We start from the raw sequence: 72089 nt of genomic DNA, 5'->3' as shown, positions 1-72089 counted from the left end.
CACCAGGGCCCAGGCAGGTGTCCTATTGGAAATTCCTTGTAAAGCTCTTCCAAGATGTCACTTTTTTCTCAAACTTCGAAGGCTTTTGGGAGGCTTCCTGTCAGTTGTGGGATGTAGGGAAAGCCCAGAGATAGATTTTCCATGTTGAGAGAGATGGATGCTCCCAGCTCTTTCTTTTTTGGGTTGGGAAAACAGAGTGTGGAAACCAAGAAAATCCCTTGTTTTATGTTTGTCTGATGGGTGGGTAACTTCTGTTGTGGGGGAGATGAGGGAGCCTGATGGGTGGGTAACTTCTGTTGTGGGGGAGATGAGGGAGCCTGATGGGTAGGTAACTTCTGTTGTGGGGGAGATGAGGGAGCCTGATGGGTGGGTAACTTCTATTGTGGGGGAGATGAGGGAGCCTGATGGGTGGGTAACTTCTGTTGTGGGGAGATGAGGGAGCCTGATGGGTGGGTAACTTCTGTTGTGGGGAGATGAGGGAGCCTGATGTGTGGGTCACTTCTGTTGTGGGGAGATGAGGGAGCCTGATGGGTGGGTCACTTCTGTTGTGGGGGAGATGAGGGAGCCTGATGGGTGGGTAACTTCTGTTGTGGGGGAGATGAGGGAGCCTGATGGGTGGGTAACTTCTGTTGTGGGGAGATGAGGGAGCCTGATGGGTGGGAAACTTCTGTTGTGGGGAGATGAGGCCGTGGCTGTGGAGTTGTACTCTGATTTATAGAGGGCAGAACTCTGTGATCCTTGGTGTTCTCAGGTTCTGCTCACAGACCTTTCCAAATTCTCTCTGTCACAGAGAAATACAATTTCCCAGGTTTTTCACAAACTCTCAGCTGCTGTCTCTCAAACGGTCTGCCTGTGGATTTTTATAAAAAGTTCTGGGGAATTATTGGACAGGACTTCTGTTGCGTCAGTGCGTCGGGGTGGGGGAGCTGCTGCTAAGCTGTAGACGGGCGGCTTTGACTCTCCTGCACAAAAAAAGGTGTTTTGAGCGACTTGACTTAAAGAACTGGAGGCCTGTTGCATTGCTCTGTTTGGACTATAAGGTCTTTACCAAGGTCCTCGTTAACAGACTCAAGTCCCACCTGGACTCTATTGTACACAAGGACCAAACGTACTGTGTACCAGGACGTTTGGTGTCTCATCTCCCAAGTGTCATACAGAGGGAGGGTTCTGATCATCAAGATATTGGCGGCATCCTCCTTATGGCATAAATCGGCCATTCTCAACCCCCCAGTGTTCTTGTGGACCTGCAGCGCAATTTTTTTCAGGTCGGGGCATCACTGTCTGAGGGCGGCGGTGCTGTACCTGCCTGTCCAGGAGGGGGGACAAGGCCTGGTGGACCTGGAGAGCAGGGTGGCAGCATTCTGACTGGAATATGTTCCGGGATTCTTCAGATAGCATTGAGGAGTACACCACATCAGCCACTGGCTTCATCAATAAGTGCATCGATGACGTCATCCCCACAGTGACCGTACGTACATACCCCAACCAGAAGCCATGGATTACAGGCAACATCCGCACTGAGCTAAAGGGTAGAGCTGCCGCTTTCAAGGAGCGGGACTCTAACCCGGAAGCTTATAAGAAATCCCGCTATGCCCTCCGACGAACCGTCAAACACGCAAAGAGTCAATACAGGACTAAGATTGAATCGTACTACACCGGCTCTGACGCTCTTCGGATGTGGCAGGGCTTGAGAAATATTACAGACTACAAAGGGATGCACAGCCGCGAACTGCCCAGTGACACAAGCCTACCAGATGAGCTAATTCACTTCTATGCTCGCTTCGAGGCAAGCAACATTGAAGCATGCATGAGAGCATCAGCTGTTCCGGATGACTGTGATCACACTCTCCATAGCCGATGTGAGTAACACTTTTAAGCAGGTCAACATTCACAAGGCCGCAGGGTCAGACGGATTACCAGGACGTGTACTCCGAGCATGTGCTGACCAACTGGCAAGTGTCTTCACTGACATTTTCAACATGTCCCTGACTGAGTCTGTAATACCAACATGTTTCAAGCAGACCACCATAGTCCCTGTGCCCAAGAACACTAAGGTAACCTGCCTAAATGACTTCCGACCCCTAGCACTCACGTCTGTAGCCATGAAGTGCTTTGAAAGGCTGGTCATGGCTCACATCAACACCATTATCCCAGAAACCCTAGACCCACTCCAATTTGCATACCGCCCCAACAGATCCACAGATGATGCAATCTCTATTGCACTCCACACTGCCCTTTCCCACCTGGACAGGAGGAACACATACATGAGAATGCTATTCATTGACTACAGCTCAGCGTTCAACACCATAGTGCCCTCAAAGCTCATCGCTAAGCTAAGGATCCTGGGACTAAACACCTCCCTCTGCAACTGGATCCTGGACTTCCTGACGGGCCGCCCCCAGGTGGTAAGGGTAGGTAACAACACGTCTGCCACGCTGATCCTCAACAAGGGGGCCCCTCAGGGGTGCGTGCTCAGTCCCCTCCTGTACTCCCTGTTCACCCATGACTGCATGGCCAGGCACGACTCCAACACCATCATTAAGTTTGCCGACGACACAACAGTGGTAGGCCTGATCACCGACAACGATGAGACAGCCTATAGGGAGGAGGTCAGAGACCTGGTCGTGTGGTGCCAGGATAACAACCTCTCCCTCAACATGATCAAGACAAAGGAGATGATTGTGGACTACAGGAAAAAAAAAGAGGACTGAGCACGCTCCCATTCTCATCGACAGGGCTGTAGTGGAACAGGTTGAGAGCTTCAAGTTCCTTGGTGTCCACATCACCAACAAACTATCATGGTCCAAACACACAAAGACAGTCGTGAAGAGGGCACGACAAAACCTATTCCCCGTCAGGAGACTGAAAAGATTTGGCATGGGTCCTCAGATCCTCAAAATGTTCTACAGCTGCACCATCGAGACCATCCTGACTGGTTGCATCACTGCCTGGTATGGCAACTACTCGGTCTTCGACCGCAAGGCACACCTGTTGTATTCGGCGCATGTGGCAAATAAAATTTGATTTGATGGGGCGGCAGGTAGCTTAGTGGTTAAGAGCGTTGTGGCAGTAACCGAAAGGTCGCTGGTTCTAATCCCCGAGCCGACTTGGTGTAAAATCTGTCGATGTGCCCTTGAGCAAGGCACTTAACCCTAATTGCTCATGTAAGTCGCTCTGGATAAGAGCGTCTGCTAAATTACTTAAATAAATAAAAATAAATAAAAATTATGTGCTCTGTTGAGGAGGGCTGGTGGTTTGGGGCTGGATCAGCAGCTCCTCATCATGCGGCAGGAGAGACTCAATACAGCAGGGGTCTCTGATTTCTATGCTGCAGTACTTAGGGCTGGAGCAGCCTGAGGAGGGGCCACCACCGTTTCCACCACTGCAAGTGACAGCAGAGACTGGGGACTGGCAGGAGAGTCTGGAGGACTTACTGACTTTTAACACTCTGAGCCTGGGGGAGTTTGAGGAGGTGGGGGGTAAGGTGCTGTACACCCTCAGTGTCAAGGTTAGACACATCAGGAGCTTAGCGGGAGTGAAGGGGCATCAGTGGCAGGGGGTTGTGGGGGCTGAGAGCATGGCAAGGTGGAGGGTGCTCTATAAGCTCCCAGTGCTGGAAAGGGCAGGGGTCCTCCAGTGGAGGGTATTACATGGAGCCCTGGACACCAATAGCTGGTTGGCTCGGGTTGACCTGGGAGTTGGGGAGGGGTGTCCGTTTTCTGCAATGACAGACTGTTCATCATGTTTTTTCTGTGTTGCCAGGGTAATGCCATTACTGTTGACGCCTTAGGGTTGAGTTTGAGTTGTACAAAATGATCAACAGTGTGGAGATGTTTCAGGAGGTATGGGTGCTCAGGGGGGCTGTCTGTACGGCTGGAGAGGAGGGGTTGGATGGACGGTTGGAATGTGGTGCTGGATGGTGTATTGTACTGTGGTGTTGGGTACTGGATAATGTGATTGTGTAGAGGTTGTAGTGTCACGCAATGTGCTTTTAGGGGTGGGGGTGTTAGTGTAATGAGGATGGCTCATTAAAGTAAGACATGTCTCTCTCTCTTTCTCTCTCTCTCTCTCAATAGAGCTCTGCACAGGCAGCAGTGGTGGACAGTGATAAGATCTTTACTGAGCTGATCCGCTCCATTGAGAGAAGGCGCTCTGAGGTGAAGGAGCTGATCAGAGCCCAAGAGAAGGCTCAAGTGAGTCAAGCTGAAGGACTCCTGGAGCAACTGGAGCAGGAGATAGCTGAGCTGAGGAAGAGAAGCACTGAGCTGGAGCAGCTCTCACACACAGAGGATCACATCCATTTCCTCCAGGTAACTCAACTGCCTTGATAAATGTGATATGAAATTAAAACTCTCAATCATTTGGTTCTGCTCCCTCTCACTCTCTCTCTCTCTCTCCAGAGTTATCAGTCTCTCTCCAGTACCAGTGTATCTTCAGACTTACCCAGCATCGTTGTCCGTCCTCTTCAGTACTTTGGAGATGTGGGTAAGGCTGTGTCTGAACTGAGAGAGAAACTAGAAGACGTCCTTAAAGGAGAATGGACCAAGATCTCCACTACAGGTGTGTTGAAAATAATAAGAACATCAACTTTAAACCATTGAAAGTTCCCTACTAGTCATATACATGTGGAATATGGTATGATGATAACATTCCCTCTCTCTGTGAATGTGTTTGTGTGTCTGTAGTGAATATAGTGGATGTTGTACTGCCTCCAGAGCCCAAGACCAGAGAACAGTTGTTACAATGTGAGTCTCTTTATTCTGAAGTAACTAACAGTCTCTTTTTACTGACACTCCTAACAATCCCTCTAGAAATATATAGCAATAGTAGATCTAATCAAAGACTGGGTATCTATCTGACTCCTCATATTTCTCTGATTTGATCTCTGCTGTGCTCTAATCAAAGACAGGGTAGATACAGTATCTGACTTAACTTATTGTTCTAACTCCCCTCATTGGTCTCTGCTCTGCTCTTCTCCCAGATTCCTGTCAGCTCACACTGGACCCAAACACAGCACACACACTCCTCTCTCTGTCTTAAGGGAACAGAAAGGTGACCTATACAGGCCAAGTCCAACCATATCCTGTTCATCCAGACAGATTCACAAAATACTTGATGGTTCTGTGTAGAGAGGGTCTGTCTGGACGCTGTTACTGGGAGGTGGAGTGGAGTGGGGGGGATGTTGTTACAGCAGTCTCATATAAAGACATCAGCATAACAGGGACAGGTGGTGGATTTGGATACAATGACAAGTCCTGGAGTTTAGAGTGCTCTAGTGGTTGTTATTGGTTCAGACACAATAGTGTTAGGACTAAAGTATCAGGCCCTCAGTCCTCCAGAATAGGAGTGTACCTGGATCACAAGGCAGGTACTCTGTCCTTCTACAGTGTCTCTGACACAATGACCCTCCTCCACAGAGTCCAGACCACATTCACTCAGCCCCTCTATCCTGGGTTTTGGCTCAATGGTACTGCTGAGCTGGTTAAACTGTAGTAGGGTCCACATAGGTACTAGTCTTGCTGGTGTAGTCTATAGCTGAGCTGGTTAAACTGTAGGAGGGTCCACATAGATACTAGTCATGCTGGTGTAGTGTATAGCTGAGCTGGTTAAACTGTAGTAGGGTCCACATAGATACTAGTCATGCTGGTGTAGTCTATAGCTGAGCTGGTTAAACTGTAGTAGGGTCCACATAGATACTAGTCATGCTGGTGTAGTCTATAGCTGAGCTGGTTAAACTGTAGTAGGGTCCACATAGATACTAGTCATGCTGGTGTAGTCTATAACTGAGCTGGTTAAACTGTAGTAGGGTCCACATAGATACTAGTCATGCTGGTGTAGTCTATAGCTGAGCTGGTTAAACTGTAGTAGGGTCCACACAGATATTTGTTATGCTGGTGGTGATGGTCCGCAGATAAAAATGATGTTTTTCTGTACAATTATTTTTGTCTGACTGATTTAATCTTCAGAGTGTAATTAAAACGTAATAACATATTTTTATCAAATGCAATGTTTTAATTGGCTACATTTACATTAATCATGATGTTTGCTGTTAATGTATGTTGGTTTTCATTCAGAACCATTGATATGTTTTCTCAATTGGTTCTCTGTCTCAATGTCATTTTCCTCAGTTTCATTGAACAGCTTGTAGTCTCGGCCCTAATTGATGTGTTCTCTGTCACCTGGAGCTGCATGGAAAATGTCCAGGAACAAAAGGACAATTCCCAAGGACTAGTCAGCCCACTACAAGCTGGAATAACTTACTTACTACTTACACTATATGGGCAGGTTTCCCGGACACAGATTAATTCTAGTCCTAGACTAAAAAGCATGTTCAATGGAGATGTCCGGAAATCCGACCCTAAATTTGGCTTCTTTCATTCTCCCATACTGCTCAGTCAAGCAACATTAAACCTGTCCAGCAGGTGGTGCTATTAACCCAACAATAAAACCATCAGATATCTTGACTTGTCACTCAGTATATCAGTAATGTTCAGAATTGTACTTTAATATCATTGGAGATTGATGGTCTTTTTAATCCACTACCCAGAGTCAGGAACAGATGAAGTTAGGTCTGCTACTGTTCAGTTATTAAATATGATTTATGGTGATGGGAAATAAAAAATACATCTAGTAGTAGTTTTCCTTTGCTATTTATTCCAAGGTGTGTCTTTAACTTGTAAATTGATTGTGTTGAAGCTGGCATGTGGTGTGGATGATAGAATATAGTGAATAGAGGAGAGAAGAGAGGAGGAGAGGAGAACATAATATAGAAGACAGATAAGATAGAGAGAGAATTCATACCCAGGGGAGTTACTGACTCTGTCCCAAATGACACCCTGTTCCCTACGTAGTGCACTAGGCTACTTCTGACCAGATCTAAAGTAGTGCACTACATAGGGAATAGGGTGGAGATTTGATCACTGTCATTAGAATGAAGATTTCCATACAGGAGTTCCTGTCTCTGTTCCAAATTAGAATGATTGCTAGATGGAATATACTGACTTGGGGTACAAGGTAATAACAGATTGGGGAGTGCCCACTGATGGTTACCAGATGTTGTTGAAGAAACGTGTAACATGAAATATATAAACGGAGAGATTTCCTTTGTCCAGAGTTCGGATGACAAGAGGCAAAGCACGTGCCGTTTGTTATATGAACCCGGTACAGTAATCAATTAAATACTTTGCATCAACTCTCCATCTAAGTGTTAAATATCTTCTTGCATCATGAATTACTTGATACCAGAGGAACTCGTCATAACAGATTGGCGTCTAAATGAACAGGATGCAGTTTACAGCGGAAATAACAGGGAAGCAGACTTTCATTATATTGATTGTCAAATGCTGCTTATCTGTGGTAAAGCTGAGCTGTAACGAACGTTTAAAATTCACTATTTTTTTTTTAGGGGAATAGATTAGTGGTTTTCAAGTATGTAAACATATGTAAGGAGAAATATCAAATTAGACAATGACATGGTGCTATGATTCAAAATAGGGTGTGTTCAGAGTAATGAGTAAAACATCAACAGAGGATAAACGAGTGGGCGCAGGACTTCCCTTAATGTGTAATGGCATTATAAACAGAGTGGGCGCAGGACTTCCCTTAATGTGTAATGGCATTATAAACAGAGTGGGCGCAGGACTTCCCTTAATGTGTAATGGCATTATAAACAGAGTGGGCGCAGGACTTCCCTTAATGTGTAATGGCATTATAAACAGAGTGGGCGCAGGACTTCCCTTAATGTGTAATGGCATTATAAACAGAGTGGGCGCAGGACTTCCCCTTAATGTGTAATGGCATTATAAACAGAGTGGGCGCAGGACTTCCCTTAATGTGTAATGGCATTATAAACAGAGTGGGCGCAGGACTTCCCTTAATGTGTAATGGCATTATAAACAGAGTGGGCGCAGGACTTCCCTTAATGTGTAATGGCATTATAAACAGAGTGGGCGCAGGACTTCCCTTAATGTGTAATGGCATTATAAACAGAGTGGGCGCAGGACTTCCCTTAATGTGTAATGGCATTATAAACAGAGTGGGCGCAGGACTTCCCTTAATGTGTAATGGCATTATAAACAGAGTGGGCGCAGGACTTCCCTTAATGTGTAATGGCATTATAAACAGAGTGGGCGCAGGACTTCCCTTAATGTGTAATGGCATTATAAAAAGATTGGGTGCAGGTATCCCTTAGTGTATAGAGACATTATAAAGAGACAGGTTACGGGCCTTTGGTGTGGTAAATCATCATAAAAAGAAGTACAGAATTTGTCCTTTGTGAATTACTCAAAACGAGCATGTTGAATCATGGCACCAATGACAAAACAGGCAAACAAAATTTTAATAAAGATCAAGTTGGGGATTTGATTCAAGTATTTGATTACTAATATTGCATGAACTAATAATAAAAACTATAGTGTCAACTCAGTAGACTGGAATCTGGCAAGACAATCACAAGAATAAATCAGAGCTTCATTTAACTTCGAAGAGAGAGAAAGGAAATGACGAAATTATTACAGACAAATCAGTATTTTAAACAAGTCTGTACTAAAAGTATCGAAAATCAGAGAATGGGCGAATGGATGTTAAGTAAATTAGGATTTGTCTCTGGGGAACCACATCTCAGTGATGTAGCAGCATGGACAGATAATGAGTATCCTCAAGAAGGGATTTTTAAAAGGGATCAATTACAGATAGCGTGAAAATATATAATTGACAATTTCGCCGTAAGCAACACAAAATGGGATTTAGATGATATGAAAGAGGCGTATAAAGCAGTCGATTTAATGAGCGCACGATGACCTGGAAATATAATTAATAAGGAGAAAAAGGCTGCTAACGAAGTTAAGTAGTGGAATGGAACAACATAGGCTATTTTATGAACAAACAGCAGAAAGTACTTTTAATCTGAAGGGTGCATAATAAATTATATAAATGTGTGTGATAATTTGATATAAGTTTGGATAAGAAGTTTGGATATATCACAGAGTTAGGTCATAGAATATCAAGGAGTGGTATGGAGAGCGTGAGGTTATTTTAGAGAGTTGTGGAAAAGTCTGTATTTTCTGGGAGGATCCCATGACAGGCAGGGCAGGGTCCTGGAAACTACAGTCTGTTTTTTGGTTCCGCTGGGAGTATGTTTGGAGAAGTTGATTTGTGTCGATTGAGAATCGTTTAAAAAAAGAAGGGATTGATGTGAGTACATAAGGATTTCTAACGTTCTATGTGGATTATGTGAATATATGAAAATGTGATGAATTTTATGTGTGTTTAAGCGATTACTAGAGATTTGATCAAGTAATAATTTGAATATTATTAGTGTACAATATGTTAACCCCAAAACGTAGACGTACGTTGGGTGTGAGAAACAATAAATACAAGTTTTAGAATTTGGTGCCGTTGATGGATCATGTGATAGAGATAAGGTTTAAGGAATAAACTGCCCATAAGGACTGGAATTTATAGACGTAACTTATAACATAGTACAAAGCCAATTCAGGGTTTCCATTAAATACACTGCTCAAAAAATAAAGGGAACACTTAAACAACACAATGTAACTCCAAGTCAATCACACTTCTGTGAAATCAAACTGTCCACTTAGGAAGCAACACTGATTGACAATACATTTCACATGCTGTTGTGCAAATGGAATAGACAACAGGTGGAAATTATAGGCAATTAGCAAGACACCCCCAATAAAGGACTGGTTTTGCAGGTGGTGACCACAGACCACTTCTCAGTCCCTATGCTTCCTGGCTGATGTTTTGGTCACTTTTAATGCTGGCGGTGCTTTCACTCTAGTGGTAGCATGAGACGGAGTCTACAACCCACACAAGTGGCTCAGGTAGTGCAGCTCATCCAGGATGGCACATCAATGCGAGCTGTGGGAAGAAGGTTTGCTCTGTCTGTCAGCGTAGTGTCCAGAGCATGGAGGCGCTACCAGGAGACAGGCCAGTAAACCAGGAGATGTGGAGGAGGCCGTAGGAGGGCAACAACCCAGCAGCAGGACCGCTACCTCCGCCTTTGTGCAAGGAGGAGCAGGAGGAGCACTGCCAGAGCCCTGCAAAATGACCTTCAGCAGGCCACAAATGTGCATGTGTCTGCTCAAACGGTCAGAAACAGACTCCATGAGGGTGGTATGAGGGCCCGACGTCCACAGGTGGGGGTTGTGCTTACAGCCCAACACTGTGCAGGACGTTTGGCATTTGCCAGAGAACACCAAGATTGGCAAATTCGCCACTGGCGCCCTGTGCTCTTCACAGATGAAAGCAGGTTCACACTGAGCATGTGACAGACGTGACAGAGTCTGGAGACGCCGTGGAGAACGTTCTGCTGCCTGCAACATCCTCCAGCATGACCGGTTTGGCGGTGGGTCAGTCATGGTGTGGGGTGGCATTTCTTTGGGGGGCCGCACAACCCTCCATGTGCTCGCCAGAGGTAGCCTGAGATCCTCAGACCCCTTGTGAGACCATATGCTGGTGCGGTTGGCCCTGGGTTCCTCCTAATGCAAGACAATGCTAGACCTCATGTGGCTGGAGTGTGTCAGCAGTTCCTGCAAGAGGAAGGCATTGATGCTATGGACTGGCCCGCCCGTTCCCCAGACCTGAATCCAATTGAGCACATCTGGGACATCATGTCTCGCTCCATCCACCAACGCCACGTTGCACCACAGACTGTCCAGGAGTTGGCGGATGCTTTAGTCCAGGTCTGGGAGGAGATCCCTCAGGAGACCATCCGCCACCTCATCAGGAGCATGCCCAGGCGTTGTAGGGAGGTCATACAGGCACGTGGAGGCCACACACACTACTGAGCCTCATTTTGACTTGTTTTAAGGACATTACATCAAAGTTGGATCAGCCTTTAGTGTGGTTTTCCACTTTAATTTTGAGGGTGACTCCAAATCCAGACCTCCATGGGTTGATACATTTGACTTCCATTGATAATTTTTGTGTGATTTTGTTGTCAGCACATTCAACTATGTAAAGAAAAAAGTTTTTAATAAGATTATTTCATTCATTCAGATCTAGGATGTGTTATTTTGGTGTTCCCTTTATTTTTTTGAGCAGTGTATATTATCATTGAGGAGCTATGGTGAGGAAGTGAAGGAATTTCATTATGGATCAGATGTTAAGACGACAAACCATTGTAATTGGGCTATTTGCGGGATTTCTTTGTCATTTCAATAGCATTGGGTTAATGGCATAGAGTAAAATCTGGGTTTCTGAGTGTAATTCAACTGTTGGCTACGATTTCGAGGTAGTCATTTTTTTGAGTTGCCTAATGGTTTGCTAGCTTAAACGACTGAGAATGGTGTCGTAATGTCAATCAATAGATTGAATATTAATAATATACAGTGAGGGAAAAAAGTATTTAATCCCCTGCTGATTTTGTACGTTTGCCCACTGACAAAGAAATGATCAGTCTATAATTTTATTGGTAGGTTTATTTGAACAGTGAGAGACAGAATAACAACAAAAAAATCCAGAAAAACGCATGTCAGAAATGTTATAAATTGATTTGCATTTTAATGAGGAAATAAGTATTTGACCCCCTCTCAATCAGAAAGATTTCTGGCTCCCAGGTGTCTTTTATACAGGTAACGAGCTGAGATTAGGAGCACACTCTTAAACGGAGTGCTCCTAATCTCAGTTTGTTACCTGTATAAAATACATCTGTCCACAGAAGCAATCAATCAATCAGATTCCAAACTCTCCACCATGGCCAAGACCAAAGAGCTCTCCAAGGATGTCAGGGACAAGATTGTAGACCTACACAAGGCTGGAATGGGCTACAAGACCATCGCCAAGCAGCTTGGTGAGAAGGTGACAACAGTTGGAGCGATTATTCGCAAATGGAAGAAACACAAAAGAACTGTCAATCTCCCTCGGCCTGGGGCTCCATGCAAGATCTCACCTTGTGGAGTTGCAATGATCATGAGAATGGTGAGGAATCAGCCCAGAACTACCCGGAAGGATCTTGTCAATGATCTCAAGGCAGCTGGGACCATAGTCACCAAGAAAACAATTGGTAACACACTACGCCGGGAAGGACTGAAATCCTGCAGCGCCCACAAAGGTCCTCCTGCTCAAGAAAGCACATATACAGGGCCGTCTGAAGTTTGCCAATGAACATCTGAATGATTCAGAGGAGAACTGTGTGAAAGTGTTGTGGTCAGATGAGACCAAAATTGAGCTCTTTGGCATCAACTCAACTCGCCGTGTTTGGAGGAGGAGGAATTCTGCCTATGACCCCAAGAACACCATCCCCACCGTCAAACATGGAGGTGGAAACATTATGCTTTGGGGGTGTTTTTCTGCTAAAGGGACAGGACAACTTCACCGCATCAAAGGGACGATGGACGGGGCCATGTACAGTCAAATCTTGGGTGGGAACCTCCTTCCCTCAGCCAGGACATTGAAAATGGGTCGTGGATGGGTATTCCAGCATGACAATGACCCAAAACACACGGCCAAGGCAACAAAGGAGTGGCTCAAGAAGAAGCACATTAAGGTCCTGGAGTGGTCTCCAGACCTTAATCCCATAGAAAATCTGTGGAGGGAGCTGAAGGTTCGAGTTGCCAAACGTCAGGCTCGAAACCTTAATGACTTGGAGAAGATCTGCAAAGAGGAGTGGGACAAAATCCCTCCTGAGATGTGTGCAAACCTGGTGGCCAACTACAAGAAACGTCTGACCTCTGTGATTGCCAACAAGGGTTTTGCCACCAAGTACTAAGTAATGTTTTGCAGAGGGGTCAAATACTTATTTCCCTCATTAAAATGCAAATCTATTTATAACTTTTTGACATCCGTTTTTTGTTGTTATTCTGTCTCTCACTGTTCAAATAAACCTACCATTAAAATTATAGACTGATCATGTCTTTGTCAGTGGGCAAACGTACAAAATCAGCAGGGGATCAAATACTTTTTTCCCTCGCTGTAGATATAAATTGAATGTATGATCGTCCAAAAAGAGTAGGGTGTTTATTTTACTCCCTGTAGCCTAATTAGATGGGACAGTTACCTAAATCTACTGACTTCTAATAATAGCGGACTGGTGATTGGATAGAGCTGTAGCCATGGTAACATTCTAGGAAAGGGGCACAATATAAAGCAGTGGCTGTAGTGTTGAGAGAGTTGAGGTGGGTTATTCTGAAACGAGCTACAGTAATGGGGAGGCAAGTAGGCACAGATAAAAAATAGAACGTAGGAATATTTTATGAAATAGGGTGGGGTCTAGTGACCCGAAGCTGAATAAATCATTGGGGAAATACCTAAGCACAGGAGAGGAAAGGGGTTTTATAGGTTTGAGATAAGATACGGGAACAAAGAAAAATAAAGAATATAATACCAAAGCACAGGAAAGGGAGTGTGTTTTCTTAATGGGAAGTGAAGCAAGGGGACAAAGAGAATAAACAGACTATTAAAAACACAAGGGATAAAAACTCATTGTTGAAAAGAAGCAGAGTATGAAGATATATCAGGGAGAGAGATACCATTAACTGAGGGCTAGAAACACTTTTTGCTGAGAAAGCTAACATAAATAATTTACCTTGCATCCTAACAGAGACACTGAACCAAAAGATAAAGCTAAAACAGCAATCTAGGATTGTGAAAGTTGTCAAGTTAGTTTTTAACCTTACGATAGAGGTAAACGCAGAACGCTGTTTGAGAATGGGTTTTATTTTTTTGTCTACTAGTAAGAATGGAAGAGTTTCCATGGTTTTGTCTGCGGGTGTTAGCGACTGGGGCTCGCTGAACTCCAGGGGGCTATAAGGGACATAATGGGTTCAGTTTGGTGTATTGGGATCACTGGTTGCTGCGGAAAAGGAGGAAGTCAAAGGGGGGGTGAGTGTAACCAGTGTGAAATGGATAGCTACTTAGCGGGGAGAACTACTAGCGTTTCCATTGGTGACATAACTCGCTCTGAGACCTTGAAGTAGTTGTTTACCTTGCTCTGCAAGGGCCGCGGCTTTTGTGGAGCGATGGGTAACGGTGCTTCAAGGGTTACTGTTGTCGATGTGTGCAGAGGGTCCCTGGTTCAAGCCCATGTAGGGACGGAAGCAAAACTGTTACATTGATGCTATTGACCCGGAGCACTGGTTGCTGTGGTTAGATTATAGGAAAGGGATTGTCCTACCAATCCATGGCGGCCTAGGATAACATAGTAACTAAAGTGGACTCCCTGTGAATAGATGTTTGGTTTGTTTTTACTATAATTTATCAATAATTTGTCACCTGCTAAAGTAACATTGGATGGAAAGACAGAGGTAGAGAATAATAGAAATTGTAGAGGGTTTTCTGGGTTAAAAGGAAAGTAGGTTAATTGGGAAATGAGAAATGTTGAATTGGATTGTTTGAGTAGACTAGTATTAAAATAATGCCTTCTAGTAATGTGAATGCAAATATGTTATTAGGTAGTAGTGGTTTGTGGATAGAATTGACTAATGCCATGATTTAGTCTGCGGGTGAAAGAGAGTCGTGCTCGTTGGGCTATATCAGGATGTATAGGACTCAGAGGGTAATGTGAAGCAGAGATCTGAATAGGTGAATAGGAAACGTTCTTTGACAATTTTTAATTATTATTATTCAATTCTTGTCACGATCGCTGAAGGAGGACCAAGGCGCAGCGTGGAAAGTGTACATACTTATATTTATTAGAGTAATCACACTAACAAAATAACAAATCAATATGTGACGTCCTTAGTGCAAAAACACAAACCTACACAGGAACAAGATCCCACAAACACTGTCGAAAAACAGACTGTTTAAATATGGTTCCCAATCAGAGACAACCAGCAACAGCTGACACTCGTTGCCTCTGATTGACAACCACTCTGGCCAACATAGAAACACAATAACTAGAACTACACCCTAGAAACACAAAACTAGAACAACACAAAGAACACTCAAACCCTGGCTCAACATACAAGCGTCCCCAGAGCCAGGGCGTGACAATTCTATAGTTTGCATAACACCAGTGAGTTATGTAGACAGTTAATGAATTCTAAAAACGATCATCTGTTTCTGTTACGTTGAAATTAGGGGATGGCAGGTAGTTTCGACTATTACGCTGATCGGGCAGCGCAACATTTTTGAAGGTTCTAGATTTGTTGGTCAACAGGTTTATATTTTTACTAAATCAATGCAACAGATAGCGATGATTAAATTAACGGAAAGGGGTTATAGGTTTATTCCAATTAATGAAACGTGTTATTATCTGATGGGTCTTGAGTGGGAGTTTTTTTCTCCAGGATTGATGGAAGGCCCCTCCAGAATATATTAAGGGAAAAGTAGGTGACAACGTCTCAAACAACTTTTTTAATAGATGCCTGTGATAAAATATCACGGCTTCCTTACGTGGAGTAATTGATTATATTGTCGAATGAATAAAATAGGACATTTAGAGGGGTGACAGGAACAATATAAGGGGAAACAGATATTTCCTATGTTGTTGATCAAGTAATGATAATAGGATAATTTCATATGGGAGCAAATGGAGCCGATTTTGGGGTGGAATAATCCTTGCGAGAATTACAGAAAGTGGAATCTAAATGGTACTCAGTTGAAAATACTCATTGCAAACTCAGAGAACATTGGGTGGTTTTCATCTTGTGAGAGATTTTAGGTCATCTTATTCTGGAGTAGAAACGAGGAATTGGATTGAAAGAAACGATTAGTGATATGAGGTAGTACAGTGGAATTATCTGCATCATGTTTTGTGTGTAATTACTATTTTGGGGATTGCTGATTATAACTGCATGTTAACAACCAGTCAACTTTCTGTTCCAGGAGAAGGGGGTTTCATTATCTTTTTCAGATGTTCCCGAGTATGTGGTCTCACTGAGTGGACCATTTAATTTCGTTGAGGGGGTTTTCACGGGGTAGAAATTATATGTCTTAAAGGGACACACACATGGAATTTTTTGAAGTTTTATTTTCTGAGTGAGTTTTAATTAATCATATGTGATTTATTTTGATAAGAACTGTAATGAAGTCTTACTGTACACTGGGGATACGATATGTATGAAATGTTTTGACTGTTGTTAAGGATTAGTCTACTATAGAATGAAGCACTTCTTTGAAGTATTTGATTGACCTCTCACCTCTGTCCTGACTTTCTAGTGTGATTTGATCACCCACACTGGAAACCCGAGAGACATAGGATGGTGAATTTAAGGTAATTTATTATAACGAGTTGAGGGTAATTTGTAATACTGATAATTATGACGAAGGTTATGGTTCATAATCGTATATATGATTCGGACTATGACAAGGACAGAGAGGGAGTGCTAGCCCTGGATGAGGGATACCTGTCGCTAGTCAATTTTACCATTCTTTATGGGATACAATTAAGTTAAGATATTATGAAAGGTTGTCATTTTAATTTCATTTATTATTTTGGTTTAACAGGCAATGTTGTTGTTTTGTTTTTTGAACACATGAATCACGATGTGAGGAGGAATTACTGGTCTCCTGGGGCCTTTTTGGTAAATATATGTGAGCAGTAGTTATTAATGTGTTATGGGTTAGATAAAATGTTTATGTGCAAGTGTATTTGTGGTAGGAGGCAGGGTGTAGAGGAGGCCTGTGTCTGAAATTAGTTGACTACAACGGACTGTAAGGATGTGCACTTCCTAATCTCAAGGTTTCTCCTGACTGAGGAGAAGACATGGTACAGTAGCATACTGTGTCTCACCTAACAATGTTCTTAAGACTTTCTTCCCATGGGTGAAGGCAACTTTGCCCAACCTAACATGAGAATCTGGGCATTTTCTGCCACCCTGGAGGCTTTGTGGCGGTAAAGGATTACAGAATTAAGAGATGGATGAACCCTAGGTGGAGAGGTCAGTACTAGGTGTTGCTGGCTACCTCGATGGAGGGGAAAGTAGCAGAGAGAGATACCTAGATCCATGTCTCTCACTGTAGGAGAGGTCCAACCCCAGAAGAGGAAGATAGCCCTGCCATTGGGTAGCGTTATTTTCTTTTGTGTCTGTATGTGTCTGTGTGTCTTTGCAGTAGTGACTCTCAGCTTCCCTATTGGTATGCTGCCAGAAGGACACTATCCACAGACCGATGTCGGTGGATTGAGAGGGACTCTGACTGATCCGAGACCCTAGTGACGGAAGAAGGTTCAGAGCTAAAGGGACCGTACATCGTCATCCAGGCTACACCAACGGCTGTACGGATAGAGGGGAGATCGACCTGGTATCATCTAAACCACTGCACCAGAGTACCACGAGGAAACCGACGACCTGGAGAGGAGGAAGATGAGGATGCTGGGGATGATCAGAATCGGGAGATGGGAGACGATGGCAATGGGAAGGCTAATGATGAGCTTCATGCTCTGGCTGATTCCACAGGGTGATAAGGAGAGTATATTAGAAATTGGTATTAAGAATAATTGGTAAAACATAATAATTTGTCATATAGTCAAAGCTTATATGGATTTCTTGGATTAGAAATGAACTCAGCTGAACTGTTATGATCTGTCCTCTCTCTCAAGGTAACTACAGATGGAGTCTGGAATGCATAGCAGAGATAATTAGGTCAAGAACAGTGTGAACCTCAAAACCCCTCTAAACCGGCTGAAGATGAGCATCAGAGGCGTTGAAGACGTTCCTGTACAGCACCACTTCTACCTGCAGCCGATGTACAGCATCCAATAGAAGCTATCAACTGGCTTTTATCTCATGCTTTACTCACGGGAGACAGGAGTCCATGTGGAGTGTGACAGGAGTCCATGTGGAGTGTGACAGGAGTCCATGTGGAGTGTGACAGGAGTCCATGTGGAGTGTGACAGGAGTCCATGTGGAGTGTGACAGGAGTCCATGTGGAGTGTGACAGGAGTCCATGTGGAGTGTGACAGGAGTCCATGTGGAGTGTGACAGGAGTCCATGTGGAGTGTGACAGGAGTCCATGTGGAGTGTTACAGGAGTCCATGTGGAGTGTGACAGGAGTCCATGTGGAGTGTGACAGGAGTCCATGTGGAGTGTGACAGGAGTCCATGTGGAGTGTGACTGGAGTCCATGTGGAGTGTGACAGGAGTCCATGTGGAGTGTGACAGGAGTCCATGTGGAGTGTGACAGGAGTCCATGTGGAGTGTGACAGGAGTCCATGTGGAGTGTGACTGGAGTCCATGTGGAGTGTGACAGGAGTCCATGTGGAGTGTGACAGGAGTCCATGTGGAGTGTGACAGGAGTCCATGTGGAGTGTGACAGGAGTCCATCTGGAGTGTGACAGGAGTCCATGTGGAGTGTGACAGGAGTCCATGTGGAGTGTGACAGGAGTCCATGTGTAATGTGACAGGAGTCCATGTGGAGTGTGATAGGAGTCCATCTGGAGTGTGACAGGAGTCCATGTGGAGTGTGACTGGAGTCCATGTGGAGTGGGCATGGATAGAGATCCGTTCAAATACAACATTTCTCATGTTGTTGGTTTACTGGTTGGCAAATGGACGAGACAGAATGGGGGGTAGAGATGGTAGACATTGAAATTGGGACATTGTTATGGGCAATTCAAGTTGAAATATAAAGCTATCTGAAGAACATAATGAAAAAACGCCAGAAGATTGAGTGCCGGGGAAGGACGGGGTTGTCACGCCCTGACCTACAGAACTCTAGTTAGTTTGGTCAGGGTGTGAATATCATGTGTGTGTTTTTCTATGTGGACTCTCTATGTTTGTATTTCTATGTTTGGCCGGGTGTGATTCCCAATCAGAGGCAGCTGTCGCTCGTTGTCTCTGATTGGGGTTCATACTTAGGCAGCCAGTTTTCCTGCCTGGGTTGTGGGATCTTGTTTGTGCTCTGTGAGTTTGTCTTGTTCGTGTATAGCCTTCCGACGTCACGTTTCGTTGCCTTTTGTTGTTTTTGTATGTTTATTCAGTTTAATAAACATGTATGCATTTCACGCTGCGCCTTGGTCTGACCCGTTCTTCAACGACCGTGACAGGGGTTGGTCAGCTGTGTCCATAATTAATTTGGACTTCTCTAAATTTGATAATTTGGGTATGAGGTTGATGTAGAAGGTATATACACTGCTAAACGTATAGTAATTTGGACTAAGAATGCATTGTGATCTGTAGTTATTATCATGATGAGGAAGGTAATACTAGAATTCTGGATAGTTATACTGTATGTTAATATAAATGTACATTCTGCCAGTGTCAATGGGTGCTAAGTTGAGCGTTTTAACTTTGAGTGATAGGAACAATGTGAATCACCAAGAATTGTCATTCTAAATTTGTGTTGGATAATTAATTTGATTTTGGTTATGATTTATAAGATGACTGAGTGATTTAAGTAAGTTGACACTGCAATTAATGTATTAGATATTGATATTGATTATTTTGATTGTTATACTAATTGTGATATGGGTAAAGAAGTTATGTGAGCTAAAGATGTTGAAACTATTCTCAGCATGCCCTGGCAGTGCTGGTACAATCGCAAGATACATGTCTTAAATAGATATTATGGTTAAAACAATGCTACATTAGTTATAATGTGTTAGGATACACTTATGATTTATTGCGAGTAGACAATTTTGAATATTACTGTTTGAAACATGTAAGGTTGATGCAAGGATTGTGCCTGATATCAGGAACATGTTGATTCACTGGGTTTGGTCTCTATATACATTATTATTGTAACGATCCCGGCAGTCTGAGTCGGGTCCTGTCTGTGGACTAGTTTTTCTGCTCATGATCTCCAGTTTCCCGAGGGTTCTGGAACGCTCCGGGGAGCTCTCTTGATTTCCGCACCTGCATCCCATCAGCAATCTGCACACCTGGTCCTGATCATCACCCTTCTTAGGCTCTGGCCTAACATCCATTCCCTGCCGGATCGTTAGCCATGAACAGTAGGTTTACCAGAGTATCAGTCTTAGAGCTTCTAGCGTTAGTTTTGTTGTTTTTGCACCTTGTTGGTTTGTTGTTTACTTACCTCCGTTTTGTTCCATCTGCAGTCACTCGTCCGGAACCTTCATCCAACCTCTGCCTGGTGGTCGGCGGCTGCCGAGCCATGATGGGATCAACCACTGCAACCCCAACAACTAATCAACGCCGCCCGCTCTGTTCCCTGGATTATTCAGCATCACTCTTGAATTTGTAAATAAACACTCACCTTCGTTTCAACTTACCTTGTCCTGGTCTGCTTCTGGGTTCTGGCTTTGTAACTCTTGACAGAACGATCCGGCCAGTAATGAACCCAGCGGACCTGGACTCTGTTCGCCATGCCATTACCCATCAGGAGAAGATGTTGGGCCATCATAGCACGGTACTACAGGAGATCGCGTTGTCAGTTCGGAACCTTTCTACCGGTCTGACGGAGGTCCAGAACCAACGCAAGTTTCCGGTGGAGGATCCACTACCGGTTTCACCCATCTCGCCTGCCGCTTCTGGAGCTGTGTCCTTCCGTGAGCCCAAGGTTCCGACGCCGGATAAATATGAGGGGGAGCTGGGAAGATGCCGTTCCTTCCTTATGCAGTGTGGATTAGTGTTCGATCTACAGCCCTACTCTTATGCCACAGACAAGGCTAGGATAGCCTTTGTGATTGAGTTGCTGCGTGGTCGAGCGCTGGAGTGGGCTTCAGCCGTTTGGGAACGACAGGATCCCTGCATGGCTTCATACCAGGGGTTCACGGCCGAGATGAGGAAGCTCTTCGACCATTCCGTCCGAGGGAGGGACGCAGCTAGGCGCCTGTTTTCGCCGCCAAGGAACTCGCAGCGTGGCCGACTTCGTGATCGAGTTCAAGACGTTGGCTGTGGAGAGTGGGTGGAATGAGGAGTCTCTGCAAGCGGCCTTTTACCAGGGTCTGTCGGAGCAGCTCAAGGATGAGTTGATCTCCTATCCGGAGCCTAGTGACCTGGACAGCTTGGTAGCCTTGTCTATTCGGGTGGATAATCGAGTCCGAGAGCGAAGGAGGGAGAAGCAATGGGTTCCGTCCAACCGATCAGCTTCTCAGGTTCCAGTCGGGTCGGGGATTGGATCAGAATACGTCGATCATCGGCCACCACACAGGATTAGTGGAGAGGTTCTGTCTCCCGATTCTGAACCCATGCAAGTGGGGCGGCACGGGTTAACCAAGGAGGAGCGCCAACACAGACGTAGGACTAACTGTTGCCTCTACTGTGGTGGTTCGGGACATTACCTCGCCACTGGTTCCCGGCGGTCGTCAAACTGCGCGGCTCGCTAAAGTTGGGAGGACTTTTAGCGAGCCAGTTTCGACCTCTCAATACCTCTGTCAGACCCCGTTTCCCGGCTACCCTTATGAACAGGAATCAGAGCTTAGCGATTAACGCTTTATCGATTCAGGTGCCGATGGAAGCTTTCTAGATGCCGAGTTGGTGGAACAGCTGGGGCTTTCCAAGGAGCAATTGCCGGAAGCCATTGAAGCTACCACTCTGGACGGCAGTAGTCTGGCACGTATCACGATGAGGACTGAACCGGTTAAGATGCTGTTGTCGGGGAATCATTCTGAGATGATTTCATTCTTCATTCTGCCGTCTTCCCATGTTCCTCTGGTCCTTGGATACCCCTGGCTGAAGGAACACAATCCCACGTTCGATTGGGTGACGGGCAAGGTAACGAGTTGGAGCCTTGATTGTCATGCTAACTGTCTCAAGACTGCCTGTCCCCATTCGGTTCCCAGTCAGGTGATTGAGGCTAAACCCCCCAGATTTGTCCCTGGTTCCCGAGACATATCACGATTTGGGGAAGTTTTCAGTAAGCAGAAGGCTCTGTCACTCCCTCCCCACCGACCATATGATTGTGCCATCAACCTGTTCCCTGGAGCTGTCTACCCCCAAGGGAAGGTTATACAGTATCTCCCGACCTGAACGTGAGGCTTTGGAGACCTACATCAAGGAGTCCCTAGCTGCTGGTCTCGTTCGGTCCCTCGTCATCACCCCTGGGGGCAGGATTCTTCTTTGTGGGTAAGAAGGATGGCTCTCTTCGACCGTGTATTGATTATCGGGGGTTGAATGACATCACGGTCAAGAACAAGTATCCCCTGCCCTTGATGAGTTCTGCCTTCGACTCCTTACAGGGTGCTACGGTGTTCACTAAGCTAGACCTACGCAATGCGTATCACATGGTCCGGATCAGAGAGGGGGACGAGTGGTTGACGGGTTTCAATACACCGATGGGTCACCTGAGTATCAGGTGATGCCGTTTGGACTGACCAATGCTCCAGCGGTATTCCAGAGTATGGTGAACGACGTCCTGAGAGATATGATCGGTCTCTTTGTGTTTGTTTACCTGGATGACATTCTGATCTTCTCGAAGGAACCTTCCGACCACGTCCAGCATGTCCGGCAGGTTCTGCAGCGATTGTTGGAGAATCGCCTGTTCGTGAAGGCCGAGAAGTGCGAGTTTCACGCCCACACGACATCCTTTCTCGGGTACATCATCTCCAGGGGAGAGATTAGGATGGACCAGGAGAAGGTTAGAGCGGTTCTGGAATGGGCCCAGCCCGGTACGAGATTGCAGCTCCAGAGATTTTTGGGGTTTGCGAATTTCTACCGCAGATTCATCCGGGATTACAGCCGTGTGGCCGCTCCGTTAACTGCCTTGACTTCCAGTATCAGGACCTTCAAGTGGAATCCGGAGGCGGATCGAGCGTTTCTGGATTTGAAGAGGCGATTCACCAACGCACCGATTCTCTCTCAACCGGACACGGCCCGTCAGTTCAGTGCGTTGAAGTGGACGCGTCTGATGTGGGAGTTGGCGCCATCCTGTCGCAGCGATGCTCCACGGACAGTAAACTCCATCCCTGCGCCTACTACTCTCGTCGCCTTTCGCCTGCGGAGAGGAATTACGATGTGGGTAACCGGGAGCTTCTCGCGGTGAAACTTGCCTTGGAGGAGTGGCGCCACTGGTTGGAGGGGGCGGAGCAACCGTTTATTGTCTGGACTGACCACAAGAATCTTGCTTACGTGCAATCGGCTAGACGTCTCAACTCCCGTCAGGCCAGGTGGTCGTTGTTTTTCGGACGATTCAATTTTTCCCTGACGTTCCGACCTGGATCTAAGAACGGCAAAGGCGGACGCCTTGTCCCGGATGTTCTCCAAGACGGAGGAGAGTGGGTCCAAGACCGAGACAATTCTCCCCCGGAACTGCGTCGTGGGAGCAGTTATGTGGAAGATTGAGGAGGAGGTGATGGCGGCCCTTCGGACTCAGCCCGGTCCCGGTAACGGTCCACCCGGTCGGTTGTTTGTGCCTGAGTCGGTTCGTCCTGCTGTCCTCAAATGGTCCCACGCCAGCAAGATGGCTTGTCACCCTGGCGTGGCTCGGACGATGGCGTTTCTTCGCAGACGTTTTTGGTGGCCTGCCATGGCCGAGGATACTCGGGGTTATGTTGCTGCCTGTCCAGTGTGTGCGCAGAATAAGGGTACCAATCGGCCCAGCTCTGGACTACTTCACCGCCTTCCTATTCCCCGCGACCATGGTCGCATCTGGCCCTGGACTTTGTCACTGGGTTGCCCGCTTCTGAGGGGAACACGGTCGTTCTGACTATCGTGGACAGATTCAGCAAGTTCGCCCACTTTGTGCCAATTGCCAAGCTTCCCTCTGCCTCGGAGACGTCCGAGATCCTGGTTAGGAGGTTTTCAGGGTCCACGGTTTGCCCAGTGATATCGTTTCCAACCGTGGCCTTCAGTTTACCTCTGCTGTCTGGAAGTCCTTCTGTTTGGCCATTGGAGCTACAGTCAGTCTCACATCTGGTTTTCACCCCCAATCCAATGGTCAGGCGGAGAGAGCCAACCAGAAGATGGAATCCACGCTACGCTGCCTGGTCTCTTCCAACCCCACCTCCTGGGTCTCTCAGTTGCCTTGGGTTGAGTATGCCCACAATACTCTCCCTACATCTGCCACTGGGATGTCTCCCTTCCAGTGCCTGTATGGCTACCAACCTCCCTTGTTCCCTTCTCAGGAGAAGGAGCTCTCAGTGCCCTCTGTTCAGGCCCATATTCGTCGTTGCCACCGGACCTGGCATCGGGCCAGAAAGGCACTCCTTAGAGTTTCGGACCGGTATCAGCTCCAGGCGAATCGTCGCCGGATCCCCGCCTCCCACCTATACCATCGGAGATAGGGTCTGGTTGGCCACACGGGATCTTCCGTTACGGACTGAGTCTAGGAAGTTGTTACCGAAGTTCATTGGTCCGTTTGTGGTGGAGAAGGTGATCAATCCAGTGGCAGTTCGACTCAAACTACCAAGGACGCTCAGAGTCCATCCCACCTTTCATGTCTCCTGCCTCAAGCCTGTTTTCCTCAGTCCTCTGTTGCCTCCTCCGCCTCCTCCTCCTCCTCCTCGGATGATCGGAGGTGGTCCTGCCTACACGGTGCGACGCATCATGGATTCCAGACGGCGGGGCCGGGGTTTCCAGTATCTCGTGGACTGGGAGGGGTATGGTCCTGAAGAGAGGAGTTGGATTCCGCGGCGACAGATCCTAGATGCTGACCTCATCCGTGACTTCTACCGCCTCCATCCTGGCGCTCCGGGAGTCCGCCCGGTGGCGTTCATCGGAGGGGGTACTGTAACGATCCCGGCAGTCTGAGTCGGGTCCTGTCTGTGGACTAGTTTTTCTGCTCATGATCTCCAGTTTCCCGAGGGTTCTGGAACGCTCCGGGGAGCTCTCTTGATTTCCGCACCTGCATCCCATCAGCAATCTGCACACCTGGTCCTGATCATCACCCTTCTTAGGCTCTGGCCTAACATCCATTCCCTGCCGGATCGTTAGCCATGAACAGTAGGTTTACCAGAGTATCAGTCTTAGAGCTTCTAGCGTTAGTTTTGTTGTTTTTGCACCTTGTTGGTTTGTTGTTTACTTACCTCCGTTTTGTTCCATCTGCAGTCACTCGTCCGGAACCTTCATCCAACCTCTGCCTGGTGGTCGGCGGCTGCCGAGCCATGATGGGATCAACCACTGCACCCCCAACAACTAATCAACGCCGCCCGCTCTGTTCCCTGGATTATTCAGCATCACTCTTGAATTTGTAAATAAACACTCACCTTCGTTTCAACTTACCTTGTCCTGGTCTGCTTCTGGGTTCTGGCTTTGTAACTCTTGACAATTATATTGGGATGTATTGATATGGGACCTATGAAGTCCCAGAGAGGGGGGATTGAGGTGTATTTTTACATTGAAAGGTTTATTAAACATTGGTACATATGTGTTGTTAGAACTTAATGGGTTCATATCATTGGGTTTGGTGTGTGAAAGAGGAATGTTTGTTTTCTGTCTTTATCTTATACGTAAAAATGTATGCACACATGACTGTAAGTCGCTTTGGATAAAAGCGTCTGCTAAATGGCATATTATTATATTATTATTATTATCTGATCTGACCTCGGGTTGAATTCCTCGCTCCTAACTAATCCAAGGCAGTCCTGATTTATCAGGGACTGGAACCAGAGTGTTATCCTTTGTCTCTATCTAAGGAATATTACTGGAACGGAGTCGGGGTTGAACAGAGTTCAGACTAAACATGGTACCTACTAACAGTATTGGGTTTTCAAGCAATTGGGTCTGAAAGGGCACTCATTAGACAATATGTAATTGATACTGTCACGGTTTCGGCCGAGGCTGCCTCTCTTCCTTGCTCGGGCAGGCTTCGGCGTTCGTCGTCTCCGGAATACTAGCTGCCACCGTTGCATGTTTCTATGTTTGTTTGCTTTTGTCTGATTGTTGTTACACCTGTTATCGTTTAGTGTAATTAGTGTCCTATAAGTTCTCGTTGTGTTTGTCTAGTGTTGTGTGTTATTGTTTTACTGTCGTGCCGGTAGGCTGTTATTCTACTGTTTGCTCGGTTGAGCTATTTCTCCACATTGTTTGGAGTGTTTTGTCGCACCTGTTCGTGCGCCCGTTATTTTCGCCTACGTGCGGAGTTTTCGCCTCAGGGCATTTATTCTTGATTGTTTTTGTGTGCATCTACTAAAGTCTGTTGGACTAACATTCTGCGTCCTGCGCCTGATTCCACCACCACACCCACCTACATCTACCTTGACAGAAAAACACACCACACTAGATAAACACAACGAGAACTTATAGGACACTAATTACACTAAACGATAACAGGTGTAACAACAATCAGACAAAAGCAAACGAACATAGAAACATGCAAGGGGGGGGTACTGTCACGGTTTCGGCCGAGGCTGCCTCTCTTCCTTGCTCGGGCAGGCTTCGGCGTTCGTCGTCTCCGGAATACTAGGTGCCACCGTTGCATGTTTCTATGTTCGTTTGCTTTTGTCTGATTGTTGTTACACCTGTTATCGTTTAGTGTAATTAGTGTCCTATAAGTTCTCGTTGTGTCTGCCCAGTGTGTGGGTCGATGTTTAGGCGTTTCCGTAGGGGCTACCTCGGTGGAGAGTCCAAACCAGGTGCCCGCATTGCACGTTCCCCCTGAGTATGGGGATTTGGCTATTGTGTTCAGTAAGTCGAGGGCGACGCAGTTGCCTCCCCATAGGCAGGGAGATTGTGCGATAGACCTCCAGGCAGGAGTGGCGCTCCCACGGAGCCATGTGTATCCTCTGTCTCAGGAGGAGAAGAGAGCTATGGAGACTTACATAGACGAATCTCTGAGACAAGGATACATACGTCCCTCCACTTCCCCCTGCGTCCTCGAGTTTCTTTTTTGTGAAGAAAAAGGATGGGGGTTACGCCCGTGCATTGACTACCGTGGTCTCAATCAGATCACGGTGAAGTACAGTTATCCACTCCCGCTGATTGCGACCATGACGGAGTCATTGCACGGGGCGCGTTTCTTCACTAAATTAGATCTCAGGAGCGCGTACAACTTGGTGCGCATTAGGGGGGGCGATGAATGGAAGACAGCCTTTAGTACCACCTCGGGCCATTACGAGTATCTTGTCATGCCATACGGGTTGATGAACGCTCCTTCAGTTTTCCAATCATTCGTGGATGAGATCTTCAGGGACATGCAGGGGCAGGGGGTGGTTGTGTACATAGATGACATTCTCGTGTACTCGCCTACCCGAGTCGAGCATGTGGCCCTGGTGCGCCGAGTGTTGCGGAGGCTGTTGGAGCACGACCTGTATGTCAAGGCAGAGAAGTGTCTGTTCTTCCAGGAGTCGGTCTCCTTTTTGGGTTATCAGTTGTCTGCGTCAGGGGTGAAGATGGAGGTAGACCGGGTGTCAGCCATGCGTAATTGGCAAACGCCAACCACTGTGAAGGAGGTGCAGCAGTTTTTGGGGTTTGCGAATTACTACCGGAGGTTTATCCGGGGTTTTTGGACAGGTGGCAGCTCCCATAACGTCTCTTTTGAAGGGGGGGTCCAGTGCGTCTGCAGTGGTCAGCCGAGGCGGACAGGGCGTTTGGGAGGCTGAAGGACCTGTTTACCTCGGCCCCGGTGCTGGCGCATCCGGATCCCTCTTTGCCATTTCAGGTAGAGGTGGACGCGTCAGAGGCCGGTGTAGGAGCCGTGCTTTCGCAACGGTCCGGCGCGCCACCTAAACTCCGCCCCTGTGCTTTTTATTCCAAGAAGCTCAGTCCGGCGGAGCGAAACTATGACGTAGGGGACAGGGAGCTGTTAGCCGTGGTACAGGCCCTAAAGGTGTGGAGGCACTGGCTTGAGGGGGCTCAACACCCTTTCCTCATTTTGACGGACCACCGTAACCTGGAGTACATCCGGGCAGCGAGGAGGCTGAACCCTCGCCAGGCGAGGTGGAATATGTTTTTGACCCGGTTCACATTTAAGATCACGTACATCCCTGGGTCACAGAACGGTAAGGCAGACGCACTGTCTCGGCGGTATGACACGGAGGAGAGGTCCGTGGAGCCCACTCCCATACTGCCGGAGTCTTGTCTGGTGGCACCGGTAGTGTGGGAGGTCGATGCTGAACTCGAGCGGGCGTTACGCACCGACCCTAGTCCACCTCAATGCCGGGCCTTCCTACTGCCCTGCAAACCGCCGAAGCACTATTCACCCATGTGTTCCGGCACTACGGGGTACCCGAGGATATTGTGTCTGATCGAGGTCCCCAATTTACCTCCAGAGTCTGGAGAGCTTTTATGGAGCGGTTGGGGGTCTCGGTGAGCCTCACCTCGGGTTACCACCCGGAGAGTAATGGGCAGGTGGAACGTGTGAACCAAGATGTGGGTAGGTTTCTTAGAACATACTGCCAGGACCGGCCGGAGGAGTGGGCCAGGTATCGTTCCCTGGGCCGAAATGGCCCAGAATTCCCTACGCCATTCCTCCACTAACCTAACCCCTTTCCAATGTGTGTTGGGTTACCAGCCGGTTCTGGCACCTTGGCAGCAGAGCCAGATCGAGGCTCCTGCGGTGGATGAGTGGGTGCGGCGCTCGGAGGAGACATGGGAACGCTGCACACGTCCACCTGCAGCGGGCCCTCCGTCGTCATAAGGCGAGCGCCGATCTCCACCGCAGTGAGGGACCGGTGTACTCACCTGGTGATCGAGTCTGGCTCTCTACCAGAAACCTGCCCCTCCGCCTGCCCTGTCGGAAACTGGGTCGGCGGTTTGTAGGGCCATTTAAAGTCCTGAGAAGGTTGAACGAGGTGTGTTACAAATTACAACTACCTGTTGAGTATAAAAGTATTAACCCCTCGTTCCATGTGTCTCTTCTCAGGCCGGTGGTAGCTGGCCCACTCCAAGAAAGTGAGATCAGGGAGACTCCTCCGCCCCCATTGGACATCGAGGGGGCACCGGCGTACTCCGTGCGGTCCATCTTGGATTCGAGACGTCGGATGGGGGTCTCCAATATCTAGTGGAGTCGGAGGGGTACGGCCCGGAGAAACGGTGCTGGGTGCCGAGGAGAGACATTTTGGACCCGTCTCTCTCCTGACGGAATTCCATCGTGGGCACCCGACGCACCCTGCTCCGCGTCCTCCTGGTCGTCCCCGAGGCCGGGAGTCGGCGCACGTCTGGAGCCGGCGTCAAGGGGGGTACTGTCACGAGTTTCGGCCGAGGCTGCCTCTCTTCCAGGCTCGGGCAGGCTTCGGCGTTCGTCGTCTCCGGAATACTAACTGCCACCGTTGCATGTTTCTATGTTCGTTTGCTTTTGTCTGATTGTTGTTACACCTGTTATCGTTTAGTGTAATTAGTGTCCTATAAGTTCTCGTTGTGTTTGTCTAGTGTTGTGTGTTATTGTTTTACTGTCGTGCCGGTAGGCTGTTATTCTACTGTTTGCTCGGTTGAGCTATTTCTCCACATTGTTTGGAGTGTTTTGTCGCACCTGTTCGTGCGCCCGTTATTTTCGCCTACGTGCGGAGTTTTCGCCTCAGGGCATTTATTCGTGATTGTTTTTGTGTGCATCTACTAAAGTCTGTTGGACTAACGTTCTGCGTCCTGCGCCTGATTCCACCACCACACCGACCTACATCTACCTTGACAGATACTCGCATAGCATTGGATGCTATTACAGCAGCTCAAGGGGGCGTGTGTGCGATTGTAGGAGGAGATAACGGGGATTGATTTTGAGATCTGTACAAACGATTACGAACATGCCAGTGATTACAGCTAGACATGTATAAGGCAAATCCCCGCCTTATCTTAGCTCATTGGTCACCATAGCAACACCCACCCGTAGTATGCGCTCCAGCAGGTATATCTCACTGGTCATCCCCAAAGCCAACACCTCCTTTGGCCGCCATTCCTTCCAGTTCTCTGCTGCCAATGACTGGAACGAACTGCAAAAATCTCTGAAGCTGGAGACTCTTATCTCCCTCACTAACTTTAAGCATCAGTTGTCAGAGCAGCTTACCGATCACTGCACCTGTACACAGCCCAACTGTAATTAGCCCACCCAACTACCTCATCCCCATATTGTTATTTATTTTACTCATTTGCACCCCAGTATCTCTATTTGCACATCATCTTCTGCACATCTATCACTCCAGTGTTAATACTAAATTGTAATTATTTTGCACTATGGCCTATTTATTGCCTTACCTCCATAACTTACTACATTTGCACACACTGTAAATAGATTTTCTATTGTGTTATTGACTGTACGTTTTGTTTATTCCATGTGTAACTCTGTGTTGTTGTTGTTTTTATCGCACTGCTTTGCTTTATCTTGGCCAGGTCGCAGTTGTAAATGAGAACTTTTCTCAACTGGCTTACCTGGTTAAATAAAGGTTAAATAAAAAATTAAATAAAATAAAAATAAATGTATCAGTCCATATTAATGCAAGGAGGAAAAGTACAAATTCATCATCTATGTCATCTTATTCAAGTGTAGAGTCCATTGATAATGTTGATTGAGGATTTGGGAATGTGATGTGGGAATTGTATAACGTTGAATATATGTCACGAGTTACAAAGCCAGAACCCAGAAGCAGACCAGGACAAGGTAAGTTGAAACGAAGGTGAGTGTTTATTTACAAATTCAAGAGTGATGCTGAATAATCCAGGGAACAGAGCGGGCGGCGTTGATTAGTTGTTGGGGGTGCAGTGGTTGATCCAATCATGGCTCGGCAGCCGCCGACCACCAGGCAGAGGTTGGATGAAGGTTCCGGACGAGTGATGTTCATGGCTAACGATCCGGCAGGGAATGGATGTTAGGCCAGAGCCTAAGAAGGGTGATGATCAGGACCAGGTGTGCAGATTGCTGATGGGATGCAGGTGCGGAAATCAAGAGAGCTCCCCGGAGCGTTCCAGAACCCTCGGGAAACTGGAGATCACGAGCAGAAAAACTAGTCCACAGACAGGACCCGACTCAGACTGCCGGGATCGTTACAGTACCCCCCTCCGGCTAACGCCACCGGGCGGACTCCCGGAGCGCCAGGATGGAGGCGGTAGAAGTCACGGATGAGGTCAGCATCTAGGATCTGTCGCCGCGGAATCCAACTCCTCTCTTCAGGACCATACCCCTCCCAGTCCACGAGATACTGGAAACCCCGGCCCCGCCGTCTGGAATCCATGATGCGTCGCACCGTGTAGGCAGGACCACCTCCGATCATCCGAGGAGGAGGAGGAGGAGGCGGAGGAGGCAACAGAGGACTGAGGAAAACAGGCTTGAGGCAGGAGACATGAAAGGTGGGATGGACTCTGAGCGTCCTCGGGAGTTTGAGTCGAACTGCCACCGGATTGATCACCTTCTCCACCACAAACGGACCAATGAACTTCGGTAACAACTTCCTAGACTCAGTCCGTAAAGGAAGATCCCGTGTGGCCAACCAGACCCTATCTCCGATGGTATAGGTGGGAGCGGGGATCCGAGCGACGATTCGCCTGGAGCTGATACCGGTCCGAAACTCTAAGGAGTGCCTTTCTGGCCCGATGCCAGGTCCGGTGGCAACGACGAATATGGGCCTGAACAGAAGGCACTGAGAGCTCCTTCTCCTGAGAAGGGAACAAGGGAGGTTGGTAGCCATACAGGCACTGGAAGGGAGACATCCCAGTGGCAGATGTAGGGAGAGTATTGTGGGCATACTCAACCCAAGGCAACTGAGAGACCCAGGAGGTGGGGTTGGAAGAGGCCAGGCAGCGTAGCGTGGATTCCATCTTCTGGTTGGCTCTCTCCGCCTGACCATTAGATTGGGGGTGAAAACCAGATGTGAGACTGACTGTAGCTCCAATGGCCAAACAGAAGGACTTCCAGACAGCAGAGGTAAACTGAGGGCCACGGTCGGAAACGATATCACTGGGCAAACCGTGGACCCTGAAAACCTCCCTAACCAGGATCTCGGACGTCTCTCAAGGCAGAGGGAAGCTTGGCAATTGGCACAAAGTGGGCGAACTTGCTGAATCTGTCCACGATAGTCAGAACGACCGTGTTCCCCTCAGAAGCGGGCAACCCAGTGACAAAGTCCAGGGGCCAGATGCGACCATGGTCGCCGGGGAATAGGAAGGGGGTGAAGTAGTCCAGAGCTGGGCCGATTGGTACTCTTATTCTGCGCACACACTGGACAGGCAGCAACATAACCCCGAGTATCCTCGGCCATGGCAGGCCACCAAAAAGCGTCTGCGAAGAAACGCCATCGTCCGAGCCACGCCAGGGGGTGACAAGCCATCTTGCTGGCGTGGGACCATTTGAGGACCGCAGGACGAACCGACTCAGGCACAAACAACCGACCGGGTGGACCGTTACCGGACCGGGCTGCGTCCGAGGGGCCGCCATCACCTCCTCCTCAATCTTCCACCTAACAGCTCCCACGACGCAGTTCCGGGGGAGAATTGTCTCGGTCTTGGACCCACTCTCCTCCGTCTTGGAGAACATCCGAGACAAGGCGTCCGCCTTGCCGTTCTTAGATCCAGGTCGGAACGTCAGGGAAAAAATTGAATCGTCCGAAAAACAACGACCACCTGGCCTGGCGGGGAGTTGAGACGTCTAGCCGATTGCACGTAAGCAAGATTCTTGTGGTCAGTCCAGACAATAAACGGTTGCTCCGCCCCCTCCAACCAGTGGCGCCACTCCTCCAAGGCAAGTTTCACCGCGAGAAGCTCCCGGTTACCCACATCGTAATTCCTCTCCGCAGGCGAAAGGCGACGAGAGTAGTAGGCGCAGGGATGGAGTTTACTGTCCGTGGAGCATCGCTGCGACAGGATGGCGCCAACTCCCACATCAGACGCGTCCACTTCAACGACGAACTGACGGGCCGTGTCCGGTTGAGAGAGAATCGGTGCGTTGGTGAATCGCCTCTTCAAATCCAGAAACGCTCGATCCGCCTCCGGATTCCACTTGAAAGCTCCTGATACTGGGAAGTCAAGGCAGTTAACGGAGCGGCCACACGGCTGTAATCCCGGATGAATCTGCGGTAGAAATTCGCAAACCCCAAAAATCTCTGGAGCTGCAATCTCGTACCGGGCTGGGCCCATTCCAGAACCGCTCTAACCTTCTCCTGGTCCATCCTAATCTCTCCCCCTGGAGATGATGTACCCGAGAAAGGATGTCGTGTGGGCGTGAAACTCGCACTTCTCGGCCTTCACGAACAGGCGATTCTCCAACAATCGCTGCAGAACCTGCCGGACATGCTGGACGTGGTCGGAAGGTTCCTTCGAGAAGATCAGAATGTCATCCAGATAAACAAACACAAAGAGACCGATCATATCTCTCAGGACGTCGTTCACCATACTCTGGAATACCGCTGGAGCATTGGTCAGTCCAAACGGCATCACCTGATACTCGAAGTGACCCATCGGTGTATTGAAACCCGTCAACCACTCGTCTCCCTCTCTGATCCGGACCATGTGATACGCATTGCGTAGGTCTAGCTTGGTGAACACCGTAGCACCCTGTAAGGAGTCGAAGGCAGAACTCATCAAGGGCAGGGGATACTTGTTCTTGACCGTGATGTCATTCAACCCCCCGATAATCAATACACGGTCGAAGAGAGCCATCCTTCTTACCCACAAAGAAGAATCCTGCCCCCAGGGGTGATGACGAGGGACGAACGAGACCAGCAGCTAGGGGACTCCTTGATGTAGGTCTCCAAAGCCTCACGTTCAGGGCGGGAGATACTGTATAACCTTCCCTTGGGGTAGACAGCTCCAGGGAACAGGTTGATGGCACAATCATATGGTCGGTGGGGAGGGAGTGACAGAGCCTTCTGCTTACTGAACACTTCCCCCAAATCGTGATATGTCTCGGGAACCAGGGACAAATCTGGGGGTTCAGCCTCAATCACCTGACTGGGAACCGAATGGGGACAGGCAGTCTTGAGACAGTTAGCATGACAATCAAGGCTCCAACTCGTTACCTTGCCCGTCACCCAATCGAACGTGGGATTGTGTTCCTTCAGCCAGGGGTATCCAAGGACCAGAGGAACATGGGAAGACGGCAGAATGAAGAATGAAATCATCTCCGAATGATTCCCCGACAACAGCATCTTAACCGGTTCAGTCCTCATCGTGATACGTGCCAGACTACTGCCGTTCAGAGTGGTCGCTTCAATGGCTTCCGGCAATTGCTCCTTGGAAAGCCCCAGCTGTTCCACCAACTCGGCATCAAGAAAGCTTCCATCGGCACCTGAATCGATAAAAGCGTTAATCGCTAAGCTCTGATTCCTGTTCACAAGGGTAGCCGGGAAACGGGGTCTGACAGAGGTATTGAGAGGTCGAAACTGGCTCGCTAAAAGTCCTCCCAACTTTAGCGAGCCGCGCAGTTTGACGACCGCCGGGAACAGGTGGCGAGGTAATGTCCCGAACCACCACAGTAGAGGCAACAGTTAGTCCTACGTCTGAGTTGGCGTTCCTCCTTGGTTAACCCGTGCCGCCCTACTTGCATTGGTTCCGAATCGGAGACAGGACCTCTCCACTAATCCTGTGTGGTGGACGATGATCGACGTATTCTGGTCCAATCCCCGACCCGACTGGAACCTGAGAAGCTGATCGATTGGACGGACCCCATTGCTTCTCCCTCCTTCGCTCTCGGACTCGATTATCCACCCGAATAGACAAGGCTACCAAGCTGTCCAGGTCACTAGGCTCCGGATAGGAGATCAACTCATCCTTGAGCTGCTCCGACAGACCCTGGTAAAAAGGCCGCTTGCAGAGACTCCTCATTCCACCCACTCTCCACAGCCAACGTCTTGAACTCGATCACGAAGTCGGCCCACGCTGCGAGTTCCTTGGTGAAGCGAAAAACAGGCGCCTAGCTGCGTCCCTCCCTCGGACGGAATGGTCGAAAAGCTTCCTCAGCTCGGCCGTGAACCCCTGGTATGAAGCCATGCAGGGTCTTGTCGTTCCCAAACGGCTGAAGCCCACTCCAGCGCTCGACCACGCAGCAACTCAATCACAAAGGCTATCCTAGCCTTGTCTGTGGCATAAGAGTAGGGCTGTAGATCGAACACTAACCCACACTGCATAAGGAAAGAACGGCATCTTCCCAGCTCCCCCCTCATATTTATCCGGCGTCGGAACCTTGGGCTCACGGGAAGGACACCGCTCCAGACGCGGCAGGCGAGATGGGTGAAACCGGTAGTGGATCCTCCACCGGAAACTTGCGCTGGTTCTGGACCTCCGTCAGACCGGTAGAAAGGTTCCGAACTGCCAACGCGATCTCCTGTAGCTCCGTGCTATGATGGCCCAACATCTTCTCCTGATGGGTAATGGCATGGCGAACAGAGTCCAGGTCCGCTGGGTTCATAACTGGCCGGATCGTTCTGTCACGAGTTACAAAGCCAGAACCCAGAAGCAGACCAGGACAAGGTAAGTTGAAACGAAGGTGAGTGTTTATTTACAAATTCAAGAGTGATGCTGAATAATCCAGGGAACAGAGCGGGCGGCGTTGATTAGTTGTTGGGGGTGCAGTGGTTGATCCAATCATGGCTCGGCAGCCGCCGACCACCAGGCAGAGGTTGGATGAAGGTTCCGGACGAGTGATGTTCATGGCTAACGATCCGGCAGGGAATGGATGTTAGGCCAGAGCCTAAGAAGGGTGATGATCAGGACCAGGTGTGCAGATTGCTGATGGGATGCAGGTGCGGAAATCAAGAGAGCTCCCCGGAGCGTTCCAGAACCCTCGGGAAACTGGAGATCACGAGCAGAAAAACTAGTCCACAGACAGGACCCGACTCAGACTGCCGGGATCGTTACAATATAAGGTTTACAGGATGCGTAACGGGGAACGTGACTATTTTAGTAGATCAGATAGCGCCCCAAGTAACCAGAGAAAAGCTTGGGGTTCCTCTGAATCAAGAAAATGAAGAATTCAGTTTTTATTGGGATATATTCATATACCTATATTGTAGTTTACATGTAACTTAGAAATGGTCATGAATCAATGTATCTGGTTGGATGATGTCATGATGTTCAACATTCATTTTATGTATGTTTTTCTTGTATGGTCTATGTGGGATTTTTCCTTATGTATAAGTGAGGTTTTGCCTACATAGATATTAAGCGTGAATATAGTAGTTAATCATGTATCGATCTTTTACTCGGACTGACTCCATAGAGGTTTGAGATGTTTGATTGTGCAGGAGCCAGGTGACTGAGAATCTATACCTTTGTAGATGAAATATATGGAGAATCTGGTTGGATTCAGGTATATAAAGTAGAGGGGGATGAATTCTCCGGTATCTAGCATAGTTTAGACTCTAATCATATATCTATACTACTGATTTGGGAACATTTTAGTTAATATTAAGTTTTGTGTGAATGTTGGGGTTTAAGTAATGTTATACAAGGGGAATTTTACTTACAACAATAGAAAAAGAAATGGGGGATTGATATAACGTCTTGTCATAGTGTTGTATGAGCAATGTTAAATCTGTTAGATAGGTAACTCTTGGTGCCACATAGTCTGAATGCTAAGGATTCCAGTATGTCTAGGGAGCTTACTAGGGTTTATCTTAGAATGATTGCTAGATGGAATATACTGACTTGGGGTACAAGGTAATAACATCAGAGTGGGGAGTGCCCACTGATGGTTACCAGATGTTGTTGAAGAAACGTGTAACATTAAGTATATAACATTTCCTTTGTCCAGAGTTCGGATGACAAGAGGCAAAGCATGTGCCGTTTGTTATACGAACCCGGTACCGTATTCAATTAAATACTTTGCATCAACTCTCCATCTAAGTGTTAAATATCTTCTTGCATCATGAATTACTTGATACCAGAGGAACTCATCATAACAGCTACTAAAAATGTACCCCATGTGTCCAACTTCTGTAAGTGCCTCTACTCTACTGTTCTATGCCACTACGCAAATGTGATGATATGAATGCAATGCTTTATTATAAAGGATATATTTTTTTCTTCATGCATTCAGGTACCTCAGAACTCCCCAGGTCACCACCCTCTCGAGCTCACTGTTTGTTCCGGCACCTCCCGATTTACAAATTAAGCACTGCTGGGTTCAAATACTATTTGAAATCTTTCAAATACATTGAGTGTTTGCTTTTGCCTGCCTGGAGTGTCGGGTGGGCGGGGTTTTGGACTTTTCTCACTTTTCTATTGGCTCCATTGCACCAGACAAGTTTAATCAAGCTTTTGAAATGGCTTCAAATAGTGAAATTGTAAAATAAGGTTCAGGAGGGCAGATTAATTCCCTTCAATGATATTACTTGCTGACGCGTTTCGAAGAAAGCTACTTCGTCAAAGCACTATTGTAAACAGGGTTAGAATGTTACAAATACACATTGGCATGAAAAGGGAAGCATGATTATAGATTCATATTTAAGTCCTCAGAATTCATACAGTATGGAACATAATATAGAAGACATAGACATATCATTACATAGAGTATAGAACCCCATCTAGAAGACATAGACATATCATTACATACACTATAGAACACCATCTAGAAGACATAGACATATCATTACATAGAGTATAGAACACCATCTAGAAGACATAGACATATCATTACATACAGTATAGAACACCATATAGAAGACATAGACATATCATTACATACAGTATAGAATACCATCTAGAAGACATAGACATATCATTACATAAAGTATAGAACACCATATAGAAGACATAGACATATCATTACATACAGTATAGAACACCATCTAGAAGACATAGACATATCATCACATACAGTATAGAACACCATCTAGAAGACATAGACATATCATTACATACAGTATAGAACACCATCTAGAAGACATAGACATATCATTACATACAGTATAGAACACCATCTAGAAGACATAGACATATCATTACATACAGTATATCATAGATGACATGTATAAATCCTTCCTTTATATTTCCTGTAACACTTTCCATTACAGTAGCCTTATTACTGGCTAGGGTTACTGCTGCTAGTACAGTGTAAGAATGAGGCATCACAGTACTTTTACACCACTCTACTAACAGGAATAATTACACACCAATAAACACACTGTAATGTAAATTGTTACATCATTCTCAATGATCAGTCAATACATACGGTATTCATTTCAGCTACAGTACATTGTATCCATTTCAAGTCCCCCCTCCCCATTGTAGCTAATTATCTATAACACATTGTACAGTTTTACAACCACGTATTAGTTATTATGGATGGTTATAGTTAGTGTCATAGCACGTAAGTTTAAGGCATTACACAATTCATTAAAAGCATTATACATATGTACTTCATAGAAACTGTTACCCTTTATATATTCTAACCACTCTATTTAATTTATTCCATATTAAGGGCCCTAATCTAGGAACACAAATCTTTGTCTCTATTAACATTGTGGACAGTTCTCTCTCTCTCTCTCTCTCTCTCTCTCTCTCTCTCTCTCTCTCTCTCTCTCTCTCTCTCTCTCTCTGTCTCTCTCTCTCTCTCTCTCTGTCTCTCTCTCTCTCTCTCTCTCTCTGTCTCTCTCTGTCTCTGTCTCTGTCTCTGTCTCTGTCTCTGTCTCTCTCTCTCTCTCTCTCTCTCTCTCTCTCTCTCTCTCCCTCTCTCTCCCTCTAACCCCACCCCTCTGGCAGAACCAGGAAGTCCCTCCCCTCCACAAACTCTATTCTGTGGAGACTAAACTTATCTGATTCTCTGTTTCGTCTGTCTATGTGAGAGTGAACAACCGTCCAAATGGCTCAGCAGGGAGTTCTGCTGGACCAGGACCAGTTCTGTTGTTCTGTCTGTCTGGATCTACTGAAGGAACCGGAAACCATCCACTGTGGACACAGTTACTGTAGAAGCTGTATTGAGGACTGCTGGGATCAGGATGTTCTGAAAGGTGTCTATAGCTGTCCTCAGTGCAGACAGACCTTCACTCCAAGGCCTACTCTGAGGAAAAATAACATGTTGGCTGAAGTGGTGGAGAAACTGAAGAAGACAGGACTCCAGGCTGCTCCCCCTCCTGCTCTGTGCTATGCTGGACCTGGAGATGTGGCGTGTGATGTCTGCACTGGGACCAGAAAGCAGAAAGCCCTCATGTCCTGTCTGGTGTGTCTGGCCTCTTACTGTGAGACTCACCTCCAATCTCACTATGAATCTCCTGCTTTCAAGAAGCACAAGCTGGTCAAAGCCACCGCACAACTACAGGAGAAGATCTGCTCTCATCATGACAAACGGCTGGAGGTTTACTGTCGTACCGATCAGCAGTGTATCTGTTATCTGTGTACAGTGGATGAACATAAAGGCCATGATACAGTGTCAGCTGCAGCAGAGAGGACTGAGCAACAGGTAAGACCAGAACTACTTGTTGGTGACTGTCTAATAAACAAATAATAATTACAGTAGGAACTAAGGCTGTTTGAATATGAGATCATACAAATGAAATCAATCCACGGCAGAACAAATATGAACACAAACCTTGAGTATATTGGGTTTGCTCCAAATGTTTCACAATTTTCTAAAGTCATACAACATTATCATTCCGAATGCCCTTTTATGAGTCCAAAGTTCAGCCTCAACCCCTTGATACATGTACGCCTACCATAAAACTATAATCATTCACATAACAACATAATAATATAATTTCACACAGACTCTTCCTCAACATATTAATCCCTATCTTCTATGGGCCCTATGTCCCATTACTATACTATTGATCTACTGGACAAATAAAGCTTGATAGCTCATTGAAGAATGATTCTCCACAGAGGCAGCTGGGGATGAGTCAGCAGAAGGTCCAGCAGAGATTCCAGGAGAGAGAGAAGGAGCTGAAGGAGCTCCAACAGGCTGTGGAGTCTCTCAAGGTGAGTATTGTTGACCAGAGGAGACACACCATTTCACTTCTCTCCTCCAGTCAGAGAGAGGGAGAGGCCTCTATCTAATCCCACTGACCCCACTGTTGGAAACAGGACCCCTTTCAGAGAACACACGGCTTAATTTAACTGACGGGATATGAACCCGGGTCTACTGCGGGAGAAACCAACATCTTGGGGGTTCGATCCCCGGGACCACCCATACGTAAAAATGTGTGCACACATGACTGTAAGTCGCTTTGGATAAAAGCGTCTGCCAAGTGGCATATTATATATTATTATGTTACACAAGAGGAGATTCCCTACTGGGCCGACACTGATTTTAAAGTCACAAGTGGGGCTACCTCATCACATAACCATGAGTAACCATGAGTGACTCATGTCCACTATACATTAACAGAGCTCTCTCTCTCTCTCAATTCAATTAATTGGGCTTTATTGACATGGGAAACATGTTACATTACCAAAGCAGGTTAAATAAATAATAAACGAAAGTGAAATCAATTATCAGAAATTAACAGTAAATGTTACACTCACAAACGTTTCGAAGTAATAGAGACATTTCAAATGTTATAATTCAAGTGAAAACAGAGTGAGTCAGACCGAGTTCTGGAGGTGAAATGTAAATGAATGAGGGAGAGTTAAGTGAGGTAGAAGGTGTGGTGAAGAGCTCAGAACCAGAGCCTGGCATCAATGGACATGATAAAGAAGAATCTGGTGCAGTAGGAGTTACATTGTTGGAGAAAGTGGATCCATACCTTTTGGCAGATTCATTTGTGGTTTCAGGGTGGGTGGGAAAGGAGTTGGGTGCAGTTGAATCAGTGAAGGTAACCTGTAGTGGACTTGTGATATTTGTTTGTGTTTCTTCTGACCAGAGGGAGTGGGCGCTCCGTGTCACGCAACTTGGGTCAAGATCTGGTTCTTGCTTTGCTCTTAGGAACAGGGCACCATTGAAAGGAGTGATTTCTGGGGTAGCGTTAAGTGTAGAAGTGGAGCAATTAAGGTTGAAGACTGCTGGTGTTTGTGATTCCCGTCGTTTGGTGCAACGCAGACCCGGTGGTGAGCGTGGTGAAACATAGGAGTCACTGTCAGTCCTTTTGAGTTTTGAGTCTTTACCCGATAAAGTCATGGTAGGATATATCAGTTATCCTGTTAGAGCTTTTGTGCCGAATCCACTGCACTGATTCAGGTGCAGCGTTTATGATCATGTTGCAGCAGTTTGTAGGAGGGAGATTCCAAGATGTGGGAAGTGTGCAGGAGGGCATGGGATAGAGGATTGTGTAGTTTCGGTGGATAAAGTTGTGTGTCAACTGATGGGATGCCCATGTTGCTGGGGATCGAAAGTGTCCGGTGCGAGAGAGGCAGGTTGAGGTGGCTAGAGTCAGAGTAGTGCAGAAGGTGTCGTACGCTGAGACAGTGAAGGAAGTAGAGGAGGATGGGACAAGGGTGAGAGATCCTGAGAGGATCCCTGTGAGTAGTAGATCTTTGCCAGCACAGAGGGATAGGCCAACAAGTGATATATGCTTCAGTAAAGTTAGCTTCTTAGCGTTCATAGCAATGGTTATCAACTGTACTGCAGAAATGGAACGTAAATCACAGAAAATTGATGTTGTGGTGGCAGCTGCAGAGAAGTATTTGGCCATACAAGATTTGACTTCAGAAGAGTTACAGGGTGTGTTGAGTGGTGGTGTCCCGTCTTCCCAGGCCGTTGGCATGGTGCAGGAGCAGATAGGGTCAAATTAGTGGAATGGGGTACTGGGTATTTAATGTGTAGGGTTAGTTGGAAGGGTGTTTTTTTAAATTATTATAGTTTCCCCTTTTCCCATGTTGTATCATCAAGTAAAATTGATTTATATTATAGTCCAGTAGGGGCGGTAATGCAACATATTGTATACCAACCGCCGTTGAACTCCAAAGAAGAAGACATTTTAAATTACGCTATGTACAGTGTTGTAACGATGACTCTGTCTCTCTCATTCCATCACTTTTGCAGTAGTTGGTTGTGTGGGGTGCTGACAGACAATCATAGATGGATATTTATAGAGCTCAGATCAGGACGACAATTGATTATGAGTGTATATTTTATGTAACAGCAGCAAAGACATAATCCAGTATATAGCTTTAAGGATATGTATTGGTGCATTTAAGTCAACATCTGTATGTACCTTAAAGGTGGAGGCAGGTGAGATGCCTTTGGATATACAGCGTAAAAAATGGTCATCATCTTATTGGGTTGAAAGGCTGTGAGGTTGAGCATCCCACTGCTACTGTTCTAGATGACTGTTGGGAATATACTAGTAGACAAGGCAGTGGTTTTGGTTGGACAGTTGGAAAGCTTGCTGATGAGAGTGGTTTGAGGGAGTTGGAGGTTGGCCCTTCTGTGGTAATAGGGGATGTTCCTCCATGGTTACTCCCAGACCCTGTTGTTGATCTAACCTTGGTAGAGAAAAGGAAAGATTGGTCAGAAGTCAGTGATATAGTGAAACTGGTTGACAATTACATTGGTAAAAGTTTTTATGCGTTTTTAATGCTTTTCACAGATGGATCCAAGGACCCAGATAGTGGGCTCACAGGAGCAGGCGTTTACGTTCCTGAATTTGATGTGCAGATATGTAGAAGACTAACAGATGAACTGTCAGTATACTCAGTTGAACTGTTGCCGATAATAGTTGCCCTCCAGTGGGTGGAGGACGTACAACCTGTTAGAATTATAGTATGGTCAGATTCTCTATCTGTATTGAATAGTTTATCATCTGGTAAATCTAATAGGAGTGACCTGCTATTGGAGCTATTCATGTTATTATGGAGAATTGAGAGAATGGGTTTAGTAGTGAGATCCAGCATTTATATGCCCTCCAAAGAAAGGTCGATGGACCAAGATTCAAAGGTCAGATTAGAAAGGAAGAGATGGTGTTTTCTTGATTGTGCTTAGAACATTGTACATTGATCTCGTCATTACATCTGGTTGGCAAGCATGTGAATGGTTTGTGTCTGGAAGGTATGGTCGATGAAACGGTGGAACATGTGTTGATATATTGTTGTAAGTATGTTGAAGAGAGGGAAAGATTGAAGTGTAGGGTCATTGAGGTTGGACGGTGTTGGGGGGGTTTGGAAGGGATTTTGGGGATGGGGGAGGGTCTATTAGAAGTTAGTAGGGCTCTTCTTTCTTTTCTCAGAAGTACTGAGTTAGGTAGGATTTAGAAATGTTGGAAACCGTGATTGACCACACACTCCAGCACAGTAGGTGGCGGCATGCACCTATAACGTTGGTTTGTGGACCGCCATTATATCATAGAAGAAGAAGTTAGTTGTGTGAGAGATTTGTGGTTCTATATCGTGGAGCTCCGCCCCATAGGGGAGCTCTGCTCCTAGTTCACGAGAGTGGCTGGACATGAGTGGGCTTCCAAGGGAATCCCTAGGCTCGAGAGCGCCATGGCGGCGTATCTAGTGTCGGGTTCGAGTCTCTGGGCGGCCTCCAAGAAAGCCACCTTGCCAGTGCAGAAGGACAGACTCACAGCACAGCTGGCTGAGAAGTCTTTCACGCTGGGAGCCCAAGCTGTGTCAGCAGCAAATAACATTGCTCTCCTCGCGGCCTCCCTATCCTGTCTAACAACGGGAAGGTCTGAGTTGACCAGCGAGGAGGTTGAAGAGGCGTCCAGGATTTCTGGCGCTATTCTTCATCTGACACAAGCGTCAGCGATATGCGCAGGCCGGTCCATGGCCACTTCGGTGGTCATGGAACGTCACCTCTGGCTGTCTATGACGGCCATGAATGAGACGGACAGAGCCTCGCTGCTGAACGCTCCCCACTCTAGCGAAGGCCTCTTTGGGGTCGCCGTTAAAGAGGCGACGGAGCGATTCGCTAAGCTTGACGAGGATAGGAAGCACCTGGCTACACACCTGCCATTGGCAAGGAAGCCTAGCCAGGCGTCTGCTAACCCACCACCCTCTAACGCCCCCAGTAGAACTACAGGGGGGCGACGGGCCAGGCGACAGACGCCGACCACTGACAGCAGGCGAGCGGGCTCGGCCCCCCCAGCGGCGACAGTGGTTGTGACGATTCCGCCGGCGAGAGAGTTCGTCATGAAACCGTCCTGGCAGCACCAGAAGGGCAGCCAGAAAAGACGACGCCCATGACAGGACGAGGGGGAGAGGACGGATGACGGCTCGGCGCTGGACGCAATAGAGCCCACTGTTCCCCCCCACCCCATTGTTCAGGGCGTGGAGGGAAATGATTGTTCATGTTTGAATAAAGAGTTGGCTCCTACTGACATTGTCACAAAAGAGCCCCTATTCCATGACACGTTGCAAAACGTTCAGAGTACTTCACGCCTCATGATTTTCTCCCACCATCCTGAGTGTAGCTCAACCCACCGAAGGTGCGTAGTTGAACACACACAGGAGAGGAAGGAGAAAAGGGCATCTAGGCGTAGCCTTAGCTCACTAAATAAAGACCTTACACTACAGACTCCTAGGAGCACTGTAGTAAAGGTCTCACATAGCAGGCAGCTGTCTCAGTCTAAGTATGGCATGAAGACGCAGCCGCTAGCTGGGAATGACGCTTTGCCTCAGGCTAATGCCTCAGTCAGCGCAGTTCAGACCCGTGCGACGTTCACGGAGGGCCGAAATACTAGAGTTACAGGTGTAACCAATGTATTGGCGCCCCCGGTTAATTCAGAACGTAACAATACCCACTACTCTGAGTACAGCTCACCACACCTAGAGTGTGCAGTTGAGCAATCTCATGAGACTAGTGAAAAATAGGTATTGTGGCGCCACCTTGTGGTATCAGTTAGAGACCACACTTTCCAGACTCTTATTAATACTGTAGTGGACGGCTCTCATGGCAAGCAGCAGTCTCGGTCAGACAATGGCATGACGACGCAATTGCTATCCGGGGAAGGCGCTCTGTCTCAGGTTAATACCTCAGTCAGTGCAGCTCAAACCCGTGCTACGTTCACGGAGGGCCGGATTACTAGAGTTACAGATGTAACTGACGTATCAAGGCCTCCGATTCTCTCAGAACGTGCTGATTTTTCCTCTCCCTTTCGAGGGGGGCCCGCCTTGGGCTATTCCACCAACCCAGTGCTGGGGAATAGCGGCGGCGAGGGCCATAGAGGAATACATGTCCTTCCTACTGAATGCACCACAGCTTCGTGCGCGCCCGCTTTCTCTGCATTGCTGGCAGTGGCAGCGAAGCTGTACCCTCTCACGCTGGATAGAACAGACGTTGCAGAAGGGTTATGCCCTCCAATTCCATCGAACCCCACCCCCGTTCAGGGGAGTGGTAGAGACGGTGATGAAAACGCCGGAAAAAGTGGCTGCTCTGATGTCAGAGATTACGGAACATTTGGCGAAGGAGGCGGTCACAGTAGTTCCCCCGGGAGCAAAGGAACAAGGGGCTATATTCGCCCTACTTCCTAGTGCCCAAAAAGACGGGGGGAGTGAGGCCGATTTTGGATTTACGCATTCTCAACGAGAGCATAACCAAACGGCCCTTCCGAATGCTGACGACAAAACGTCTACTGGAATGTGTCCAGAAAGGAGACGTTTGTACAAGCATAGACCTAAAGGACGCGTACTTTCATGTGCCGATACAATCGCGTCACAGGAAGTTTCTGCGGTTCGCCTTTCAAGGGGTGGCGTACGAGTTCACGAGGATGCCATTCGGGTACGCCCTGGCACCTCGAACGTTTTCCAAATGTGTGGAGGCGGCATTGGAACCATTGCGTCGTCAGGGGATACGGCTATTAGCCTACCTAGACGACCTGCTGGTTCTCGCCCCGTCAGCAGAGCTGGCGTTCACTCACACGACACAGACAGTGATGCATCTCACACGTCTGGGGTTCGCTGTGAATTGGAAAAAGAGCGCGCCCTGGCCCAGTCATCAGATTGTCTACCTGGGGTTACAGCTAGACACTGTAATGATGAGGGCTCGAATTTCGGACCCTCGAAGGGTAGCATTGTTGCTAGCCCTGAGGAAGTGTCGTCCCGAATCACGCGGTGACGGCGCTGTCGATCATGTCACTTTTTGGGTCTCATGTCGTCAGCCCACACTGTGGTTCCGCTGGGACTTCTGCACATGCGCAGAATACAGCGATGGTTCGCCCAACTAAGACTAGACCCAGTGCGTCAACGTCATCGGTTGGTGGTGGTTCCTCTCTCGCTAAGAGCAGACCTGGACTATTGGAGGAATCCGAGCGTTCTCACGCACGGAGTCCCGATGGGCAAGGTGTCATCCTACATTCCAGTGTTCACAGATGCTTCTCTGACTGGATGGGGAGGGACATGTCAGACTCAAGCGATAGGAGGTGTGTGGCCTCAATCGAGCCGTCACATAAACCTCTTGGAGTTGGAAACGGTTCGACTGGTTCTGACCCACTTCACGTCTACCCTTCGGGGTCGCGATGTGCTGGTCTGGTCAGACAACCGGACCACAGTAGCTCACATAAATCGGCAGGGAGGAGTCAGGTCTCCTGTTCTCCACCGGGCGGCAGAGGAATTGTGGCTGTGGGCTCACAAGATCCTTCGCTCGTTGAGAGCAGCACATATTCCGGGCTACTTGAACGTAGGAGAAGACCTCATGTCAAGAGGGGGTCCTCGAGATGACGAGTGGTGTCTGCATCCGGACATTGTTCTCCAAATTTGGGAACAGTTTGGGAGAGCCGAGGTGGATCTATTCGCGTCACGCGTGAACGCGCAATGTCCCCTATGGTTCTCTCTGAGGGAACAGGACGAACCACCACTGGGAAGAGACGCATTCGCGCACTACCCGTGGCCGAGAGTTCTTCTGTATGCATTCCCTCCGCTGTCTTGCATTCTCCCACTGCTAGCCAGGGTGAGATCAGGAGGGCTGTCAATAATATTGATAGCCCCCGATCGACCAGGGGCTCCGTGGTTTAAGGAGATGAGTCAGATGTTGATTGCGCCACCTTGGCCAATTCCACATCGACGGGACGCGTTGACCCAGGCGGGGGGCTCGATAGGGCGGTTGCCCATAATCGGCCAACCACTGAAGGCTTGGTTCCTGAATGGGACAGGTTGAGGCGCCGTGGGTTATCTGATGCAGTGATCAGAACCATACAGGGTGCACGAGCCGGTTCCACTTCTAGGATGTATACCAGCAGATGGAAAGTTTTTTCACGATGGTGTGACACACAGGGTGTGGACCCCATGAGCTGTCAGGTTGAGAGTGTGCTCTCTTTTCTGCAGTTTATGTTTGATAGGCAGAAATCGCCCTCCACCAATAGAGTGTTTGCAGCGGCGATATCAGCTGGTCATGAGGGTTTTGGCGGAACGAACGTGTTTAGCCACCCTCTAGTGAAACGTTTCTTATTGGGAACGCGGCGGCTTAGGCCAATGCCTAGAGCTACGCTGCCCCAGTGGGATTTGGCTTTGGTACTCGAGGCGCTATGTAAGTCGCCGTTCGAGCCATTGAATCAAATACCCCTTAAGATGCTGTCTATCAAGATGGCACTGTTGCTCGCTTTGACTACCGCTAAGCGTGTCAGTGATTTGTGTGCTCTGTCGATGAGACCCGACTGCCTTGCCATTAATGGCGATCTGAGCAGAGCGGTGTTACGTCCTAACCCGGCTTTTGTGCCGAAGGTTATTAGCAGTTCATATAGATCACAGACCGTGGAGTTGTGGGCTTTTTCTCCCCCTCCTCATAGGGAGAGGAGTGAGGAAAAGCTTCATTGCTTGTGCCCAGTGCGCGCTTTGGCGTGCTACGTTGAGCGCACAGCAGCGATTAGGTCATCGCCTCAGCTGTTTGTGTGTCACGGTGCGGCTGCACTAGATAGACCACTTTCAAAACAGCGATTGTCTCATTGGCTTTGTGAAGGCATTGAGACAGCTTACGAGGCAGCGGGGCGACAATTGCCTCGGGGTATCAGAGCTCACTCCACTCGTGGAGTAGCAGCTTCTACTGCCCTTTTCAGAGGAACAGGGGTAGAGGATATTTGTAGAGCAGCGTCATGGTCGACGCCGTCTCCATTTATCCGTTTCTATCTCTTAGATATGTCTTCTAACTCTTTGGCTCAATCTGTACTCAGCGTGGCTGAAGGGAGATCTTGAGCAAGAAAGAGAGGAAAAGCAGGACTGTGGACACAGGTTTCCATCAGGTCCGCTTTGGTTAGGAAGACGTGTTTTTGATAGATATGCTTTCTAACTCTTTGGCTCGGTCTGTACTCAGCATAGCTGAAGGAAGATCTTGAGCTAGGAGGAGAGGAAAAAGCAGGACTATGGACACAGGTTTCCATCAGGTCCGCTTTGAATAGGAAAGCATATTTTGTGGCATGACTCCTGACTGACAGGTTCAGCACAGTAGAGGCATGTATTGATTTGACAGAATGTGAGGTCATCTATCTGCTTGTTCAGTTTAGTATGACCCATGTTTTGTTCCTGCCCACTAATCTTTGGGATCCATTGAGTGAGTGAGGCGGTCTACCGTGTACACAATGTAGAGTGACACTTGGTGTCATTCCATTAGTGGTCGGTAGTGTTTTCACAGGATATTGAGGCACATCTATCTGCTAGTACAGATTAGTATGGCTTCTATTCTGGTGATCTGCCCACTAGTCATTGGCATTGCCATTGGACTAGGTGGGGCGGGTCTTTAACCGATGACGCGGTATATTGTGACGCCCGTATGGGTTTTTAGTTGCTGTACTGCGGGAATTGGTTGCAGCCATTGCTAGGCCTGACCTTTTCATTTTTAATGGGAAGTGTTAGGCTCGGCAGGGAGTACATTTTGGAGCGCTACGCTCCGCCTTAAACTCACTAGGAGCAGAGCTCCCCTATGGGGGCGGAGCTCCACGATATAGAACGATTAGTTACCGGAGTGTAACTCCAAGTTCTATGAGTGGAGCGGAGCCCCATAGGACAAGGCCCTGCCGACCCTCTCTAGTCTCGCTGAAGATAAATATCTCGGGAGGCTGATTGAGGGGAGGCATCCCCTCTTATAGGGACACCTGTACTCCTATTGGCTGCAGGTGTGTGCATAATTTTGTCTCAGGCTGTTGCTGCCTTAGGGCAGAGGGTAAACCACTAGGAGCAGAGCTCCCCTATGGGGCTCCGCTCCACTCATAGAACTGGAGTTATACTCCGGTAACTAATCGTTCGTGAGGAGGGCTACTATTCTTTTTCTTTTGGTTCTTGCGTATTTTATGAATGTATTTTCTCATGGTGGAGGGTTTGTTTATTGATTTCCACTGTTTATCGTTTAGGGTTGAGGGGGGATTAGGGGTAGTTTGTTAGGGCGGCGTGATGGCCTCAACCGAGTGGAGAAGAAACGCTGTCGCTTCGGGTGCGTTCCGGAGAAAGGTGTGGAGGAAGTTTTGCTCATGGTCGGCGAACAGGTTGGAGCGGAACATCTGCACTCTGCATCCAGAATGAACAAGGCAGTGGTTGGGTTAATGAAAAAGGTTTGTCTTGTTGCGAGTGGGATTTTTGTGAGGGGTGTGTTGGTGCTGATTTCGCCAAGAGTTGTGGTGGCTAATCTGCCTCCATTTATTACTTACGAACAGACGGCAAGTACATTTAAGTCATTTAGCAGACGCTCTTATCCAGAGCGACTTACAGTTAGTGAATACATTTTTTATATTTTTTTATACTGGCCCCCCGTGGGAATCGAACCCAAAACCCTGCCGTTGCAAACGCCATGCTCTATCAACTGAGCTACATCCCTGCCGGCCATTCCCTCCCCTACCCTGGATGACGCTGGGCCAATTGTGCGCCGCCCATGAGTCTCCCGGTCGCGGCCGGCTGCGACAGAGCCTGGATTCGAACCAGGATCTCTAGTGGCACAGTTAGCACTGCGATGCAGTGCCCTAGACCACTGCGCCACTCAGGAGACGTTGTAGGTTAGTTTTGGTAATTTTGCAAGTGGTTTTCGTGTGCTCTCGGCTGGGTGCCAAGCGGAAACCGTTAAACATGTCTCTTTTCGTAGACAAGTGTTTGTTTCTTAACAAACGTCAAGGTTACACAGGGGAGGGGTGGAACACAGGGTTTGCTAGCACAGATAGTTTTGGGTGTTTCTAGTGTGGGGATGTAGGGCATAATGTTAGTGCAGACAAGCGCGACCAGCCGGCAGCGGGAGCTAGGACTAGGCTGGACACAATACATTTTTAACGCCTTTTTCTGATAAAACTACTTAATTACATCCGCCATGGAGCCCAGTTTCATAATATTACCATATGTCCCAGATGCTTGCCGTAGTTTAGAAATAATAGGGCATGTTTCACCCTGCCAGCTCCTATTAGTTGTTTTGAGCTCTGTGGCACCAACTCGCCTAATGAAAGTTCTATTCCCAGCCCATTGTTCTGCATCACAATGCCAGCTTCACTATTGTTGGTAATGAGACCAGCCCGTATTAACATTGTAGCTTTACTTCAGGTAACTTATTATTAACAAGGTTATGACTACTTGGTGAGCAAACTCACTGTTCACCTGGGTACACCTTGTGGTGACCCACAGTGCTACGTATGGTTGGCGCATAGCAATCAAACATTAAACATTTTCTGGTCACGGTTAATCATATTTTCTTTCAGAAAAAGGTGTATAACCTAAAAAAAAAATGCATGTCTGTCCTCTTTTTCAAGATGTGGTCGATTTAAACAGCCAGAATAATTTTTTTCAATTAAGAAATAACCTTTTAAAAATTGTTTTTACATCTATTGTTTCTATATTACTGCTGTGTAATTTGATATGCGTCGAAATCTGTAAGTTCGTAGGCATTGAATTGAGCGAATGCTGCGCAGGTTCACTGAGTTGTAAACTAAATGGATAGGTGTAGCTCATTGATTTATAGATCTGACACAGTTGCTACCTCAGATAATGAGCCTAGTAAGTGTCGTGAATGAGGTATGTAGTACCCACAGAAGGCCACAGGGAGGAGCAAGAGAGCTATAAACCTATTCATTTTTTTTTTGCTTTAAATACCCTAAACCTAACAATCAATCAATCAAATGTGTTTATAAAGTCCTTTTTACATCAGCAGATGTCACAAAGTCCTATACAGAAACTCTAACCCTACTTATAACCTATTTTAGCCTTAACTCTAACCCCTAACCCTAATTCTAGGGTAGGGTAGCCTAGAACACGTTTTAGAAACTATTTTAGTAATAATTTTATTTTAGTAAATACCATTATAGTACTAAATAGCATTTATTGTTATTTTTTAAATAAAACCTATGTAACCTTTATTAGTCATTTTATTATAGGTATTATTGCAAGGCAGAACACTTGATAAACAACACATTTGTTTTATTTTTTAAATGTGTTTTGAACTGGGTGTGACCTAGTAACCTCTATGTGAAAGTCCAGCAATTGGCATGTCATAGGTGGGGCAGGTTTGAGACTGATCTCCAGAATTAATAAGAAAAATACACTTCATTTCTCAGCTGCCTCACCAATGTCTTTACGAGAATTAATAACTTTTAATTGCTAAATGTTTCCAATAGATGGCTGCATAAAACCACAAAGCATCAGTTATAGGCTACAAGCATAAAATAGCATGCAACCAAAGACTATGTCCTATGATTTTCTAAAAAGGTCACTCATTACTTTACAGTTAGCTATATATCTCGTATTAGGCCTGTGTTGCTTTTGGGAGAGCAACAAAATATTAACTTGTAGTGTATTGACAATATGATGGTGTTAAATGTTGTTTAAATGGAACTGAAAGAAGGTTGATTTTTGGTATCAAGAAGGAAGGTTTTAGCGTGACGTCACATATGACAGACAGGAAGTGGGTTGTAAGATACGGGGATTGAACAGTAGAGGGAGCCATTCAACTCTTGGAAGGCTATATAAAGGGGGGAATAATGGCGGAGAGTTAGAACGGCCATAGCAATCTGGGGAGCCGTTCTCCGGACACCGCGGGTCTGTACATATGCTGTAATCTTGTGGTTTGAATAAACCTTATGATCAATGTTCAGTATGAGCAGACTCCTTTTGTTGACAGCAATAATGACCACCATTCATCATATACGACATAATGGCGAGCTTGCCAGGAGATGGTTATGCAGTAATTATTTGCTGCATTTGGAGTCGCCAAACTAACTCAAGCTGACTTCGGTTTGGAGTCATGACCCGACTACATACAGCTAAGTTGTTGGTTTTGTTACTGCTTGTGTACACTGGAGGAGTGTACCATTACGACCGTGTTTCGGGTGGCGTTATGGCTGTTGACTAGGAGTCTGAAAATTTCTAAATTTGGTTGATGGGTAAACGGGGAATAATAGCATGTTTAGGACAATGGATTGGTAGAGAATAAATGTTGGAAGACGTCTGCATAGTTAGGGCACCGTGAATACGGAAAAGACCTCGGACCGAGGCGATTCTTTAGGAATGGGCCATAAAATCCTTGCAACGCGTTAGGTGGTGTAAGGTTGATTCTGGGAATTATTAAGCTGGACGAATTATATGCATGTTATATACTCATCGTATGGTTGAAGAACTATAATGTATGGGGTAACCTCTCTATGATTATCCAGAACTTACGGCAACAAAAAGTTAGACGGAGATAATTGCGATGATGATGATTTGGCCGCGGTGCGGGGTGTTCATTTGTATAGCTAGTAGGCCGCAGTTGGCTAGAGGCTGAAGCTAATGCTTGATTGTTTCAGGCCACGTGGTACATCGTTGCTAAGGCTAATTTTTGTAAGGCTAAAGTGTGAATCATGCTACATTCTACATGGTGGCTGAGGTGGATGCTAATGCTACATGCTAATTGTGTTTTGTGTCACAGTGTACCTTAGGCTAAGCTAAATGCTAATGTTGAAGGCTAATTGTGTTGCGTGCTACATGCTAACGGATATCCTTAGAGATTCCATTGCGATGGATTAAAGTCTCTTAAATTTGTCTCTGTGTTTAAGTCAGGTTGTATGTTTTGTGAGCGCTGTTAAATGTTGTTTGACTAGGAGGGGAAAACGAGAGTTACAGTTGGACGGTTATTCTGTCTGTTTGGGGAGAGATCTAAAATCTTCCACGGTGAAAACGTGTTTTTGAATGGATGTGCGCATGTGCATGATTTTGCGACACTACACTACAGAAAGGGGGAGTTTATGACACGAGATTAGGACACGTTTTGGTTTACGGCACTAAATCTACGACATGCGGTTGTGCTCAGCCTACAAAACAAAATGGTTGGTTAGGATCATAGGTCCCATCTGGGGGCTGCAGGGAGACGGAGAAACACACAGACAGAGAGATTTTAGCACGAGTATTCTAGTTTAAAGATTGGTTAAAGATGAAACTTGTGGTGTGTCCTATTGAATTGATAAATTAAATATATGTTGGCGAAGAATAATGCATTGAATTAAATGACGGATTAAAATAAAAATGTTTTGTTAAAATAAAATAAAATAATGTTTTTGAGGCGATCTATGTAGTTCTGATTTTAGTCTTAGAGTGAATAATGTAGAACGAACGAATATTGAATGGTTGAAATAACTCAGGGATTGCATTAACTACTAAGATGTTATTCTGTGTCTCTGTTTTTTTCCTGTCATATGAGTGGAGCAATACGATACGATACGACAGGAGAGAGGAGGGGCTGACGTGTGCGTCACGTGACAAGGTGTAACGAGGCAGACGAGAGGATCAGATCAGGCTAGTACACAAAATCATCCTAACAAAATATGTGATGTTATGACAATTTCACATAGGCTTGGCAAATACTATTTCATTAAAAATTGCATTTTGGAGGCTCTGTGTATCACTGGGGTTTGATGGGAATTGGAGTATTGAAGGGTTGTAAGGTTAGAAGGTTTTGTTTATGGGTATTTTAGTCTGAAGATGACTAACTTGCATTTACTGGCAGTTGATGGGTTGTGGTAAGATAGTCAACACTAATTGATAAATTGGTGATATAGGAATAAAACATTGGTTTTAAATTATTCATAATTTTTAATTGAGTTTTTAATTGGTTTTTTATTTTTTAATTAAAGGGTTTTTGAATAAGGCATTTAATTCAATTTTTTAATATTTATATTTTATTTAATAAGATTTTTTGGGGAGGAGGAAAAAAAAAAAAAAAATTTTATTTTTTTGGGGTTGTTAGGGTTATATTAATAATTTAAGGGGGGAAGCCATAGGCTATACAGTCTAAAATAACATAGTTCACAATAAAGGAATATAAAAGGCTTAATATAGGGGAAAATTGATTAAAATAGTCATTTTTTAATCGAAGTAGGGTTAGAGAGTAGTGTTAGAAAGACTAATGGCAGATGTTAGTACACCTTTCTCACATACGGATTCAGCAAAAAGACACCCACCTTACGAGAAGGAAGCTTTCAGTGATCATCTAGCATGGTGATTATGGCATCAGAGATGAAGATGAATACAAGCAGAAACGACGATGAAGATGAATTCAAAACTCCAGAAGGAAGGAAAACCGGGATGTCTGGGAACTTAAAGAAGATGAGGAGGATGAAGATGAGAGTGATTGATGAGAGGCCATGGGTGGAGGTGACTCTGTGATCAGAAGGAAGTGGCAAGAGAGGAAAGAAGGATACTGGAGACTTGATCTCTGATGAAGGTTGAAGAAAGAAGGGTACAAGAGCAAAGAAGAAATGGAGATATAGGCAGATTGCTTATCATGCCTGGATAAATCGAATAAGAAGTAACACGACTGGATGAAGAATTCAAGAATGGAAGGAGAAGAACACATTGAGGTCAAGAAGAGCCCACTAGTAAGAAGATGATGGAAGATGATATTTCGAGGACAGAACTTAGAAGAGAACCTTTTGAAGAATACTGATATGTCAACGACGAGAAGAACAGGACGAAGAAAACTCAATCAAATACAACTTATAACTGGTGGTGGAGAAGAAGAAAATAAGTGTTGGTTATGAAGAATCAAAGTGAACCAAATCAACAATCACTGTTACAGCTTCAACTGAACAATATTGATAATGCAATTGTACCAGCCAAGGGGGTACCAGTTGATTCATATCCAAAGCCAGTTTCTGGACAGACACATAATGGCACCTGTTAGTGTCTAGGAGATCCGGAAGGGGGGTGCATTGCTGAGAGCATCGATTAGAGGAGAAGAGAAAATAGCTAACAGTTGAAACAACCGGCCATTAGAAGTGATAGTGAATAGGGGAAAAACTTATTTGGGTTTAGGCCTAAAGAGGTTAAACATCTCACTAATTGATAACGAATTAGGATAGGGATTTGAGGTAGTAAAACAGTTAATCAAAATAGACATACTAATATTAGAAGATACTGTTATTGCAGTGTTGGAAGAGAATTGAATTGTACAATAAGATGTACACTAGACTGTCTATTAAGACAATCTGTCTGAAAAGTTAAAAGGGGTGATTATTATTCTGGGTTACATTCTTACACTAAGGGATTTCAGGCTAGGCTAAAAGGTGGTTAGTCGTTTTGCCAAGTCTGTGTGTAATGAGTCAGAAGCAGGTGGGGAACTTTCCCAATCACATATTCTACAAATTTGGTGGTAAGGGATTTTGTGAAAATCAGGGGAAAAGGTTTTAAATGTTATGAGAGAAAAGATTAGATTAAAATAAGTTAGGAGTAGATTAGGGTTGGAAGAACTCTGAGACAGTAAGCTAAGTTTTAAGGTTAGTAGTAAGAGAGAGAGAACAGTAATGAATGACACTTTAGAGTAGGGAGATCAAGGTAATTATGGGTGTATTTTGTGTAATCAAAGGTTTGAAAGTCAGGGATTTAGAGAAAGGACTGAGATTTGGGGAAAAAGTGACACTAGTGGGGATAGATGGAAGTACAAGTAAAGAGTTCAAAGTCTTAGGGAAAACTGGGGAAAACTAGGAGTAACTAAGGACATTAACACTTCAGTTTATTAGAACAACAGGGAGAAGCAATTTAACTCTTTCAACATTGATAGTTATTAAAGTCATAAATATATTGCATTTGATTATAAGGGAATCAATACAGCACCAATGTTAGGGAAATAATACTTATTAGGGTTTAGGATGGGGACGTTCCTCCCATATGGAGAGATAATTATGGAGAATAAGTATTGTTATCAGGACCAGGAGTAGAAGCTGTTGCACTTAGTCAAAGGAGGGATAGTTTGTACAACGGTATAGTTTGGAAGAGGTTAGGAGTGACTGTTCACTTATGTTGCGTAATGTTATAGAGAAAGGTTAGGGAGAATATATGTGTACTTATTTAGGGCAAGCATTAGAAGTTGTTCCGGTTAAGAATTATGGGTTAAAGGGCTATGTAATTCGTAAAGTGATGCTTATAATGGAAGAGTTAAGGTTTGTAGACTCCACAGTCACCAAAGGAGTTCAGGAAGAGTAGATTACCGTCACTCCAACAGTAGATAATACAGAGGATAATAGGAACTTTTGCACTAGAAGTAATTAGGGTTGATACAGCAATTAAGTCAACTACTTTAATGGTAACTTTGGAAGGGAGTAGTGATACGATGGCAATAGCAAAAGAGGGAGTATGACATCGACAACAACTTTTCTGAAATTAAATGGGGGATTGTAGACTCATGGGTTATGTTACGGATGGAGAGTGCTGTCAATGATAGTACGAATGGGGTTAAAATAGGAGAACAGATAGTAGTAGAGAGAATATAGATTCATCATGGAGGACAGGATGAGGTCTTTGATTTTGATGACAGACAGGGAGAGGTATCTGATCAGTACCGCTCGTTCTTCTGTTGTGGAAGTTAGAGATAGATTAACTCATTCTGTAAGATCAGTGAGGAATCTTGAAGGTCCATGTCTGTTGAGGATTCCAGCACCAGACATGTTAGACGGTCGCGCGGCCTCTATCAGGTGTGGTTCAGTCTTATGATTTGTCATGACTGTGGTATCAGCAACAGTCATTGACAGATAGAATAATGTCGTTGTCAGAACAGTGGTTTAAGCCTAGGGTTAGGTGGAATTGGGTTAAGTGAATTAATATGGGAATTGTTAAATGGGAAAGGAAAAGCAGGTAACAACAGAATCCTGAAGTATTCAGGTGAAACATTGAGGGCTAAAAGTTGTTTTATTCTAATAAAACATATGAGGTAAGGGTGTGTTTATGGGAAGATCAGATTGGGATGTTATATGATAACTTTGGATAAGCATGACCTTAAGGGTAGTAATGAGAAATATGTTACTTTTTAGGTAGCAGGTAGTAAGAAAAGCAGGACTTTGATGGTGGAACGATTAGCTTTTGACTGACAATGTAACTATGGAGAATTTTAGAGATATTTGGTGGGTTTGTGATGATAAAATATATATTCTTACATTATGGATGGAAAGGATTTTGTTACATGTCAACGTTGAAGCTTCCATATGAGGTTTTACCATTATAAGAGGGATAGCATTGGACACAGCTAAATCTAGGGTTAAAAGGGTGACATGGCGACATGTCATAGTCTTCAAGCCTATCATTGAAGGATAAGGTCAGGGAGAAGGGGGGACTTTATTCATGGTATGGTGTAACATTTGGGAAGATCATATTGATAAATATTAGTTATACTTTGAGTCCAGATAGTTCAGATAAGATCACTGGGGTTATAGATGCATTATAAGGGATGTGTTTGGGAGATCTGAGAAGATTTGGTTGCAAGATCAATTAGGCCAGTAGGGGCAGTGATGGGTCAGATTTTAGTTTCAGCTTTGATAACACTGTGTGATGTTTGTAATTGGTTACTGATCTTTGAGAAAGCTATGATATTGAGATAGGTTGGAGAATGATGCCTGGAGACAACACTCAGATGTCGGTGTTGACTGTTCCTGATCTGGAGGAAGATGGATGGAATACTGATGGATAAATATCATTTTTTTTTAATGAGTTGATTATTTTTCAACAAAAAAAAAAAAATTCAATATTGGGGTGATGTTGGTATGATTTATGAATCAAAGGGGGGAATAGGTTTATGTGATTCATACATCATTTATATATCATTTTTTAAATTCTTAGGTGAAATTGAGGTTTAATTTGAAAGTGTTTGTTTTGCAAAAGATACTGTTTGGTCGTTTATTTTCTTGTCATTCCAGAAGCATTTGGGAGAACATGTGGAGATTGGAATACTCAAACAAAGACAATATGAAGGGACAATATGACTGGAGGAGATGAAACAAGGAGGGTGTGGCTGATTCCGTCATCAACAAGTCCATTGGAAGAGGACACTACAGGGAGATGAAGTGTAGTGGACTACATTCCAGTGTTTGCAATGAAATATAGACATGTGTAATACATAATTGTGTCATATTTTTAGGTATTAATTTTGGTAGAATGATGTTTGATGTTATTGACTACATGTAAGGATCTTAGATGTTTTTGTTTATTTCGGTGAATGTTTAGGGACAGAGAGGCTAGGAAGGGAGAGTTTCATTGTCCGGTCCAATGGGTTGACCAGCCGTACAATGGATGTTATTGGATAGGATTTTGTTTGCAGGGGCTTACATGTGTGTTTAGTTGCATCATACTTTCAAATGCATTTACATGAGTTATGAGGTTATCTGGAGTACCGACGGTGGTTGCCTGGGGCAGAGGGACCGTGAGAGAATTTTACTGTCTTGATTGATGGAGGGATATCTGAAAGGATGGCTGCCGGACAGTTTTTCGCTCTTACACTCCATAGAGATTTCTTCATATGCCATAGTAATGTATTCCCACTTCATAAACAGTTATTGCATAGAAAGGAATTTACGCTCTAGAGAAGAATGTTTTGGTTTAATGTTAAAGATACTCAATGAGATAAATTGTTACTTGTTATAATCTTATTCTGTTTGGTTTCGAGACGTTTAGGTTGTCTCGAAAGGGGGGAATGTAGTGTATTGACAATATGATGGTGTTAAATGTTGTTTAAATGGAACTGAAAGAAGGTTGATTTTTGGTATCAAGAAGGAAGGTTTTAGCGTGACGTCACATATGACAGACAGGAAGTGGGTTGTAATATACGGGGATTGAACAGTAGAGGGAGCCATTCAACTCTTGGAAGGCTATATAAAGGGGGGAAGAATGGCGGAGAGTTAGAACGGCCATAGCAATCTGGGGAGCCGTTCTCCGGACACCGCGGGTCTGTACATATGCTGTAATCTTGTGGTTTGAATAAACCTTATGATCAATGTTCAGTATGAGCAGACTCCTTTTGTTGACAGCAATAATGACCACCATTCATCATATACGACAAACTCTAGCAGGTATTGAACACCGGCCAAATAATCACTAGTCAAATGCGCTAACCTCAACCCTAGTAAACATGCATTATATAAAAACGTTCTTAATATCTGATATTGGGAGTAAACAGTCTCGGAATAGAAAAGACAAAACACTGCATCTTCCAGCCCGCCAATCAATTACGTCATGCAACCCTCGTGGTTAGCAAATCTACCTCAACATACCCCTCGCTTGTGCGAGAAGGTTTATTGATAATCGTTATACTACAGAGTGCTCGCTGTTGCTGACGGCTCAAGCTTTTGTCGGGACTTGTTGATTTGGCTACTTGTTCGAGAAGGCAGAGTGGCTCGATGCTGGTTGATGAATTTGACAATGAATGTACTAGAAAAATATGTTTTTGTCAAGCAGAGGTGACTGAATTAATGTGCAGGCTTATTGATAATCGTTATAGTAATGAAGTATAATTTAAAAACATGAGCATAAAAACAGGTAATAATAAACATGAATCATCATTATATTACTTCAAAGTAATGTGTTAAATGCTTTTTCAGTTCTTCCTCTTGCGTTAGCAGTGTGGAAAGGGACAGTAAAAAGCTCAGGCAGGAGTTTTCCTGTGAGGGGGAGTGGTGGTGTATCCAGGGAGAGAACTAAACTAATCTTCTGAAATGTCATTCATGGTCTTATGCTGCCATCTATTGGAATTATTAAGCAACTGCAGTAGTACTGAATAAAGTGTATGTCCTTACTAAGTGTATATCCTTACTAAAGTAGTAATTATTTAGAATTGCAGAATATATGGAGGGGGTACCAGGAGGGAGGAGAGTAGAGCAGGGTCAAGTGGTGGTGGTACCAGGAAGGAGGAGAGTAGAGCAGGGTCAAGTGGTGGTGCGCAGGCCGTGGAGAAAGCGGTGGTGGTTTCACCAGGACCCAGGCAGGTGTCCTATTGGAAATTCCATGTAAAGCTCTTCCAAGATGTCACTTTTTGCTCAAGCTTCCATTGCTTTTGGGAGAGGTGGGGACAGCAGAAGGGGGAGTAACTTCTGTTGTGGGGAGATGAGGGAGCCTGATGGGTGGGTAACTTCTGTTGTGGGGGAGATGAGGGAACCTGATGGGTGGGTAACTTCTGTTGTGGGGGGAGATGAGGTAGCCTGATGGGTGGGTAACTTCTGTTGTGGGGGGAGATGAGGGAGCCTGATGGGTGGGTAACTTCTGTTGTGGGGAGATGAGGCCGCGGCTGTGGAGTTGTACTCTGATTTATAGAGGGCATAACTCTGTGATCCTGGTTGTTCTTAGGTTCTGCTCACAGACCTTTCCAAACTCTCTCTGTCACAGAGAATTGACATTTCCCTCGCCTTTCACAAACTCTCAGCTGCCGTCTTTCAGACGGTCTGCCTCTGATAAAAAAAAAAAAAAAGGTCTGGGAAATTATTGGACAGGACGTGTGTTGCGTGAGTGCGTCGGGGTGGGGGAGCTGTCGCTAAGCTGTAGACGGGAGGCTTTGACTCTCCTGCCCAAAAAAGGGGATTTGAGCAACATAAAGAACTGGAGGCCTGTGGCATTGCTCTGTGTGGACTATAAGATGGACGGGTAACTGTGTATCAGGACACCTAATCACAGACTATCTGTTCATAATCAGGAGAAAGCCTTTGATAGGGTGGACCATGAATATCTGTTCAATGTGTTGTTTTGGTTGTGGGGAGAATTTTGTGGCCTGTGTTCAAATGTTGTACGCTGGGGCTTCATGTATGGTCAAGGTGTGGGGAGGGCTCAGTAGGCCAGTCTGGGTAGGGAGGGGCATTCACCAGGGACAGTTCCATCGTTCTGACTCAAAGCGGCGCAGAGGCTACTGTACCGTACGGAGGTGGGCTGGAGGGAACCAGCATGTGCTCTGTTGAGGAGGGCTGATGGTTTGGGGCTGGATCAGCAGCTCCTCATCATGCGGCAGGAGAGACTCAATACAGCAGGAGTCTCTGATTTCTATGCTGCAGTACTGAGGGCCTGGCAGCTGCTGAGGCCCACACCAGAGGGGGGTGTGGCGCCTGGGCCATGGGTATGGGAGGAGCCCATCTTCCACAACCCACTGATCCTGTTGAGGTCCACTCATTCAGCCATCCTGCAGGGACCTTTAATGGCAGCAGGCATCAAGAGACTAGCAGACCTGCGGCTGCCGGGGGGTGGAAAACCCCCCAAGAGTCGGCACAGCAGGCGGGACAAACATCTCTTAGGCTGCTGGAGAGAGTCATGGGGGAGGTCCAGGAGGCTCTGCCTGACCCAGTGAGGAGGGGGCTGGAGCAGCCTGAGGAGGGGCCACCACCGTTTCCACCAATGCAAGTGACAGCAGAGACTGGGGACTGGCAGGAGAGTCCGGAGGACTTACTGACTTTTAACACTCTGAGCTTGGGGGAGTTTGAGGAGGTGGGGGGTAAGGTGCTGTACACCCTCAGTGTCAAGGTTAGACACATCAGGAGCTTAGCGGGAGTGAAGGGGCATCAGTGGCAGGGGGTTGTGGGGGCTGAGAGCATGGCAGGGTATAGGTGGAGGGTGCTCTATAAGCTCCCAGTGCTGGAAAGGTCAGGGGTCCTCCAGTGGAGGGTATTACATGGAGCCCTGGACACCAATAGCTGGTTGGCTCGGGTTGACCTGGGAGTTGGGGAGGGGTGTCTGTTTTCTGCAATGACAGACTGTTCATCATGTTTTTTCTGTGTTGCCAGGGTAATGCCATTACTGTTGACGCCTTATGGTGGAGTTTGAGTTGTACAAAATGATCAACAGTGTGGAGATGTTTCAGGAGGTATGGGGGCTCAGGGGGGCTGTCTGTACGGCTGGAGAGGAGGGGTTGGATGGACGGTTGGAATGTGGTGCTGGATGGTGTATTGTACTCTGGTGTTGGGTACTGTATAATGTGATTGTGTGGAGGTTTTGGTGGCACGCAATGTGTTTTTAGGAGGGGGGGTGTTAGTGTAATGAGGATGGCTCATTAAAGTAAGACAAGTCAGTCTCTCTCTCTCTCTCTCTCTCTCTCTCTCTCTCTCTCTCTCTCTCTCTCTCTCTCTCTCTCTCTCTCTCTTAACAGCGCTCTGCACAGGCAGCAGTGGTGGACAGTGATAAGATCTTTACCGAGCTGATCCGCTCCATTGAGTGAAGGCGCTCTGAGGTGAAGGAGCTGATCAGAGCCCAAGAGAAGGCTCAAGTGAGTCAAGCTGAAGGACTCCTGGAGCAACTGGAGCAGGAGATAGCTGAGCTGAGGAAGAGAAGCACTGAGCTGGAGCAGCTCTCACACACAGAGGATCACATCCATTTCCTCCAGGTAACTAAACTGCCTTGATACATGTGATATGAAATTAAAACTCAATGTGAAACTCTCAATCATTTGGTTCTGTTCTCTCTCTCTCGCTCTCTCGCTCTCTCGCTCTCGCTCTCGCTCTCGCTCTCGCTCTCGCTCTCGCTCTCGCTCTCGCTCTCTCTCCAGAGTTATCAGTCTCTCTCCAGTACCAGTGTATCTTCAGACTTACCCAGCATCGTTGTCCGTCCTCTTCAGTACTTTGGAGATGTGAGTAAGACTGTGTCTGAACTGAGAGAGAAACTAGAAGACGTCCTTAAAGGAGAATGGACCAAGATCTCCACTACAGGTGTGTTGAAAATAATAAGAACATCAACTTTAGATCATTGAAAGTTCCCTACTAGTCATATACATGTGGAATATGGTGTGATGATAACATTCCCTCTCTCTGTGAATGTGTTTGTGTGTCTGTAGTGAATATAGTGGATGTTGTACTGCCTCCAGAGCCCAAGACCAGAGAACAGTTCTTACAATGTGAGTCTCTTTATTCTGAAGTAACTAACAGTCTCTTTTTACTGACACTCCTAACAATCCCTCTAGAAATATATAGCAATAGTAGATCTAATCAAAGACAGGGTAGATACAGTATCTGACTTCACTTATTGTTCTAACTCCCCTCATTGGTCTCTGCTCTGCTCTTCTCCCAGATTCCTGTCAGCTCACACTGGACCCAAACACAGCAGGCACACTCCTCTCTCTGTCTGAAGGGAACAGAAAGGTGACCTATATATGCCAAGAACAACCATATCCTGTTCATCCAGACAGATTCACAAACCACTACCAGGTTCTGTGTAGAGAGGGTCTGTCTGGACGCTGTTACTTGGAGATGGAGCGGAGTGGGGGGCGTGTTGATACAGCAGTCTCATATAAAGACATCAGCAGAACAGGGAGAGGTAATAGATTTGGACTCAATAACAAGTCCTGGAGTTTAGTGTGCTCTAGAGGTGGTTATTGTTTCAGACACAATAATGTTGAGACTAAAGTATCTGGCCCTCAGTCCTCCAGAGTAGGGGTGTACCTGGATCACAAGGCAGGTACTCTGTCCTTCTACAGTGTCTCTGACACAATGACCCTCCTCCACAGAGTCCAGACCACATTCACTCAGCCCCTCTATCCTGGGTTTTGGCTCTCTGGTACTGCTGAGCTGGTTAAACTGTAGTAGGGTCCACATAGATACTAGTCATGCTGGTGTAGTCTATAGCTGAGCTGGTTAAACTGTAGTAGGGTCCACATAGATACTAGTCATGCTGGTGTAGTCTATAGCTGAGCTGGTTAAACTGTAGTAGGGTCCACATAGATACTAGTCATGCTGGTGGTGATGGTCCCCAGATATAATGCTCTGTTTTTCTGTACAATTATTGTTGTCTGACTGATTTAATCTTCAGAGTTTAATTAAAACTTAACAATGTATTTTTATCAATTGCAATGTTTTAGTTGTCTACATTTACATTAATCATGATGTATGCTGTTAATGTATGTTGGTTGTCATTCAGAACCATTGAAATGTTTTCTCAATTGGTTCTCTGTCTCATTTACATTTACATTTACGTCATTTAGCAGACACTCTTATCCAGAGCGACTTACAAATAGTCTCAATGTCATTTTCCTCAGTATCATGGAACAGGTAGTGTTACTTACTTGCTAATTGAACTATATGGGCCGGTTTCCCGGACACAGATGAAGCCTAGTCCTAGACTAAAAAGCATGTTTAATGGACATGTCCGGGAAACCGACCCTAAGTTTGGCATCTTTTACTCTCCCATACTGCTCAGTCAAGCAATATTTAACCTGTCCAGCAGGTGGTGATATTAACCAAATAATAAAAACAGCAGATATCTTGACTTGCCAGTCAGCATATCAGTAATGTTCAGAATTGTACTTTAATATCATTGGAGATTGATGGTCTTTTTAATCCACTACCCAGAGTCAGGAACAGATGAAGTTAGGTCTGCTACTGTTCAGTTATTAAATATGATTCATGGTGATGGGAAATAAAAAATAGTAGTAGTTTTCCTTTGCTATTTATTCCAAGGTGTGTCTTTAACTTGTAAATGGATTGTGTTGAAGCTGGCATGTGGTGTGGATGATAGAATAGAGTGAATAGAGGAGAGAAGAGAGGAGGAGAGGAGAACATAATATAGAAGACAGATAAGATAGAGAGAGAATTCATACCCAGGGGAGTTACTGACTCTGGCCCAAATGACACCCTGTTCCCTACGTAGTGCACTAGGCTACTTCTGACCAGATCAAAAGTAGTGCACTACATAGGGAATAGGGTGGAGATTGGAGATTTGCTCACTGGCATTAGAATATTAGACTATCATACTGTAATGTTAGATGTTGCCTCATTCCAATATTCCAATATCATACTGTAATGTTAGTGGTTGCCTCATTCCAATATTAGAATATCATACTGTAATGTTAGTGGTTGCACCATTAGAATATTAGAATATCATACTGTAATGTTAGTGGTTGACTCATTAGAATATTAGACTATCATACTGTAATGTTAGTGGTTGCCTCATTAGAATATCATACTGTAATGTTAGTGGTTGCCTCATTCCAATATTAGAATATCATGCTGTAATGTTAGTGGTTGCCTAATTAGAATATTAGCAAATCATACTGTAATGTTAGTGGTTGCCTCATTAGAATATTAGAATATCATACTGTAATGTTAGTGGTTGCCTCATTAGAATATTAGAATATCATACTGTAATGTTAGTGGTTGCCTAATTAGAATATTAGAAAATCATACTGTAATGTTAGTGGTTGCCTCATTCGAATATTAGAATATCATACTGTAATGTTAGTGGTTGCCTCATTCGAATATTAGAATATCATACTGTAATGTTAGTGGTTGCCTCATTAGAATGTCACACTGTAATGTTTGTGGTTGCCTCATTAGAATATTAGAATATCATACTGTAATGTTAGTGGTTGCACCATTAGAATATTAGAATATCATACTGTAATGTTAGTGGTTGCCTCATTAGAATATTAGAATATCATACTGTAATGTTAGTGGTTGCCTCATTAGAATATTAGAATATCATACTGTAATGTTAGTGGTTGACTCATTAGAATTGTAGAATATCATACTGTAATGTTAATGGTTGACTCATTAGAATATTAGAATTAGAATATCATACTGTAATGTTAATGGATTTGAACTCTTAGAATATTAGAATATCATACTGTAATGTTAGTGGTTGACTCATTAGAATATTAGAATATCATACTGTAATGTTAATGGTTGACTCATTAGAATATTAGAATATCATACTGTAATGTTAGTGGTTGACTCATTAGAATATTAGAATATCATACTGTAATGTTAGTGGTTGACTCATTAGAATATTAGAAAATAAAGTAGTGCACTACAGTGTCTTGTGAAAGTATTCACCTCCTTGGCATTTTTCCTATTTTCTTGCCTTACAACCTGGAATTTAAATGGATTTTTTTGGGGGGGGTTGTATCATTTGATTTACACAACATGCCTACCACTTTGAAGATGCAAAATATTTTTTTTTTGAAACAAACAAGAAAATAAGACAAAAAAACAGAAACTTAGCGTGCATAACTAACCACCCCCCAAAGTCAATACTTTGTAGAGCCACCTTTTGCAGCAATTACAGCTGCAAGTCTCTTGGGGTATGTCTCTATAAGCTTGGCACATCTAGCCACTGGGATTTTTGCCCATTCTTCAAGGCAAAACTGCTCCAGCTCCTTCAAGTTGGACGGGTTCCGCTGGTGTACAGCAATCTTTAAGTCATACCACAGATTCTCAATTTGATTGAGGTCTGGGCTTTGACTAGGCCATTCCAAGACATTTAAATGTTTTCCCTTAAACCACTCAAGTGTTGCTTTAGCAGTATGCTTAGGGTCATTGTCCTGCTGGAAGGTGAACCTCCATCCTAGTCTCAAATCTCTGGAAGACTGAAACGGGTTTCCCTCAAGAATTTCCCTGTATATAGCGCCATCCATCATTCCTTCAATTCTGACCAGTTTCCCAGTCCCTGCCGATGAAAAACATCCCCACAGCATGATGCTGCCACCACCATGCTTCACTGTGTTCTCGGGGTGATGAGAGGTGTTGGGTTTGCGCCAGACATTGCGTTTTCCTTGATGGCCAAATAGCTCAATTTTAGTCTCATATGACCAGAGTACCCTCTTCCATATGTTTGGGGAGTCTCCCACATGCCTTTTGGCGAACACCAAACGTGTTTGCTTATTTTTTTCTTTAAGCAATGGCTTTTTTCTGGCCCCCTTCCATAAAGCCCAGCTCTGTGGAATGTACGGCCTAAAGTGGTCCTATGGACAGATACTCCAATCTACGCTATGGAGCTTTGCAGCTCCTTCAGGGTTATCTTTGGTCTCTTTGTTGCCTCTCTGATTAATGCCCTCCTTGCCTGGTCCGTGAGTTTTGGTGGGCGGCCCTCTCTTGGCAGGTTTGTTGTGGAGCCATTTTCTTTCCATGTTTTAATAATGGATTTAATGGTGCTCCGTGGGATGTTCAAAGTTTCTGATATTTTTTTATAACCCAACCCTGATCTGTACTTCTCCACAACTTTGTCCCTGACCTGTGTGGAGAGCTTGGTCTTCATGGTGCTGCTTGCTTAGTGGTGTTGCAGACCCTGGGGCCTTTCAGAACAGGTGTATATATACTGAGATCATGTGACAGAACATGTGACACTTAGATTGCACACAAGTGAACTTTATTTAACTAATTATGTGACTTCTGAAGGTAATTGGTTGCCCCAGATGTTATTTAGGGGCTTCATAGCAAAGGGGGTGAATACATATGCACGCATCACTTTTCCGTTTTTATTTTTTAGAATTTTTTGAAATAAGTAATTTTTTTCATTTCACCTCACCAATTTGGACTATTTTGTGTATGTCCATTATGTCCAAATAAAAATCAATTTAGATTACAGGTTGCAATGCAACAAAATAGGAAAAACGCCAAAGGGGATGAATACTTGTCAAGGCACTGTATCTGACTAACCTAAACTCTACTCTAAATCAGCCGACAAGGTGAAAAATCTGCTCCTGTAAGTCACTCTGGATAAGAGCGTCTGCTAAATGACTAAAATGGAAATGGAAATCCCAGTCAGGATGGGAAGGAAGAAGATATGACCGTCTTCTGGTAGTTGCAGACTGATAGTCAACTTCAAACATGTTCTCAACAGGGGCTCGGATCAAATAGGCCTACACATTTCATTTCCTATGGAGCTTTGCGTAAATAAGTAAAGTGTGTATGTGTTTTTGGGGAGGGGATGTTAAGCCTGCTTGTTGTAGTACAGTACACCTCAACACCCACAGCCACTCCTCCACTGCAGCTTCCTCCTGCCTCTGCCTCTCCACCTAGACCAGCACCCAGAGACCAGCACCACCTCACAGCCAGGACACTGGGGAAATAAGAACAGAAGACAACATGGTCAATACAACAATAACAACAACAGGCCACTACAGAGACGGACAGAGAAGAAGTCAATAAAGGACAGGGTAATGTTTAGAAGGCACAACACAGAAGAAAACCCAGTGAAACAGGAGGTAGAATACTATCTGAACTTGTGCAATATCAATTGCATATTTCCCCTGTTTAACACCTTAAATATGGGCCATTACCCGTCTATCGAGCTATCTGTAGCTAGCTAAACGTAGCTAGCTAACGTTAGCTAACCAAGCTAGCTAGCTGATCGTTTTGTGAACAGAACTCGTGAGCATCGCATTCAGAATTGCTTTTTTATTTTATTTATAAAATATATTATTTGTTGCAAACTGACTAAGTAGATATCTGTTCAGCTATCTATCTATACCCATTTCTGATGATCCATTGATCTCATCCATGATGTCTTGAGGGCTGTGTCGCAAGCTAAATGCAAAAATATTTAAACAAATCCTTAGGACCAATGAGAGTAGAGCTACTGAGTTCAGATGTTATACACACATGTCCATATATGGCATTGCGTTGGCAGCCATATTGGATTCTCTATCCAGTGATGTCCCTGGAACTGGGACCACATTATACCTCAAACTTTTGGCACAATTATTTTTTATTGCAAAAATGTAACTTATTTTGAGAATGAATGCAACATCTGCGACCTGGCCAAGATAAAGCAAAGCAGTGCGATAAAAATAACAACAACACAGAGTTACATAAAAAAAAAAAAAGGAAATCATTTAGCAGATGCTCTTATCCAGAGCGACTTACAGGAGCAATTAGGGGTTAAGTGCCTTGCTCAAGGGCACATCGACAGATTTTTCACCTAGTCGAAGCCGGGATTAGAACCAGAGACCTTTCGGTTACTGGCACAACGCTCTTAACCACTAAGCTACCTGCCGCCCAAATGGGATAAACAAAACTACAGTCAAAAACACAATAGAAAATCTATAAACAGTGTGGGCAAATGTAGTAAGTTATGGAGTTAAGGCAATAAATAGGCCATAGTGCAAAATAATTACAATTTAGTATTAACACTGGAGAGATAGATGTGCAAAAAATGATGTGCAAATAGAGATACTGGGGTGCAAATGAGCAAAATAAATAACAATATGGGGATGAGTTAGTTGGGTGGGCTAATTTCAGATGGGCTGTGTACAGGTGCAGTGATCGGTAAGCTGCTCTGACAACTGATGCTTAAAGTTAGTGAGGGAGATAAGAGTCTCCAGCTTCAGAGATGTTTGCAGTTCGTTCCAGTCATTGGCAGCAGAGAACTGGAAGGAATGGCGGCCAAAGGAGGTGTTGGCTTTGGGGATGTCCAGTGAGATATACCTGCTGGAGCGCATACTACGGGTGGGTGTTGCTATGGTGACCAATGAGCTAAGATAAGGCGGGGATTTGCCTAGCAGTGATTTATAGATGACCTGGAGCCAGTGGGTTTGGCGACGAATATGTAGTGAGGGCCAGCCAACGAGAGCGTACAGGTCACAATGGTGGGTAGTATATGGGGCTTTGTTGACAAAACGGATGGCACTGTGATAGACTACATCCAATTTGCTGAGTAGATGGTTGGAGGCTATTTTGTAAATGACATCGCCGATGTCAAGGATCGGTAGGATAGTCAGTTTTACGAGGGCATGTTTGGCAGCATGAGTGAAGGAGGCTTTTTTGCGAAATAGGAAGCCGATTCTAGATTTAACTTTGGATTGGAGATGCTTAATGTGAGTCAGGAAGGAGAGTTTACGGTCTAACCAGACACCTAGGTATTTGTAGTTGTCCACATATTCTAAGTCAGACCCGCCGAGAGTAATGATTCTAGTCGGGCGGGCGGTTGCAAGCAGCGTTCGATTGAAGAGCATGCATTTAGTTTTACTAGTGTTTAAATCAAATCAAATCAAATTGTATTTGCCACATGCGCCGAATACAACAGGTGTAGACATTACAGTGAAATGCTTACTTACAAGCCCTTAACCAACAATGCAGTTTTTTAAAGAAAAATATAAAATAAAAAAGTGTTAATTAATAAAATATATAAGCAAATAGCTAAAGAGCAGCAGTAAAATAAAATAACAGTAAGGAGGCTATATACAAGGTGGTACCGGTACAGAGTCAATGTGCGGGGGCACCGGTTAGTCGAGGTAATTGAGGTCATATGTACATGTGGGTAGAGTTAAAGTGACTATGCATAAATAGTAAACAGAGTAGCAGCAGCGTAAAAGAGGGGGATGGGGTGGGGTTGGGGGGCAGTGCAAATAGTCTGAGTAGCCATGATTAGCTGTTCAGGAGTCTTATGGCTTGGGGGTAGAAGCTGTTGAGAAGCCTTTTGGACCTAGACTTGGCGCTCCGGTACCGCTTGCCGTGCGATAGCAGAGAGAACAGTCTATGACTAGGGTGGCTTGAGTCTTTGACAATTTCTAGGGCCTTCCTCAGACACTCCCTGGTATAGAAGTCCTCGATGGAAGGAAGCTTGGCCCCAGTGACGTACTGGGCCATACACACTACCCTCTGTAGTGCTTTGCGGTCGGAGGCCGAGTAGTTGCCATACCAGGCGGTGATGCAACCAGTCAGGATGCTCTCGATGGTGTAGCTGTAGAACATTTTGAGGATCTGAGGACCCATGCCAAATATTTTCAGTCTCCTGACGGGGAATAGGTTTTGTCGTGCCCTCTTCACGACTGTCTTTGTGTGTTTGGACCATGATAGTTCGTTGGTGATGTGGACACCAAGGAACTTGAAGCTCTCAACCTGTTCCACTACAGCCCCGTCGATGAGAATGGGAGCGTGCTCAGTCCTCTTTTTTTTCCTGTAGTCCACAATAATCTCCTTTGTCTTGATCATGTTGAGGGAGAGGTTGTTATCCTGGCACCACACGACCAGGTCTCTGACCTCCTCCCTATAGGCTGTCTCATCGTTGTCGGTGATCAGGCCTACCACTGTTGTGTCAGTCTGCAAACTTAATGATGGTGTTGAGTCGTGCCTGACCATGCAGTCATGGGTGAACAGGGAGTACAGGAGGGGGACTGAGCACGCACCCCTGAGGGGCCCCCCATGTTGAGGATCAGCATGGCAGACGTGTGTTACCTACCCTTACCAGCTGGGGGGCGGCCCGTCAGGAAGTCCAGGATCCAGTTGCAGAGGGAGGTGTTTAGTCCCAGGAACCTTAGCTTAGTGATAAGCTTTGAAGGCACTATGGTGTTGAACGCTGAGCTGTAGTCAATGAATAGCATTCTCACGTAGGTGTTCCTCTTGTCCAGGTGGGAATGGCCAGTGTGGAGTTCAATAGAGATTGAATCATCTGTGGATCTGTTGGGGCGGTATGCAAATTGGAGTGGGTCTAGGGTTTCTTGGATAATGGTGTTGATGTGAGCCATCACCAGCCTTTCAAAGCACTTCATGGCTACAGACGTGAGTGCTACGAGTCGGTAGTCATTTAGGCAGGTCATCTTAGTGTTCTTGGGCACAGGGACTATGGTGGTCTGCTTGAAACATGTTGGTATTACAGACTCAGTCAGGGACATGTTGAAAATGTCAGTGAAGACATTTGCCAGTTGGTCAGCACATGCTCGGAGTACTCGTCCTGGTAATCCGTCTGGCCCTGCGGCCTTGTGAATGTTGACCTGCTTAAAAGTCTTACTCACATCGGCTACGGAGAGCGTGATCACATAGTCATCCGGAGCAGTTGGAGGCTACGGAAGGAGGGTTGTATGGCATTGAAGCTCGTTTGGAGGTTTGTTAACACAGTGTCCAATGAAGGGCCAGATGTATACAAAATGGTGTCGTCTGCGTAGAGGTGGATCGGAGCGTCACCAGCAGCAAGAGCGACATCATTGATATACACAGAGAATAGAGTCGGCCCGAGAATTGAACCCTGTGGCACCCTCACAGAGACTGCCAGAGGTCCAGACAACAGGCCCTCCGATTTGACACATTGAACTCTATCTGAGAAGTAGTTGGTGAACCAGGCGAGGCAGTCATTTGAGAAACCAAGGCTATAATTGAACTACAAAATTGCCTGATTATACAGGCACAACTCATATTTTACATTTCAAATCATACTTTACCTGCTTGTACACTTATGACATTAATTTACCTTCATAGTCCTGGTCTTCCTGACGGGCCCCAAGGTGGTGAAGGTAGGCAACAACACCTCTGTGGCATTTTGTATCGGAGGCCACGTCACCACTTAGGGGACGAGCAGCCCGCGCAGAGGAGTGGGAGAGCAGGAGATCTCATCTCAATGCAAGATACTTGTATGGCGCCGGTTAACTTCAATAAAGAAGGACTTATGTTTTAAAGAACAGTTATTTTCTTTAGTATTTCTTAGACAAGAAGATACAACATGGTACCAGGAGTGAAATAACTCGCGTTTGATTCATCCATCATCGAGTTTTGGTCGAAAATGCTGAACGGCGCATACACATATATCAACTAGCAAACTTGACTAACGTTAGCTAACTAGCCACTGGGCTAATGAGACTGAGGTAAAAAATAACCACGCCGGAGCTAACGGAGCGTGCAGTGCATGTAGCTAGTCATTTTGCAGTGCTAGCTGGCTAACGACATGGAGCAGCTAAAGCCTCCAACAGAACTGAAACTGAACG

General features: G+C 45.7%; 2 pseudogenes; both read left to right on the top strand.

Annotated features, from left to right (window-relative positions):
- Positions 1 to 5493, top strand: part of LOC121547126 — an 11684-nt pseudogene extending 6191 nt beyond the window's left edge.
- A 32911-nt stretch (positions 5494 to 38404) lies between these two features.
- LOC123485393 lies at positions 38405 to 63201 on the top strand (annotated as a pseudogene).
- Positions 63202 to 72089: the final 8888 nt, after the last annotated feature.

This window comes from Coregonus clupeaformis, unplaced genomic scaffold (genome assembly GCF_020615455.1).
Source record: "Coregonus clupeaformis isolate EN_2021a unplaced genomic scaffold, ASM2061545v1 scaf0673, whole genome shotgun sequence".
Taxonomy (NCBI): domain Eukaryota; kingdom Metazoa; phylum Chordata; class Actinopteri; order Salmoniformes; family Salmonidae; genus Coregonus; species Coregonus clupeaformis.
Note: the sequence above shows the minus strand (reverse complement) of the source record. Positions and strands in the feature narration are given on the sequence as shown.